The following is a 72,089-nucleotide window of genomic DNA, read 5'->3' on the forward strand; positions in this document are numbered from 1 at the left end:
ATATCAACTCTCTCTATACAGTAACCACAGAAATGATCCATTCCTATTATACTGGGAATAAAGGTCAGAGCTATTTCCATCATTTTCCCTTTCTCTCAGCCTTTGAAAGCAAAACCACCATGACAGCTTTCTGCAGCACTGAGCTTAAACCTTAAGTGGAATTATTTAAAAGATGTTTTACTATTTTTCTGCTATACAAAAATAATAAGAAGGTTGCAGCTATTACCTAAGACGTATCACTTTGGAGGGCATTTGCAACATGCTTTCACAAAGTGATGAGCCCCTCCAGAGGTGAAATGCAAGCAAAACAGGAAAAGCTGATATTTGGACAAACTGTACCTCTTGCACTGAAAATAAGTAGCCAATGATCAGTGTAGGGTGAAAGTTATGGTAAGTGACTGCAGTGTGAATAGACTGGACAACAGTTCAGCTGCTGTTCAGCTCAGTGTGTGATCCATGTCTATCAGATCACGTATTTTTCCCCGCTGTTACACTGTTGGCATTTCATCGCTTCTGTCATAGTCAACCCAGAGAAGTTTAGGTAGCCAGTTCTCCCGTTAGAGGGGAATGTGAGTACAAGGTGAATAACAGGATCTTGACATCTGCTCGAAAAGCAAATCCCACTGAAGATACTTTTGCCAGAAAATCTGATACAGCAAATCTGTAAGGATCATTTTAAAAGCTCTATCTTTGAAGAAAGGATGCTGTACTGCGGAAGTTTGTGATCACTGCATATGACATACTAGGTGAAAGTATGAGGTGCCAGTAGTATCTTCAACCTGAGGTATAATTTTAACTTGGAAATTTTACAGGGATGATAAGGTCAGCTCGTTCCAGTGCCTTCTCCCTTTGTGTTCTAGAGTATTATTAATACTGGAGTAATATTTCAAAAATTATTTAGAAAAACTACAGACTCAGTGAAGGGCTTGTGGGCCTGAAAGTAGCTGTATGAGTTGTTCTAACCGTCTTTCTCAAGAAAACTTGTTGTTCTTCATTAATATGCACATGGATATACCTTTGCCTACATCATTCTTCTTCCCTTCCTGCAAAGGAATAGAACATTGGCAGGGTGGGAGCTGGCAGGTGGAAGGAGTTCTCCAAAGCAGCATCTAATTTCTGCTATACAAATGATACTGAAGAAATAAACTAGATAAAAGGAAAGAGAACATATGTTGCCTGTTAGACAACTTGTGGTTTCCTTGTTGGGCAGTGGTTAGCTTCAGCAAAGGGGTAGGGGATTAGAAAGAAGGGGAGAAGGTGGTAAAACACAAAGCTGCAAGATCAAGGCCTTTATCTGATGCCCTTTGTTTTTAGATCTTAATTCCCAATTCTTTGAAATCCCTCCTAACAAGTATTCCCTCAAGAAGTTGCCTAGAAGCTGCTGTCCAGGACCTAGGAGAACCTGACGGGAAATGCCATTAATGATAACAAGAAATAAAAAGGAAATCCCAAAGCAAAATTACTTGATTACTGTAGTACTCGATCAATGATCAATACAAAGAAGTATATCTCAGCATTTAATAATTACTTAATCAATGTAAACACTGTACATGATAAAGAAATAATTCACAAGTTATAAAAGACAGTTAACAATAGACATATACTACAAATGACCATGTGGTAGAAATCTCATTTTGTACATAGCTCTTATGGCGTTACAAGGTATTCTTTGCGCATACAGCTTCTTTTTCCAGCGATTTGCCTGTGCCTGGATATAAATAATATAAATAACTGTTTATTTAAACCACATGCAACACATGTATTCCTTCTTCCTATCTTACCAACTGCTGTTTCTGCTCTCCCATTCATAATGGCCTCCTTTCCATGCTCTACCTAATAAGCATCTTCTTTCTCATCACTTTCTGCTGTTACTGACCCTCTCCACACTCTCTCAGTCTTGCCACTTTCTTCCACTGTTTCTTTTTTTATACCACTTTCCTGCTTCCATCCATTTACTCTCATTGACAGATTCTCATTTGTGCCAGGGAAGTGCACTGCTTCCATTAGCCTAACATCCATTTTTTCTGAAAATCCTGGATCGTTTGGCACCCATTTTAAGGAGAAAGAACAATTCTGTGGTTAAGATGCTGTATTAGAACTGTAGGGTTTAGGTTTTGTTCCTTGGCTTCCTGCCCTGTTAATGTAGTATGGTTTTAGTGTAATTGAGAATAAGGAAGGCCACACATGTAGAACTTTTAGTAAATCACTTAAACAAAATGCTTGGATGTCTGAAAGCTTTCTCCGAGGTATTCACCACTCTGCAATTCCAATGGGAGTTGAGGGCACACAACACTACGTAGGACACGTTCATCATGTTGAAGGATTGGGCTTAGTTCACCACCTGCAATATGGGGCTAATTCTTACTCAGTCCACATAAGGCTTATGATGATGAAAACAATCTATTAATGTTCATTATGTGTTCAGTTGCTACAGTAGTGAGTGCCAAGAAATAATTCTCTCAGTAAGATGAATGCCAGCTAAAATAATTCGGCTCTAATAGATTAAATTCAATGCAGGGTCACCAATCACCTTCCTACAGCACCCTTTATCTTTAGTTGGTTCCCAACACTGAGTGAGTCTTTGGAGCAAAAGTTTAACATAAAAGTCTTGCCCAGTTGGAACACATATCAAGACAAGTAGYGCTTCTCATAAGCAGAGGAGTATGCTGCAGTGCCAATGGCCAAAACTCCCGGTGTGCTGGGTTTTGTGTTTTGGCTATCAGCTTTCACATTACAGGTGGATACAAGGCAGAAGCGAGGCAATTCCTATTGATGTCATGCCAAGCTGAGAACTGCATATTCAAATTCACTCTTGGTAAATTACCTCTGGATTAAAGTACACTATTTTTACTACTAATATACTTCCCTCTCCTACTCACAACTGCAGTCATCTTAGATTTTTTTCCCTTTCTCTATTACTCTTAGAGTCTCCTCTTCATTTTCCCGTTTCTTTTCCATCATGTGGCTCCCGGCGATTATACTATATAATGCCGTTTCACACTTTTCAACATCTACATCCACAAACACCTTCAACTGGTAGCTTAGCTGATATGATCTCTTCCCCCAGTGCAATTTTTCATATGAGTTTTTAACTCATTGTATTTTTGTTACTTCCTTACCCAAGTACAGAAGAGAACTTCCGTTTTATAAAAACTTCTTTTTCTCCTTATTGCACTGGGTTTACTTTAACATAATTGAAGCACCATTTTGAATGCAAATCAACTTTGTACCCAGGAATGGTTTGTTGATCATTTTTATTCTTCTGCATGTGCTTGAATATCTTGCAGATGCAACAGATGCTATTTTTGTRGAAGTAGGATGTACCTCTCAAGTGTATTCAGAAGAGAGAATGGCAGAACTGTAAAATTCCTCTTTTTCCTGAGAAATCTGGTGATGTGAAATGTATTGAAATAATATAATAATATGATATTGTTCCAGAACTAGCACCGTAAACACTACTCCACAGAGTTGCCTTTGAGTGCCTCGTTTATGCTATCACTTGTAGGAAACCCCCACACTTGTATCTCACGTATCTGGAAAAGGCAAAAGGCCAAGCTGAGAGCAACAGAATCATCAGACCCTGAGACCAGGAGATATCAAGATCAGGAGTTTTATCACAGAGCTCTCGCATTTTGTTACTGGCTTTTATTTCTGAAGCTGTCACAACCGGGTCCTTCATACACAGATCCCTATTCTGTCCTTGGACAGCCTGGTTTCCAGGGAAGGCAGGCGGAAGTTGCATTAACACACTTTTGGGCAAACTTTTTATCCTTACTGTCTCTGCCCCTTTTATCTTATTTTGTCTCTCCAGAATAAGYGGCAGTCCAATTTCTTGTTGCTCAGTGCAATTTGTTGTTTCATATTGATCCCAGAAATCATTACTTTTTGAAATATAAGTTCAGATTAACCCCCCCCCCCCAAAAAAAAACAGCTCCTCCTTCCCGTACTCAAAGAAAAGCAAAAACAAGACAGCAGCAACTTTTGTCCAGAACAATGCACATAATAAACTGGGTCCAATTACTCTGGATGTTTGATTGTTTAGTTTTTTCAATTGGCTTATTTGGAGAGAAGGCTGGAGGGCGAGCTTCGTATCTCAGAGAGTTCAGGCTCTTCCTTCCCCAGATAATGACTATGATTTAGATCTTCATATCAGCAAAACATTACACGTTGTCTCTGGATTGATCCAGCACAGTACCAAGCAATGATGTTGTGAGTTTTTAACTGGCATTATATTTAATGGGAACATGCTGCTGGATCGGCCTTTTGATTTGGTGGCTTGGGGGTAYTGCAGGACAATAGGCAACACCGTGTTTGTGACCCGGCCTTTGAAAGGCTGCACATCTGTGAAGTGCTATCCTCCTGCAGTTACATCTCTCAGCAGGCTTTGCAAAGCAGAAGTTTGTACAGTCTCCAGTGTCCTTGGCTGTGTACATACAGGCCTGACACAGTTTGGCTCAAGCTCTCCTTGTATTATCTTGGCAGAATACTCAGTCTTCAGGAACCCTAATCTTTTATTTAATCACTTTATCTTTTCAATTTCATCCCTTTCCCGTCCTAATTCTGTCTTTTTCATTAAAACCAGTACACAAAGATCAAGCTGGTAGAATGTGTTCTGTAGCTGTCAATCAATGGGCACAAAAAATACAAAATGTGAATAGTTAAATCAGCAGACCTGCTTGCTGGAGTTATCTGCATGGCAGAGATGTCAAAGTATTGTCTCCAAGCCTGACTTCTACATGCAGGGAGTAGCAGAGCATGTCCTGGCCTCTTTTATCTTCCTCAGAAGAGCAGCCAAGTGGCATAATCAATTCTTCCAGGCTTTTGTCTTTCACCTGATGTTTACTTTGCTCACTGCCTAAAGCTCTGTTGTTCTTCTGCCCCTTAACTTTCACGTTATGAGAAATAAATATTTTGTATGGTGATATACATTATTGGACTATATTAATATAGAAGTGGGAGATTTCTCTCTTTCCCCAATTGCTACAACAGTAAACTTTCCTTAATTGTTGAGAAATAGTCAGGCAAACAGACAATTGGTGCTAAAACATTAAAGAAAAGGAATAACCTTCCTTGTACAAGCTGCTAAGGGAATTTTAGTCATGCAGACAGTTTTGATGAKCTCACTTTTTTGGTCTCTGGTATATATTACTACAGCTAAGAGAGGTCAAACGTTAGAGAAGTGATTTTTCTTGTCGCACCCGGTATTAAAGAAAAGTCTAAGACTGAGAAAACCTATAAAACATTTCAATAAATGCAAGGTGATGTAGCTGGCACATGCACAATGCATAAAGCAAAATTAAAGTTGGAAGAAAGACCAAGCTAGATTTTMCTGTTGATTCTGTTTTGTTTTCTCATTGATTTAAATTCATAGAGCCAAGGCACCAAAGCAAGATAATATTGYACGTCATGCTAAGAAAACACTTCCTTTCATTCACTTCACTCTTCTTTCAAAGTCAGGGTCACAAATTTGGGTTAACAGACATACAAAATTTCTTTAGGAGCAATACTTTTGAGAAGTACATCTTTGGTACAATCTTTCAGAAAATAACACATATTTCTAGCAAAACAGAATGCGGAACTGATAACTACCAGTGGTTAAAGAGGCAATTAAGTATGAAAGATAAAATACCAAACCCAGTGAAGTGGGTTTCTGTCAGTAATTATTTCATGCCACAACAGGACTTAAACTTTTAAGTGCTTTGTGTTTTATACATGCGATTTACTCCAACAGGAGTTTCAAATACAGAATGGAAACAGGGTCAGATCCACAATTTGACTGAAAATACCTGTGTACACACACYTACATAGGTGCCTAGCAGCCAGTTATTGAATRGAAATAAATAACTTCTGTTTAAGATTATTTTTATGATAAAACTTAAACAGTGCTTTGTAGGATGGGTTTTTGTTGCATTGTTTGTGCATTACTTTCACCTGCTTTATATTAAAAGGCTTAGTTTAAGAGTGTGCACATGTATCCCCAAGTGAAAGAGCAGCTTTCCTTATGAAGGAATATTCTTTCATTAGTTTCAGCTGGAAAATTTTGGAAGCWGAAATGTGATTTTGGCCTCAAAGAGGGGTTGATCAAAGTTAAAATATGTTTTCAGTATTTACTTTTGATAGTCAGTTATTTCTAAAGAGGAGAATGGACGTATTTAAACAGTCAGAATCAGAACAGCTGAAAGTGCCAAAGCAATGCAGTTTTCCTTGTAACTATGCTAATTTCAGAAATCCCTATGTACAGTCTTAATTTTGAATTTCCTCAKTTGCATGAGTGTTAACACACCCCTATACACTCTATGAATGTAGATTTTTCTAAAATTTCATTTCTTGGAATACTAACACTGCATAATAGTGCCACTGTAACGAAGGCTCTTCTACTGYCAGGGCACAAAAAGTTGTTGCATGATAATGAAGCTTCATGGATATATGAAGTATCAGTCCAAGAACTAATTATTTATGGAGTTTTTAAAAGCTCTCTCTTTTTTAAAACAAAAATATTGGAGAACTCTTGACTACTGCACATCTAGAGACTGAAAGAACTATACATATGGATTCAACATGCACATATGAATAAACCCCCCAATCCTTACCTAACTTGTAAAATATAACTACAGAAGATCAAGTATTACTCTTCCAAGCTTTAAGYGCCAAGGAAGGATCAGGAAACAGCAAACAAAATCACTCAACAGACACCAGAAGTGGGAAAGGAGGATAAGGAATATTTCCTTACCTTCTTAATGTCTCAAAGTTTGAAGGAATGGTTACGTTCCCAGGCAGCTATGCGCAGCAGGATGAAGGCCTGCGTCTGGAATGCAYGCAGTCATGCAGTCCTTGTTACCACTTGTTTTTGCTGAAGTGTAATACCGAGCATCTAAAATGGTGCTATTGACTACTGTTGGCATAAGTCAATATTTACCTCTTGGGACAATATATTTAGGTATTTGCTTGAACATAAAGTCAATCAGCTGTAAGTATTGCTACATCCATTCATCCATAATCATTCAGAGAACGAGGCTAAAACACAATCTCACTACCCAAAGCACAAACAATCCTCCCTTTCCTCTTTTCTCTCATTTTAAGCAGTGATAAAAAGCTTGAAACCCCTCAAGAGCTCATACAGAATACATAGATCAGCAAAATTCATTTGTAAGGTCTTCAACTAAAGCCACAGTTGCCTTGGAAAGCCAKCATGATCAGGATGTCTTATTTTCAAAACACTCTAGAGAAACACCTCTAGTGGTCTCCACCATCAGGAGAACTGGACAGCAAGAGAGTATAGGCTGTATGTTTCTTGACTTCACTAAGCAGCAGCCTGGTTATTTCTCAGGGGCTGATAAAAATTTAGCTATCTGGATTGAACTGAGATTGTTGAAGACTTCAGCTGTTAATCACTGAAGGTTCCTAACTCTTCCCARGAAAGGAAGTTTTGAAGAAAGAGGAAGTACAGAAGCAATGAGCAAGAACCTTAAAGGCTGGCATTGCCTTTTTTTCTACAGACTAAATCTGTTCTTATCTAAAGATAAGACTTTTAACAATTTTTTAATTTAAAATTTTTTTAAGTACATAAGCAATTAAAAACACAGGTAAAGAATACAAATATTCTCATCCTCTACCTTTCCTCCTCTCATTGCAAGCTGCAGGCTTTGCCCATCAGCCTGGCACAGTGAGCACAGCTGTGCAGCTTTGGGAGAAAGGTCTAACTGGCCTGTGAGTGGGTGGGCACTCAGTGGACCACCTCTGGTGTTCTAAAACAAAATGAGAGCAATTCTACCACAGTATGGATAAACACGAGGCATCCAGCAGCACTGAAGTGAGACTCTGACCTGGTGTCACAAGCTGCACCCTATTGGAAATTAACTTGACCATCATGCTTTTGAACTTAACTCAGAGCCAGACATTTAGTCTTAGATATAAAGTATACAGATCCTTTCCAATAAACTTTGCTCACTGTAGTAGCTCACTGAACAGGCTTCTGAAGCTGCCTTCTACACTGAGCAAAGGTATGATTACATATATTAATATGCATTTTAAAGAGCTGCATTAATTTCACTTGAACAGTAACTTTAAGGATTTATTACAACATATGAATAGAACATTTCTTGTTTAGAACAGCTCTATCACATAATTATAACAGAGTACTGAAAAATTATTTTAAAATCAGTAAAAATAAACAGAGAGTGAAAGAGGGCAGGTTATGTCTACACTGCAGCAAAAGTTCTGGCTCCTGTTTATGCAAACTTTCACACACACACACACACACTACAAAAACCCATGTGGGTTCTACGAGTGTGTTATCACGGCAATGTGTCGTTCGGTATGGGTTGCAAAGTTTGCAAATGAACTGGGTGGTAGGTTGTTCTTGGTGCATGGGCTAGTTTAAACTTCAGTGAGTGTGGCATAATAGTACTGAAATGAAGGGCTAACCATGCAGTTTCAGTCTGGATGACACATTTAAGATCAAGACGAACAACGGAAAATGAAGAACAAACATGAAATCCTGACAAGAGGAAGGAGTTCACTCTGCTCTGTTTTGCTCTAGAAGTAAAATACAAAATATTTGCTGCCTTAATGGCAGGGATGAGGGACCCCTTCTATGTCAAGGTGCACTCTGCAGAAAACAAGGGTATAGCTTTTGCAGGAAAACTCTGTGGATACAAAACCTTATTTTTAACTATAGGGCATAATAGCTTTTTCCGATGAGAATAAGGCAGTCTGAACTTAAAACTCACACAGTGTCATTGTTAACTTGCATGTTCTATCATCAAGTTTAAGCTTAACATGACAAGCCTAGTAAAGCATGTCAGCCTGTACGCTAACTTTCCTGGCTTTTATCCATTTGTCATAACCTTAAGGGTATCCAGAATGCCATTTAAATTAACAAGATTGTCCTTGCTCTTCTTCTGATAACATTGTATTACAGTGAAACATTAGTGAGAACAAACCTAAAAAAACTCCAACAGAAGACAGCAGCTGTAGCTTCAAGAGCTGTGACCAAATGCATAAATAACAGTACCACAAGCCCGGTGCGAAAGTGCAAAAATATAGGTATGAAAGAATACTAAAGGAAGGTGAAAAAAAGTGAAATGGCATTTGAGGTGAAAACTTTCAGCATAACCTTTATGATATACACTTCCTGTCATATAAAGCTGAAATTCTCATGAATGGACTGCTCTTTGCCTWCAGAAAAAAAGCCAAAAAGGTTTTGGTGGAGAAGGTTAGTCCAATATTATTTATTATGTATTTCCTTTTCTGAAGATACTTCCCAGAACCAACAAGTCACTCTCAGTTCATCCTGGGAGGATCTCCAGAGGAATGCACTGATCTAAAACCCCCAGGATCAGGATAGTCAAAGACCAGTTAAGTGTGTCCACCCTGAAGAGGAAACCTCCTGCACATGCTGATGGAAACACTCGCTCTGAATCTGAGCTGCTTCTCAAACCTGGAACCTTACAGGCAATAAAATCCATCGCATTTTTAGCAATAGAAGGCTATGGGGAGAATATTTCAAAAATGTTGATCGAGGAGCCTAGTTTAATTTTCTACACTGAAAATGAGCACTTGTGGGTTAAAGTCATGTAACTATCCTTAAAAATCTGGACCTAACTCACTTGGATGCTTTTGAAGGTTTAACAACCCACTTTTATCTTTCACCCATATCAATGGCTGATAAATGATTTCTCTGTTTTTTTTGCACAGAAATTGGACTCCACTAACAGGAATGGTACAAGAAGTTACTCTGCTAGCAATGTGAAATATTTTATTTAGAAATGAAGGAATATTTTAAACTGTATCTCAATACAGTTTATATCTACTTGTCATACAAAACTAGGATGGGGCTCACTTGCATTTTTAGGCACTTTGTTTGGAAAGGACAATCACAAAGCTAAATTAACAGAGTTGTGCATAAATCAGAAGTGCAAAGAAGTTCACAAAAATACTTTTTCTACTCCAAATAGTCTATTAGTAACTCATTTCCTAACTGCTCTTAATTCAGGGGAAATGGGTAGTAGCTAATCCAAATGATGCCATGAATCTGGCTATCAAATCAACCTATATTGTATTAAAGAGGATATTAAAGCTTATTTAGAAACTCATTAAAGAGAACTGCTGGAATTTATTGTGTTATTCTAATAAAATATTCCCTTGACTCAGGGAATTGCTTTAATTCTTGTGATTTCAACTATTCTGATCACTGTGCTATATATAGGTATTTCTTTGCTTCCTGAAGCTTTCATGTACGTCCCTTATAATGTGGAAAAAAATGTGGAAAATCAATAAAAAGATGTTTTCTATGATTTTTCTACAGTTGCTCCAAGATTTATTCTTGCTGAGATCCAGGACAATTCTATGAATTAAAAAAAGATCAAATCCATAAACAAAGTGACCCTGGGCAGGAGGCATAACGTATTTAGTAGCAGTTAAGAAAACCAAAAAATTATAGTAACAGCGTTATTGAAATTTTCTTTTAAAACACAGATTTCTATCTGTGGATATAGACTTGCCCATGTAGTCTTTCACAAAGTAATTTAACCTTAAATCCACCTTTGAATCAAATTGAAGCTCTTAACGATTGGCAGGTTGGTAGAAATAAAGATGTGGTTCTCCCTGTGTTGTACAATAATGGAAACAGCATTACAGATTTTGTGGACTCTACAATAAAAAACAGATACTATGCAAGTAAATACAATGAAACTCCACTTACAATCAAGTTTGAAAGTATCTTAATGGCATTTAGTGTGGAAGCTACAATTCCACTAGAATCTAGGCAAATACTTAAAAAATAATTTCATGCTATTAATTCAATATTTTATTGATTATATAAAACAAACCCAAAGCTCACTCCTTACCTTTGACAGTTTTCTTTTCCAACAAGTTAACTTCCTGAAAAGTATATTCACAGAAACTATATTTTCTTTTAAAATTTTGGAAAATATTTGAAAGAAGAGAATTCTGAAACCCCAGTGTTTAGACTCAGAAAACTTACTTCCAAAAATCAGTCAACTAGTGAGAGAACAGAAAAAAAACTAGTATGTCACCAAAAAGTCCAGTCACAACTGAAAATCAGAAAACATGAACTTGCAATATTGACAATGATAATGAAATATCTTTGGATATATGAAATGAAGTATTCTGAATAAATTCTAAAAAAATATTTGGAAAACTCATTTCATGAACAGTACTGTAAAACAAACAGTTCTAAGAAAATCATGCCATGATTATGAAAAATTAACTAACAAACTAGTTATTAATTAATGGAATAAGATATTATCTGCTAATTACTCACTAAATTCCAGGGTGAAAGTCCTATGCTTAGGCATTTGACTAGCAAAGGCTCAAAATATTTATGTAAGCATATGGTAAACGTTCCAATTCAGCAGTATACTTATTTAGCAAATTACTGTAAGTACCAATTGTTTTTATGTCAGCAATTTTGATACATCCTAAGGAGTGTCTTTAAGTGAAGCATACGCTTAAACAATCTGCTGAATAGGATGGATGCGTGGAATACTATAGTAAACATTGGCATCCTCAAAATTCAAGTTGTGAGAAATTGTATCAACTGCACATGTAATTTATTGGTCCCTGAATGAAGCCATTTTCTGAGGCAGGATGAAAGTAGTTTCTACAAACTGTCCTTTTTGTGAATTTTCATCAGTTACTGTTTCACAACTGTGTCTAAAGGACAATGATAAAACCTGTCATGGTGAAAGATAAAATTAACACCAAAATCTTCGGTGGGTTCACTTTTTGTCATCTTGTTGCATTAACAGCTTCTATCCCCTAAATGACTTGTGTTCACAGATTGTTTTTTTTTTGTCAGTGTGAGTGCTTATTTATAAACAGCTCTTGTCTTTCCGCAGGAGTGTGGAAATGTGGAGATAAACCTAGCTATTACTTTATTATACATTAATTAGTTTAACAACTTCATCAGCATAACCATTGGCATCCAGGTTACAAAGCTGTAGGCTGAAAAATGCAAAAGAGTAGAAGATTACAATAAAGTATGTACAGTAGGTGTGGTAGAGAATGGATATATTTATTCTTCTTGTGACATAAAATGTTTGTGAAAATCTCCTGAATACAAAGTAATAACACATTTTACTCTCATAGAATATTAATAATCTTAATTTTAGAAAATGAAACAGAAATTTATTTTGTGGGAGCCACACTGGGAGTGCATTACCTGTGCAGTTCACATGCATTCAAACAGTAAATTAGCAACCTGCTTATAGATTAGGTTAGCTGAGAAATAATACATGAGAATAAAATTATAAGAGCTTTCATTATTGCACACAATCATAAGGTGCACAATTAAAGCTGCGCTGCCAAGTATGATATGTAAATGCTGTCCTTTTCCRTGTAAAATATGCTTTCCTTGTTTTAAGTATTCCTGACATTCACCAAAATATATCCAAAGTTCCTCTCAAATAGGACCTTTAAAATTCCAAACTGTGAACTCTGTAAGAAAAAAGGGACAGACTATTCCCAGGTAGATGGCCAGAGAAGGCGTAGGCATCCAAAAGAATATGTTATAGGTTTCTTGCATATTCCTTCTTTCTGGAGTGTCTACCATGTTTTAATGCTGAGGAGTACCTTTTTCATTGCAACTGATTTGAAAGGGATAGGAAGCATCAACTCAGGGATGGGAACAGCCCAGCAATCACTAAGAAATGTTTCCATAGTATGCAATGTTTACAAATCACCAGCCACTATAGTGAAGTCGATTTTAAATTAAAGTAAAGGTGGCTTTTCCACTTCAAAAAAGGTATTTCAAATGAGAAAAAGTAATTTTGCAAGAGTATGGGTTATACAAGCACTGCTTCAAAAATATGAAGAGGAAATGGCAAACTAATTTGCACTTTTTACCCTCATTCTGATCAGCCTCAATTTGTGTGTGTGTGCATATTTTTCCCACTTCAGACATTGGCATTGATTGTTACTTCAAATAATGAACTGAAATTGGAACAAGTATTACCATCATTAGAAGTTATGACGCTTTTAAGCTCAGCGTATTAGAGAGAAGCAGGTCCTGCCTCCTAGTTTGTTTCTATTAAACTTCAGCTGTTAAAAAAATATTAATACCCGTGAATTGAACTCTAGGCCCCTGGCATCATGTATTTTTGTCTTTCATTTTAAACTTTAAATAAGTTAATTACCTAACTGATTTCTTTCTATACTTATAAATATTTTCATAATTTAACAGTAATGACATCCAGTTCAGAAATTTCCTGGCAGTTAATGACCAGCTAGAGCAGGAAATTCTTGACCCAGAGTTCATTTGTAAAATGAACTTAAATACTTACTACTTAAATATTTTTATATGACTCCCAAAGAGTTCTTACRTTTCAGGATGTTTCTTACCCTGATGTGTCTTTCCTTCATGGAAGTGATGGCCCATGAACAGCTGGGCACTTTTAGAACTGGTGATGAATATTCATTATTTTTTTCTGAATTCTAATTCAGTTAAGGGAAAACAAGGGGCCCTCATGCCTTCATTGGTTATTTATGCCCCTCTAAATATATACGTGCAGTTCTAAACCTGATTGGATCCCTTGTGGTGGGCTGAAGCATAACACTGGCAAGTTTGATGGCCTCGCTTTATGAAAAAGGCGTATCACATCACTGAGTGGAAGGGAAAGGGGCACTTAAACAGCTGCTACAGAGGCAATAAACCTAAGCTATTGGATTCAAGACAACAGTTAGACCCATGCTTTGTCTTTGCTGGGATTGACGATGAACCATTTTGAACTGYAATCCAATCATATTGCAATGAGGGAACACGACACTGCAATTTTATAGTTTACATGGTCTCATTTAAACTACTAATATTTTACAGGTACAGTAGGAAACTGGAGATATATCTTTATCATCATTTCTATGCTTATTACCAGTAATGAATAGATTGTTATGGAAAAACATTAAAGCAATGTATTTAGCAAAATGTGACCAATGCCTGTACTGTCCGGATCCCAAGGGCTGCATGCATGCACCTCCGCCTTGAACTATACCAGCACATCATCGTTCTCTTAAAAACCAGAAAAAGTCCACTGTCAGGTAACTAAGAGGAAGGACACTTGACAGGATTCCAAGCATGGAATGGGAGAAACATTGTCTGACTGAAAAAGTCTCACAAATGATCAGTTATAYAGCTAACCTGCGGTGGCCCTACGCACAAGCCCTTTACAAGGAATGTCACCAAGGTCCCCAGAGGCCCTGCCTCTTGGCCAGCTTGTGCATTACTGAAGCATGTCCATCTCTGCAAAACAAACACACTGACCTGGCTATGGCAGTGGAGAATTCTGACCAGGAGAATTTTATATCTATGYGCCAGAAGTACAAATCTTTTTACAATCTCCTAGACGATAGCAGGACTGATCCAGAGTATCTTTCAAGACTGAAGAGATAATGCCCAGCCTGAAGACTCCCAGAAGCAGTATAGGCCTGGTCACAGGGATACATATGTTTCATAGCTTTTTTTGAAACATGCCTTAGTACACCCTTCTTCTCCAGATAGGCAGTGACTGCCAAACAYACATCTGCCATATATTACCCATACTGTTTGATGAAGACAAGTACTGAAAAGAGCCTCTCTCCTGTGACCGGCTAATTGTGCAGGAACGTCTGGTACGGGGGACCTACCAGGCACTTTKCTAGCGTGGCAAAGCCTGATGTTTGTATCCTGTTTTGAACAGATGTTTCCTCCTTGATTGTCCTTGATAATCACTACAGTGCTTGATATATTGTAAACAGCTCTCATCACCTACACATGGCATACCTCCCTGAGACCAGCCAGTATTATAAGCCACATTTTCCACGCAGGGAAAGTAAGATTAAGAGTAAAGTAAGGGACAAGTCCAGTGTCAGACAACAAGCAAGGAAAAAGTCTACTGCTATAATGAGAAATCTTAAATAGTAAGACAGAAAGAGTTTAGGGTCATACAGAGCCTGCGTCCAGGACATGARAGATGGACTAGCATGTGCTATCTCAGGCACTGCACATGTGGATGACAGAACSCGAGCAGCTTGGTCATTGTGGACTGCCCTCTGCAGACTCCTGGGTCCTATTTCCCATTGATAGGGGAATGAATGACTTTCAGTTGATTAAGGGAAAAGAAAGCAAATTGCATAGCTGCCTTTCTCTCAGCCCAATTTCTTTTGTCTCCTTGCATTAGACCTGCACTTCCATTCTATGAAAAATATACCTTTAATCTAAAGGAAACTTAATATCTTTACAGTGAAGCTATTATATAAGTCATTATCAGAAGAGTAGTTAGCTAAATATGGAAGAAAAAACTAGCAACTCAAAATGGCAATTCATAGTCAAGTGTCTGCTGCTTTATGTGCTAACAGTCTTTCTCAGCTTCCTCTAAGCCATCTGCTTGTTTCAGCTATCTCTTCATACCACCAGTCTCTCCCATTCCACCCCTCTCCATCTCAGACATCTCCCAGCAGACAGCTAGTCAGTACCCAGACTGGTAAGTCCTCAGCAGGACTTTGCATCTTCCCTTCTAGACCCTGTTCCTTGCCTCTTTCCACAGATATATTTGCAGGCAGAAGAATCAGCAGATGCTGCTTAAGCATCAGAAGAAACTTGTGTTAGCTCCTTTTTGGATCAGGAAGCACTTCTGAAAACTTTTCTGCACTAAAATAGGGTGTTGAAGGGCTACAGAGAAAATCAGCAGATTTTGACAGGCAGGAGTAGATGAAAGGCACTTATGGATAACAATAACGAGAATAGGAAGCAAATTACATGTAGACTTTTTTTTCTTATTGTTACCAAGAGAATTCTTTCTTTTGTTATTTTAAAACATAAAATTAACTTTAAAAGATTTTGTTGTTGCTGTTTATTGTAGTATTTTGCAGATGCCTAGCTACAAAACTGATGGGTGGTGGGAGCAGAAATGAGAAGGATGTAATGTGTAAATGTATTAGATGTGCACATGTAATGCATAGGAGCGTGAAGACTTGAGTATACAAGCTCATAGTCCAGATGTATGGAAAATAACTATTACAGCAATAAGCCACGATGGGGAATGCATCAATAAATGTATTGGTGTGTGCTTGGAGTGTGTTGCGAAGCATGAGGTTGAAGGCTAAGTACCTGCAGCCATTTGAGAAATGCACATACTCAGCACGGTTCGTTGCTATGAAAATGTGGCTCATTAATTTTATAAATCATTAGGGGAAAAAAAGGGAAAAGGAAACCTGAACAGTTTAGTGGCAGGCTGAAATAAGGACCTCACGGAGGTGAGCAAGATGGGAATGGGGGACATGCAAAAGTGGATGGAGCAGAGTCCCATGGGGTAAGAAGGGGATGGTCCTGGGAAGACCTGGTATGCGCCAGGTAAGGGGAGGCAAAGTCCTGGCCCTGGTCCAGCCACTGCTGCTGAGGGAGCCGCATGCAGAGGGGGAAGATCTCTGCACCCTGCGCAGGATGACGCAGGCTGTGCATGGCCTCTGCTCACAGGGAAGATTTTGCCTTATTGGACCTCTAGGGAGTACTCAGCCTTCTTGCTCCTTTTTAGGGAAGAAAACTTTAAAAGTGGCTGTTTGAGCTTGAGCTGTTGTTGAAAAGACAGATGGGCAAGATGGGAAAGGTAAATAGGTGCCAGTTCCTTCCAGTGATTTATAATTTGCTGGCAAATACTGTTGTGCTGGAAAATTTTTAACCAGAGAGGAACTAGATACTGTGAGGTCATTTCAGTTTTTTTTTTTTTTAACGACCACTCAAAGAGATATGGAGAGGCCAGCTGGCCAGCTTCAAATAGCTCGGAGGTTTGGGTTGGCAGAGATGTTTTTCTGAAAAATGGATTTTTGTTACAGTTATCTCATACTTAATATAGTGCTCATAACACCTTGTATCCAGATATTGCACAAAACAGAATCCAAAAGCCACTATGCTGACCTAGCTCTAGCTTGCAGGGATAAAAACCCACAAAACTAAATATTGGGCCATTTGTCTTTAATATCCTAAATTCTTTAAAATATGGTAGGCTCAAATCATGGTCATTTATACAGTGCTGAGGAAAACATAGGTTCATTCCAAATGCCCTCGCAATGAAAATCTGAAGAGTTTAAAATGTTCTTGTCAGCTACTATGAGTAGAACTGCTTAAATAATACAAGAAGTGACAGATTCATGCCTCCTTTCTGAATAAAGCGGAGGGTTCACTCCAGTGATATTTGTAGGATCATGTAAGTTGTAATTGTGTCGGATTTGTAAGTGCTAACATTTGAGGGGCTTGTTAATTCTAGTGAGTAAGGTTGTGTGTCTGTTATTTCATACCCATGCATATGTATTTTTACTCTTCCTCTTTATGGACTTTATCAAATAGCATTTAAAATCAACTAGAATCTCTTTTTGTATTGATTTCAGTGGACTTCCGTTCAAGACCCATTCATTTTTTTTCATTCAAGATTTCTAATAACATAACAAGAAATAGAAGAAACATATTCCTATATTGAACAACAAGTTGTTAAAAAGAACACTTTGCAAACAGCCTTTAGGGTATTAAATTCTTCACTGAAACTTATGAATAATATATACACACACAGACAGCAGGGTCGGTTTGGGAATAATTCTCTTACAGAAAAAGCAAGGCTACGCCTATCAGATAGCATATTTGTAACCAATAATTCAATTACTTCTCCTCAAATCTCTGTCCTGACCAATCTGAATCGCATTCAAACTTTAGAGAACTCTGAGGAGTGCCAAGTGAGTGCATCCTTTTCCATACTTCACCCTCCTTCATTCTCTTTTCATGCATGATGTCTTATATTTTGCACAGTCATGCCAGCAATGCATGCAATGTTTTAAAGGCAGCTGTATGAACTACCTTAAGAATCATCAATCAATCATCCACAAAATGAAAGATTGTATCACAATGGCAGGAATACAATTACAATAATCATTGTTTTCTTTTATTAAGCTTTAAAAATAATTAAAAACAAAATCTGTCACTGGCTATTTAAAACTGATCATCTGTTTTTCTTTTAATTCTGCATAAATCAAAAAAATAGATTTCATGTTAATTAAAAACTGGGATTTATACTCGTATTTTATTGCAAACAGATTTGTGATACTGTATATATGGATGACTTTTCAGCCCTGGTATAGAAGAGATGTTTTATTAACCAATGACAAGCAATAAAGCCTGTTGTTCTGAGGAAAGGAAGGATGCCCTGTTGGCTGTCATGCTTTTGAGAAGCACAAGGGATTGCCTTGTATTCAAATGCTATAGAATGCAGAACGGCAAAAGAAAAACGAATTAATTAGAGCAATCATTTTTGAAGAGCAGTTCCAAAACCCATTTTAATTAGCAAATAAAGCAGGATGGTAGCTGCTTAGGAACTATTTTTGCTTTCTGATTTACTGGATGATGGCAGTTGTACTGTGCTTTGTTATAAATCACAGAATCYAGTGCCTCATTCTGCATGTAAAAAGCATTAAAATACTTTCTTTCCCATTCTATATGGGCCTCTAAGATATATTACAAAGGTAAAGTCTGTACAACGGGCACAATTATTTTCTAATTAGCATCTTTAAATGTTGCATTGTGGCCTGAGTCAGTTTTAGCATTGTCAAAGAGTTCTTTCAGAAACAGCCCTATCTGTACAACCCAGGCCACATGTGACAAAATTAAATTGGCACACTTCACTGTATAGACCTTGTGCTCCTGGCAGCGATAGCCAGCTCGATACCTCAGAGAGAAGGCTCAGCTGTCACTCAGTGACCCATTAACGCTGTAGTTGCATCCTGCAGTGTCATATTCCTCATTCGCACAAAGATAGTGCTCCCTGGAGATACTGAATACCTGCAGGAATGAGAGAAGGGCAGCAGCGACAGCACCAGTATCAAGCAGAGCAGCAGACAACAGAGCACGCAAGTCAGCCTTGCGCCAGGATCCCAAACTGAGAGTTGAAGCCCAGTCTGCTGCCCCGACGAGTCAGTTTTAAATGGGGTATCATCTTTAACAAGCTGTTCCTTTCCCTGCCTCAGCATCCCCCCCCCCCCCCCCCCCCCCCCCCAGGCACACATAAAAGGATACCGCCGAGCACCTTTGCGGTACAGCAGGAGCACAGTTTGCTCAGTTTGTGCTGCGGACTCATCCAGTGAGGTATTAAATAAAACAAACACCTGCTGCTGTTTATAAAGGGAAAAGGGGAACCACTGGGAGAGTAATAAGGAAAATCAGGCATCAAAGTACTGTCTCTTTTTTTGCTCTTAATCCAGAATCCTGTTACTGACTGGAAACCAAATCACTTGAACACATTGCCTTGCATTGTTTAACGTAAAGAGAATATTGCTTTGGGCTTCTGCGGGGTTTATATGCTATGGGGAACAAAGTCATAGGCCCAACTCAGTGCAAGAGAAGATAATGTTGATGCCACTCCGCCTCTAGAGCTCGGCCACATCCCCTCAGTGGTTTAACACACGGCGAATTCACTGCCTATATGATTTAGGCCTTGCTGTATGCACTGGGAAATTAYGTTCTACCTTAGCTGTATGAGTGTGGGGACGTGTGTACATATGCACACACTAGTACAAGAGTGAGTGTGTGTGCCTGGGTGTATAGGCGGGGAAAATGAGAAAAAGAGACAAATAAAAACAGTCTGAACCTTAACAGAAAAGATAAATTCAGGCATGATTACAGCTGTGAGGCGAAAGCAAAAGTCCCAATTCTGTTGATTATGTGGGAGAATGATACAGTAATAAGATTTTATTTCTGGAGATTCAAACCTCTCTCTGCCTCTCTTCTCACACACATACATCCATACTACACCCAATTAAAAAAAAGTGACAGAAGGTGAGAAGTTCACACAAAAATGAAGGGAGAAAAAAATCTTCTTTCAGATTAATGTAGGTATTGTTGCAAGGGAATTCAAACTCCATGTGCTGGAGACCCAGTGTTTCAGCCTCCAGGACAAGTCACTGACTGACATTAAACAATGTCAGAGAAATTGTGCCCTAGGTTTTATGAACAAAACAAACCAAAAAAATCAAAGAAGAGAACAAAGAGTGGTCACTTGGCTCCACTTATTTTGCTCACTCAGAACCAAAAGACAGATGAACATTGCTGCTTAAAATTTAGCACAAAATTGTTTCTGGTTGACAAGCAGATACATGATCACAAAAAAGAAAAGAGAATAAAAAGCTCAGTTTGCAAACAGAATTAAAAACACTGGAAAACTGTTGTGTGTGGTCAGTATATAAGACACCAGAGAAATTTGAGTGTTSTCGTATTTCAATACCTAGGTTAGCCCATCACTATGTCTGGGTCTGTTCCTGCTTCCCAAGCCTAGCCGACACTTTAGTCAYGTGTTCTGATGCAGCGCATATTTATTCCTTGCTGAGTCCAGAGAAATGCTTATATTAATACATGGACTTTGCAGTATGTCCAAATAGTTAAAGAACATTCCTACTCTGAAATGTGACCTGGGGGAAACAGGTATCGTTGGGCTGGATGTTTACCATTCAGTAATTTTAAACCCAGACTGACTCGCTTCAGAGTAAGTCGAGCCTTCTCTAGCATGGTGCCACAGCACAGTAATGACTGTCGCTTCAGATGGGATTATTTCTGGTGCATAGTCCCCAGCAATAATTGCTCGGCTGGAAAGACCAGACTGTCAGCCACCACTGTCTTCTAATTATATGATCAGAAACACCTGGGCTGTCCAATGCTCTCAGTGAGACTGCACAGGGGTAGCTGAGCTATAGATACGTACAGATTATAGATATATAATTATATAGTAGTATAACTATAAAATGTCATAATAATAATGAACTATAGAATTAAAGCAATATATACACACATAYGTTATACTAATATATAATAAGATATTTTGAAGTGAAATTAATTAGAATAAAACACAACTTTTCTTAGGTTGCTGCCTCTGCAAAGCTGCTAACACTTGAGCAGGAAGGATCCTACTCACGCACTGAAGTCAGCTAATAAGATTCTGGATACTGAAAGGAAGCAGGTAGTTGAGTATGATGATGCCACATTATACATTCTCAGTTTTCCTATTAGACACATGCTTTAAAGGTTGAAAGGGGGATTTATTTATTTCATGCAGCACTACATGTCTAAAGGTTATTAGTGATTGAAGCACATAAAGGTTTGCTATTTCAGGACTTTCCGTGACAAATTTCTCTGTGTTATAATTTTACTATAGCCAACRAAATTATGGGAGGGAGGAATTTGGCCTTATATACCTTAAAATCAAATGCTGCCGTCAGAATTTCAGGGAGGTTAAATACTTGCAGAGTGTTAAATTTCAAGGCTCAGCCAGTGAGTTGCACTGTCAGCTTAATGCAACGCTGTAATCACACAGGGACTATAACGCACAGACCCACACGATCAGCAGGCAATGGGAGATCCTTTTGCTTTATAGAGGCTTAAAGTCATTCCCCCTTCCTGGCCCCTGTTGCGATGTGTCGAGATGCCCTCGTGCACCACTTTTCCCCAAGGCATGGTCACTAACAGGAGATAATTTGAAGAATGGAGAAGCCAAGCCAGGACAACACCAGCAGCCCTCCAAGGAAACTTGCTGCCTCTGGAGAAATATCATGGCTCAGTTGCTGCAGAGAGCCTCAATTTTTTTAAAGTACACCCAGACCGGGCTAGATCTTCAYGCTGGCAACTGCTGCCCACAGCACAGTGCAGGGAAATCACAAGAGCAYGTGGTAGACCACAACTGCGAGGTGTTGGCAACAGATCCCGAAAACCGTGCTGCCATAGGGCAGGTGGGGGTTAGCAGAGCACCCCCCCCGTACATCCTGTACCTCCTTCACTTTTCCTAGAAGCTCCCCTGCTCCCGGTTTCAGCTGGGCATGGGATAGAGGCAGGTGGACCAGGAGAGCTCTGAGCTGCTGGCTGCACCATGCTCTGAGGCAGCAGCAGAGACAAGTGCCAGAGACCAAGAGTGCCAGCTATCCTGCTTGAGGGCAACAAGCTAATGAAAACATAGCTTGAAACTGTGCTAAGTTTGTATATGTAATGAAATGTGGGTTTACTCTTATTTTTATTTTAATAAGAGAACAAAGCAGGTTCCAGCAAGAAGCACTCAGAAAAATAAAACACAGAAACACTTGTTGCCATTTAAATAGCCAATTCTCACAAGAGTGCAGGACACCCAAAGATCTGGTTATGTTGCTGTGCTTCACGTACATTTTCTATTCCCATTCATTTGTTAAATGAAAAAACTGAAAATATGATAAACATTACTGTGAAATTCAGCTTATGCCAAGAAAGGCAATGTGCTGAGATATATACTGTCTTCCAAATCTTGCTTTCATATTTAATCATATTTTAATTGTACACCATTAATATTTTATTAATGTATTCTCTTTCATTTATTCATATATATGTATACATCTAGATATATATTCATAGCCACACTACCCAAGTATTCATGTATATGAACACACACATACACACAGATTTGACAGTGTGAAAATAGAAATAAAATTAGACAACATCAGAGAACAACAAAGCTGTCATGCTGCTGCTTTAATAACGGATAAATAAATGAACAGACTGAATAACTTAGAAAAATAAGCAAGATGAGCTGAGACCCATGACCTTTTGGACAATGGGAAAGCGCAGGTTCTGTTCAGCACACAGTGCCTTGGGCTGTTGAAGCCTTGTAGCTATACCGCTTTGGAATTATTAAAGTAGTGTCTTGGCAATTTACATTCCCCCGTTATAGTTTAGGTTACCTTCCTTTCAGACAATCTGCTCCATGAAATATTGTTTTGCAAAAAAGGGAGCAATTATTTTAATAATGTTTCTGGAAAGTAGAAGCTATTAGATTTCACTTGAATACTTTTAGTTGCACATTAGTGAAATGATACTGTCGCTTTAGGAAGTCTATCATTTGCTTCCATTAGAGACTTAAAGACTGCCAGTTCCAGCAGAGCCCACAAAAAACCTTCCACTGAAGCTATAATACTTCTAGCAGTAGCAAAACAACAGTATCTCATTTGATGAATGAAATTCTCCATCTTTTTTTGAGCACTGTAACATTTGGGGCATATGTGAAGAACAGTTTTTATGCCTAGCAGGCAATAAAACTGTCTTAGAACAAACATTTGTGAGGTTCTTGTCAGCACATCTGGTAACTGTATGCAACATTTATGCTTACGAGTGACAGTATTTACCACAATATTGTACCTCCAATTAAATTCTACTGACCTGGACTATCACTTTTAAAAGAAATGGAAGATAATATCACAGGTGATAAAAAAAAGCTTGGTAGTAGCATTTCTAGGGAAAGATTAATATGTTGTTTTTTTAAAWGCAGATAGGTTTATTCATATGTATCTTCACCAGCACAAACATACTCAGACCAGTTGAGAATTCAGACATGAAAAAACAGCTTCTCCAAGTGCTAGCGCTGAGGAGAAAGGTGAGGCTCCCAACCGTGGCAACTGCTGCGGCGAGCTGCTGGGAAACAGGCAGTCAGGCGACTGGGCAGGGCAGAGTTGAAGGCCTTGCAGGTAGTTGTCAGCAACATCCATTTTACCTGTAAGCGAACTGGCAATGATGCAGAGAGCTGACCACACCTGTGAGTGTATCTCACTAAAGAAAAGAAATAGATGTTTTTTAACATTTTTCAAGGAAATGGGTTTTCTGATGAAAACCCAAATTATGTTGCTCAAAGCAGAGTTTTAATGTGATTTTTTTTAATATTTCCTCAGAAAAATCGTATTTGCTCCCAAGTTTTCTCCGGTGAATTATTTTCTCCACTGATAACCCACAACCCCTACATAAACAGAGAAACCAGAGCAACTCTTCTTCTCAGAAGCACGTGGAAAATGAGCCTTCAGAAATTATGCATTTTCCCCTTGTTTTCAGCTTAATTGTTTCTAACGTTAGTAAATACTATGGACCTTACTGAAGGACCTCCAGGTAGGAAAAAAATTGTGACAAATACTTTCATAGGAAATTTTCTTAACAAGATTTTCAGTCATATTTTGCTGTATCAGTACAGTCGGTGCTCACATGAACTTGCGTACGCTTTTCCAAACAGCTGCTTAATTCTAAGCCTTTTGAGGTTCATACATCCTTTCATTTTATGCACAGTATTGCTTTATGTATAAGAAATATGATCTCCCTCCTGCCTTTCCTCACAGCACATCTGCACTTCATAAAATGTATCAAAGACAATCCATTTACTGTACATTGTCATTTTTACATAATTTTTTCTGTGCTCTGTGGGTATTGGCAGTTTGTAAGTCTGTAATGGAAAGAAACAAACTTTTCAGCTACACTACGTGATTAATGGTAGCTAAAGGAACGGTACTTGTCTGAGTGTCCAAATTTTGTGCGTGCTCCAACCTGCAACACATAGACACCTGCCTTTCTAAGCAATGGCAATAAGCAATAGCATCTATCGAAACAATATTTGTTGTATTCCCGTTTCCCCTCCTGAAACCAAGCAAAAATGGGAAGCAAGGTTCATACAACATCAAAAGTAGCGTGTTATTTATGCCATGAGAGATGGCAGACAGAGATGAAGACTTTTATGGGACTCAGGATGTCTTCCTGTGAGAAGATCATTTGACTTTTGACAAAAACTGCCATTTAATGAAATCTGTTAACAGGAAAGAATCCGCTGTTCAGAATTCTCTTTGTGAGCTGAAAAGCAGCAAGTCATAGCTGGCAGAGGTGATTTAGCAGCATCCAAAAAGGAGAGTAAAATAATGGAAGCAGGGAAAATCGTTCCAAACCTCACCGCGATGTGGGTACCATTTATGGAACACCTTTGAGGACCCCGAAGGTGCCTTGCAGCACACGGGGGTCAATCCACGACCAAGCAAACCCTGCGAACTACCTATGTCCCAATTAGGTCTCAAAATAGAACGTAGGTGATATTGAGGGTGATATTAGACTCTGCAGTGTTGAATATCATTCAAAGAGGAGAAAAAAAGGTAAGAAGAGTTGTACTGCTTAAAAGTTCACTTTTTAAGCTCTCATTTCCGTGTACGAATTGGAAAATACACTTTATTACGCTGATGCCGGCATTGTTCTAGGAAACATAATTCAACCACTGAGTAACTCCCAAGTGTTAGTACAGAAAGCTTAGTGTCATGTTTGTTTAAAAAGCAAGAATACAAAAYGAACATTTTCTGTAACATAACAATGGGCTATTCTTGGTTTGTTGCAAAATTACATTATAGTAACACAGGCAATTCATTCTCTCTCTTCTCAGTGAAAACTCCCATGCAGCTAAGACTGAAAAATCCAGGAAAATGGGAAGTGATTCAATTGATCCAGTGTATAAGGAAGGAGGAATTCAAACAAAAACATGTAGGAGCTCTAGTTCTTGTTTGTTTTCTCATTCTCTTTTTTTTTGTAATAAGATATTATTGATCAGAAAAATGCAGGAATAGAAATCAGCTATGAGTATTCAGTTTGACCAGTTAGACCACTAGTTTAAATCGGCTTCAGAAGGGCAACCAACCTGCCCAAAACACTACTTGTACGTGTGTATATAAATAGTTGCACATGTGACTTAATTTGGGGGGTCCTTATGAAATCTGATTTAACGTAGTAAGCCCTACTTTTTGATGGACAGAATTATATAAAAGTTATTCATATTTGGTAATATTTTAGTGTTATATATGTATTGCTATTTATATTTTACAGCTTTCTAAATGCTTTCCTTGTTAATAAAACTGTCATCATTTGTGTCTGGCCTGAAAATTAATGAAATGACTCAATGGTTATGGTCTACAAAACAAGGCCTTAAATTCAGTTTATGTTATATGATGGTAATGGTATTTTTTTCTTTCTTCTTCAAGAAATCAATGTTAACATAACTGTAATGACCTGTTGGTTRAGTCCATATATGGCACCATTGAGATCTACATTGACGCTTGCGCTAAGGTATTGATAGCATTTTCATTATTACTACCACAGSATATAATTCACAGAAGAATATTACTGGAAGTTTATATATTCATTATAGATTATCAAAGAGAACTAGAAAGAAAACCTGAATAAAAAGAAAAAGGAAAAAAAAAACCCCTAATGCTTGTGGAAATACTTTCTCATTGAGAATATATTAGCCTCTTATATTCCTAAATAAGATGATATTTATCTTCTACCAATCCAAAAGTAGGGAGCAGGTGGCTATGTTATGTCAGGGAAGGAGAATAGCAGTGTGAACACTCCATTTATTAGCATTATTCATAAACTTGCTATCATAAGCAGCATTACACTGTTTACTATTCACCATAAGGGTATGAAAAGCGCACTCAGGCTTCAAAAATCAATGACAACTTGCCCTCTACCCACGGCTTTTCTCTGGCAAACATAGAAAAAACCACTCCTAAAACTCAGCATGCCATTTTTTAATTCACGGTTTTGTTTCCACTTGAAGAGACAAGCGAAAACAAACTATTCCTCTCTGAGAAGCACCATGGGAATAAGTGCCCTCCCAACTTTAATAATTATCAGGCAAGAGTGTGTCTCCATTCACTCTTCCACGGCAAATCTGGCCTGCTTATTAGGACAAACTTGTGTTCTGCTCCCCTATTCTGCTTCTCTATTTGCATAATTCATAGATGTCAGTCTGCAGGTGGACTGTCCGGTGGAATCACAGCTTTTCTTTTCTCAGAAAGGATGACCACCCCTGTCACAGCTGTAAATGGGCTTGCACTGCTACAGAAATGGTTAGGTGAAGTCCAACAGCCAGAATTTTGTGAGTAGTAGTACAACCTTTCTAAGCTGAGCATATTCCCCTGACTGGTTCTGACTATTTTTTTACAATTTAGGGCCCCAGGCGCATGTGTGCTTTAGCATGTGTGTTTAGAGCAATTGTAGTTAACCACACAATAAACAGGGGAAATTCTAACAGCTGTTTTCATGTTGTTTAGAACTTCAATATTTTATTCCTCACAATAAATAAGAAAAAAATGAGGTAATTTAAAATACATACTGTCAGGAGTACTGAGGTTTGCAGAGAAAGCAAAATCTAGTTTTTAATTTTCTGTACTCATAAGGCCTGCASTGGAAAGAGACAGAGTGGAAAATTATTTTCCAAATATCATATAACWCATTGCTAACATGTATTCCTCTGACTAATTGGCACTGTAAATTATTCAGCTTAATTCATCTACCATTACACTGTATTTAGTTTCTTTCTTTTGAGCAGCAAAGCTATGCTTATACTTGCAAAGAAACCAATGCTAGAATCCTGAATGGCAGTGAAATGTACAGTGAATAGTATACCGTCACCCAAAATAAAACACCATTTGACAGAAGGAGAAACGAAAGAGTGGCACAGCTAAAATTACACTGTGACAAGCCTACACAAAACTTATTACATCAGAGGAATGAGGTGAAAAAGAGACGTTCCTTTGATTCAGAAACAGCTATGTGCCAGGTGATTTTACATACCCACAGTGACGGTTATGGCATGACCATACAACCTAAACAGAGAGATTTTAAAATAAAACACTGGGTAAAATAACCAGAAATAAAATTTTATCTACTTGGTCTTCAAGAGAATGCTTTCTTTCCAGAGCGCTATTTTGTGCTGACCACATCTCCATGCCCAAGGCAAAACCTCACACTGAGTTAACTGTGTTTGCAACTGGTGAGCCTTTCACACACAGAATTTTTCTTTTACAGGTGATCATACATACTTTTTTTCATTTTTAATTCTGCAAAATTGCTGATGAACTTCATCTGAAAAATGAAAAGGTCTCCTAAAATAAGAGGTTCATTTTAGATAATTGCATCAAAACTACAGACAAGAGTGTAAAAATTATTTAAAACGTTTATATCTTTAGTGTCTGCAGAGTAGATAGGATATCTCATAAGCACAGGCATTTCCAGACTGCTTTAGAAGGCTTTCAGTTCAGATGAATATTCAGAAAGAACAAGCCTCTCTTCCAGTAGCCTTTTGGATTCCATCTGATGSAAGTCAACACACTTCCTTCAAAGTCTAGAGATCCACACTCCTTGGCCCCAGAAGAGAAACCAACCCAGAGATCAGGAGCTGGAACAAACTCAGTTGCGGAACAAACTCAGTTGCTCAGATACATTCCTACTCAAAAGCAGCAACACAYGGCTTACGATTTTATTATTATGACTTCCATATAGGAGGCAAGTTTTAGAATTTTTCTGATGTGATGTCTGCCTGAATTTCCTTTCTCAGTTGTGCAGTGAAAGAAAAAATAATGGATTTGATGACAGAATTATTGAAATGAATAGGGAACATTTTCCTTTGGTGGCTTGGTGCCTGTTTTGAGTGGTTACACTGCGATCATATTTAGATTTGACTAAAGGAAGTACTTAAAAGAGACCAGAAACATTTTACAATCTGCAGTACTTATCCATGTCAACTTCTATTTTATTCTTGGTTTTCTTCCATTTCTCTGTGAAAGACTCCAAGCCACATCAGCACGTGGTTCATTTTTACATCTTTCTGAGCATCTTCTCTTGATCTTTCTTTATAACTGACTGAATACTGATGTCTGAATTGGTATTCTTTCATTAGACTCATCTACTTCATACTGCTGTATTTTCCCACGGTTTCACAGAGGAATAGGTTCAGTCGTGTTGCTTTTTCTTTCTTTCAGGTGAGGGGAAATAGGTTTTCAAGTGCTTACTTAGGTCCAGTAGCATTTTCTCCACATGAATATTTCCAGTAGGCTAGCCTGTGAATAAGTGATGCCATACTGATCCAGTGGAGAGTGTAATGTAAAAAATCCGTTAAAGAGTGGGTTAAATCATATTTGCTTATATTCTTCATCTTCAGCTTCATGAAGTTTACATTCTTTACTACTTTTACAAGCTGCTTTCTGTGAAAGCTCTGAAGTGTATATAAAGTCTATGAAGAAACTCTTCCCTTGCTTCTGGAATGCCAGCAAGGGCCACATAAACAAAGAATAAGTCTCAAATGAATAGTACCTCTGTTTTTTAATAAAGGATGCTATTTCACTATGGGAAAGAACATCATTTGAAGTGCTTTCCTATTTTATTGTTTAACATCTTAAAGCTTTAACCTTTTGCTTTCTATCCTTCATAGAACACATCGTGGGAGAAGTCTGGTTGTTAAAATGTTCATAAATGTGCAGTTGTATTGTGTGGGAAATAAGCACTATTGCTTAATTTAAAAAATGTGTATTAAAAAGGAAAACTCACTCAAAAACAGACATAAAGTGCAGCACTACGCTCAGAGCAACAAAACTCAGGTTCACTCAGAACWACAAAATCATTTTAGCAAACATCAAATTCTCCCGTTCAGTAATGATGGCACTGATACACCTAAATGTAAGCAAGAATAGCATCTGATCTAAACACATTTAGAGTTCCAGTCTTGCACAGTTCTGATGTAGAGACAACTATAAAGATCTCTTTCCATGGAAGGTGCTAAGGTGCTATGTGCTACAGACCTTTGACTTTGTGTGGGCATCTTAGTCCAGTGACACAGAACAAGCTTCAAGAACGAACAGGAGAGCAGTACAAGAAGTCGGCCACTAAAACTCAAGGTGTTCAAATCATGGGATTTTGGATAGGACAGTCTCTAGTCTGAAAAGATAGATACAAATTTATTAAATTTCAGAAGGCTAAATCATTAAATAAAACAGACACTTCATTTCAGATGAGTGATGGCAGAGGGACATGGACTTGCTTCTAAGGAATGTCTCATAGTTATGAGACCTAGTACCTACAAGGAAAATATCACTAAGATATTAAAGAATTAAACTGTTTCAAATAGCTGTAATGTGGCTTGTTTCCAGGACTTTGCTACCCTTCTGCTATTTGCAAAAGCAATCAATGGTGTCTATACAGAGTGCCCAATGCACTCTAATGACTCATTACTGCTAAATCTCACATTGAGAAAAATACAGAACTACCAAAAGAAAACGGTTTCTTGTGGTACTTAACAGCTACTAATTTTTTGAAGCTTCATATTAAATTGTTTTTGTTCTATGTATTTTGGACTCATAAAAGTTGCTGTGTAGTTAACTGAGATTCCATGAGTCCTAATTTCATTCTGTCCGAGCTCCTAAAAAGTGTGGTGTTAAAGCAATATATTAAGTTCGTGGATAAAGTATTCTAGAAAATTTAAAATGAATTGTTCTAAACTGTATCATCCAAGTGACAGCACAGTGCAGTTTTAGTCAGTCTGATAGAGTGCTGTGATTCCGTAACTCCACTAAACCTAGTTTCTGCTATTTCATCAAGACTTTCAAGATGATATTTTCCCAGCAAACTTAAGTCTGAATATTTTTAGTCTTCTAATATTTTCATTGGTTTTCAATACATACCAATGCTGAAACAGAACATGAATTTTCCCTGCAGGCTTAATATAATTTGACTGGGAGAAATACTAGCTCAATAGAGAGCGCTAAATTTCTTATAAGAATTAGGTGATTAGCCTAAAATCCTTTTAAACATGGGGCTGTGTCTCTTCCCTGCCTGCCAATGTTGTGTCACGTGCATCACTCCACCAATTAATAAAATAATTTATTTTGATTATTAAAAACTTCCTTAAGAATCTGTTTTCCAAGACTCTTATAAAATCATATAAATATTAATTAAGCATCATTATGCCCATGCAAAATAGCTGAGTATGAATCTTTTGAATTTATAGATGAAAAATTCAAGATACTGTGAAACTAAAGGACTTGTCCAAGGGCACAGAATGAATCAAAGTTAAAGCTTGGTTTATAGCCAAAGAAAAGAAATCCTAGTCCCATGGTCCTCAATGGAAATGAGGCCAGGATCACACTAACACTTTCAACTGTTCAACAGTTGCTGGAGTTAAGTTTTAAGCTGCATTTTCCCCATTTTTTCTAAATGTCTCTGAAGCCTTTGAATACATAAGATTATAAAATCACATATAAAGATAATTTATAAGGTCCATTTCAAATATAACAATGTATGTATGAATTCTACATGTAGAGTCCTACCTCCAGTTACAGCACGCTCCARGCAGAACAGTCCATTCAGGATATACACGCATTTATTAAGTGAGGCAGCTTTCATAAACTGTYGGTGTTTTGGCCAGAAATTGACATTTTGGAAAAGCTGCCTCACTTAATAAATTTAAGTATCTTGAACACATTGCTCTGTCTACAGTCCAGCATAATAGAAGAAATATTTATACTGGCAGTAAAGCAATGTCTAGAAATTGCAATGATCTGTTCTCTACATTGAGGAATTTATGTAGTGAATTATTTTGAGGTAGTGCTGGTATTCCTTTCAGCGCTTTTCTCTCTTTTTTTTAATATTGATTATTTGACATGTACAAGATCATTAACAACCTCAGTGAACTAAACATCAAAATAGCTGTGTCAATAAAAAGCAATGGGACTAACCATCTTAGAACTGCAAACTTTGAACACTGACCAAGTGTTTAGAGAACAAGACAGGAAGAAGGATCTTAGTGGCTGTAGATGTTTTGTGGCAAGCGTGCTCTGTGGTGTGTCCTGCAGCCTTCACCCTTTGACCATCTATACTGAGGGATCTTCTGGAGAGCACTGAGGGTCTCTCYGTAGGAAATCAGGGAATGTGGGCAATGCTGCACAGGCAGCTCCCATCGTGATAGGACACAGAGGAACAAGGACCTATTTCTGTCACATTGGGCAGACACAGTCAAGCAGTTGGGGTCAGCTTTAGGAGGCTTGCGGCTAGTTCCTAACCTCCTGTATGCCTTCCTGAATAAGTCACTTAATTCTGTATCTAAGATCCTCTAAACTCCTTAGCTATAAAAGGACAGTAAGAGTGCTGAGCTTCTTCACCCCTCATCATCTTAATTTTTCCACATTTTAAACTCTTCAGAATTCTATTTATGAGCAACATCTTGCATAATGCAGTTTCAGTCTCAGTTGGGATCTCTCTGAGAAATGATGTAACTAAGACATTTTGCACTACCATATTATTTGAGCTAATGACGTGTCTATTTAATCTCTGAAACAGAGCTTGAAATCCTATTTGAAAATAATACTTAAGTGAAACATGTAGTCAAATATATGCAGATATTAAACACTAAAATGTTAATCCTGCAAAGTAAAGCCTTCAAAAGATAGGAAGTACCAGAATTAGGATTGYTTGCACATTTTGCACTATTTGCTTTAAAAATGTATTTATGTATTTTCTGGAGGATTCTTCCATCATTCAGTTGAGAGTACTTGCTGAACTGGCTACGAATTTCATCTTCACCAGTCAGTGTATACTTTGTACAGCAGACTCTTTTCGGTCCTCCACTAAATACAGAATGAGCATCCTTAATCTTTTCTAAGACGCTACTGTTAAAGTATCCAAAAGCTTGGCATTGCTCATTTTAACAGCTCTATGAAGCAAACACACAGTAACCATTCCATTTTAGGATAGTGAAGGAACCAAGTCATGACCTAAAGTTAAAACTTCTTAGTTGTTCTGAGTATTACCTTTTCTTTTCTTTGGCCTAACTTCCTGTATATGTAGGGCAAGAATTAGTAGGAGGCCACACAGAAGGGCTACCACTGATGCCAAAGTTGGATCTCCCCATCCTATTTATCTCTTATTCTCAACTTGCACACATAACATTATGGATTTATGAAATGCTGCATCATTCATGGTAATAAATAATTTTAATAAATACCTCTAGTGATAAYGATAAATCACAAGTTATTTTATGTTTTACTTTCCTTGGCTATATATGTATTGAGGCACAATATCTCATTTTCAATGCTGACCCGGGGTGAGAGCACAGCAGCATGACATTTACAACAGATACTTCAAGTGTAACTACCAAACAGTTAATATATCAATTTAATTAAATTCCTATAGTGATGAACAGCATAAAGTATCAAAAGAAGTTAACCCAGGCAAAAACAAACAAGAAGATCACAGCAATCAGCTGAGGCAAAACAAATTAAAGTATTTGTCCCACCAATTCAGAGGGTTATTTGTTCCTAGGAGACGTGATTTTGCTGCAGCAGCCTTTGGAAAGGCTCTCCAGYGAGAGAGAGTGCACAGGAATATCTGGAATACCAAAACTCAGAAAGAAAGAGTACTCAGGTAGTATTTTTTTTACTGAGTCTGGTGAGACAAAAGTCACCTCAGTTCCTGAGATTTATCTCCTGATAAAACAACAAAGTCATGTTAAGTCTTCTTGAAGTTGCTCCTACTGGTTTCATTGTAGAATTGCTAGAATCCAAACTCCTATAATTTCTGAACCAATATAACTCTAGCTTGAATATTATCAAACTGCTCAACATCTTGTTACCATCAAAATCTTTCTACTGCTGGTGCAATTCTTTCCGAGACGCTATTCCCATTTACCCGATTAGGAGTGACCAAAGTCAATTAATGTACATCAGTAAGAGTCCCTTATCATTAGCATCTAAAATCCAACCTATCCTTTTAATTCAGTCCATTTTTTATTCTTCTTCCCACCTTAACAACAATCCAGCCTTCTTCAGATTTTGCTCAAGCACAGCCTACATTTTTCTTTAATGTCATTTTATGCAGCACAGAGAGTGAGTATAGCACTAGGATGGTGAAGCTGCATTTAGGCATGCAATTTGCAGCTTGGGGAGAATAGCATAAGCAACCACAGACACTGCATAACAGCAGCTTGTCAGAATGGGCTTACTTGAGGGGCAGGAATTAAACTCTAAATCATGAGAATCTGACAAACAGAAGTTCCTCTCCAAACATCATTACACACAAGGGTTAGGTTATGGGTCATGATTAGAATACTTCTGACAGGCAAAATAACATTTGCTAAATGCCTAAATAAAAATTCTTTTTTTCCTTCTTTCATATTTGAAAGCTGTTATAATCTGTTAAAATAGGATTGATGCGAGGTGCTTTATCTCACCTATCATGAAGCTGATTCACTTTATTGGCTCCTTCTAGCAGATTAGTATTAACTAAATTGCTGTASTGAAAATACCTTCAGCAACAGCTCTACAAACTCGCATGTAGTAAACCATATTTTAAATGAAACCTACATGAAAATGTGGAGTAAAATCCAGGACCCCAAGTTAGGGGCAGAGGAGGAAATTTGGGARCTTTCAGAACAGGATCCAAAACATCTAGTACTCTGAGCACAGCGCTGAACACATCCCACACCATAGCTGCGAGGACAGGCTATAGGAAATGTTGCTGGGATCGATATGTGTGTTTAAAATGTGGCCCCTTTCTTTACCATGCAGGGATGTGCCTGTGTCCACTCCAACTGCACGTGGATCCACAGCCAACAGTAGTTTTAGGGGGGACAGAGGGCTACCACTTTTCTAAAAAAAGCAATTGGATAGCAGGCTTTTCAAATTTGTTATTAGAGTTGATTCAAACCAGCAATTCTTACTTCCACAAAGACTGTCTTAACCACGAGGCTATTTTACTTGTAAGATCTTGGAAAACAAAATTCAGCCAATAGTCTTGGCTGAGATCTGTATTTCCCTTTTCCAGTCAAGTCTTCAGGCTACACATTCATCCTTATGTTTACTCTTTCTCTCTGACCCTGCAACAGAGCTTTAGTAAGAGCAGAGAAGTATGTCCTTGTTCTGTGTTACCTATCAGCTGGTGATTAAAAATCTATCTTCCACCTTGGAAGAAGAAAAGCAGTTTTGTACATAATCAGACATACTGCAGAACTGAACTTTAAGTCTCCTACTTCATAGATAAATTCTCTAAGTACTTGGTAATTAAATAAAAAGGGGCCACACCAACACTAACAGTCACCACTGGATTTTGTGGGGAACCTGGTTCTGTGTGCATATTACAAATATTCTGAGAATGCCTCCTGGATTGAGCCTCTCAAGGTGTTTGGGAAGAAGATGCTTCTGCTTCCCACTTTGGGTTGGGTAAAAGWAGAGTGATGAGCTGGGTGCCTTGTCAAAACCCCAGTATTTTTAGGAACATACAGATAAAGCCGTAGGGAATTGTTCAAGAAGTACTCTGCTACTGGAATTTAAGSACTTCTGGGTACAAGGAGCAGTAAAGCTGGAGTGTTCATGATCACAGTTCTGAACATTGGCACCTAAACCTTACTTGTGTTCTACTCTAGGCAACCTATGTTTCCTCTTGGATTTAGCTCTACTTTTTTTTCTTAAAAAAAAAAGTAGTAGTTTTAAGTCCCATTAGGAATTAACTAACTGGAATTCTCTGAAAACTGTTTAAAGAGTATCCAAGCTCTACTGTGTAAAATAATCCAACTGTTGTTATTGTTATTATTATTATTATTGTAGGCAAGAATTTGGTTGATTCTTAAGTGGCACCACAAAGCCCAGCTCCTTGCTGCAGTAAGGTCCCAAACTGTGTATATTTACACTTGTTCTTATTTTCCTGCCTGCTAGCCAGCCCACTGAGTGGGATCCTTTGTTCAGCTGAGCTGTACTTGTTGCAGCAATCAGGGAGTGGGAGGAAAAAGCAGTTTTAAAACACTGTGTACTGGAAGTAATGTGGGCCCACTCCTTAGAGGCTGTTCTAATTTATTTTAGTTTCAAYTGTTTCCTAAGAACTGCTTCCCAGCTGAAGTGAGCTGAAGCAGTGTCCTGATGTCCCCTCTTCTCCGATCAGCTCCCTGGGATTTGGTAGAGGGCCAAGYAGACTTTTATGCTTGAGAGACCCCTATGACAGCAGTGCTTGCTAGGGATTTGGTAAAGCGGAAAGGGCCAACGCTAGAAGGGAGTCTTAGTTCTCAGAGAGTATTGGCCAGCTGGCATAAATCACCAAACCAGCCAAAACAGATGATCTAAATGGCAAAAATAACAACCCTGGCTTTTTTTTTTTAATCACTGTTTTATTCCTAACCTATTTCTCTACTGATTTTACTGCGGTGCTTATTGCAGGTAAGTTATAGAAAAATGATTGTTTTACTTTCCTTCTCTTTGTGAAACCACATAAAGTCAACATGAATCAATRCAGTCATCAATCTCAAGCAGTGCTCTGAGACTCATCCTGCCTTCTAGAAAGTACAAGCAGGAGGACAGCAGGCCAAAGAAGTGCAAGGTGGCAGAGTACAGTACTCTCTCTAGCCCCTAGCTAAGTCACTAGTCCTATCTAGGTGAGATGGCTGGAATATGCTCCCATCTTTGGAGGGTTGCAATGGATTGCTTTTCTGCTCTATATGCAGCTGGGCACTCCCTTTGCAAAATTCCCACTTTGGCATTTTTGGGCTAGACTGTTTATTTAATAAAAATTCCCAATTAAAACTTCTAAATTTTTATTCATGACAAAAATACCAGCCATTTTTGGAAAAACCTCTGTAAGCCCATACCATATTTGAATGGCTAAGAATACAGCTGATCTTGCTTTAGTATCCTCTTCTTTCTACACTTTCAAACTATGTTTATTCTTGCTATTTGTTATGATCACAAATATATATTGTTTTTCTGGTCTTAAGTCTTCTTCCTACCCCTCACTTCCCTGTGCACTTTTATCCTTTTTCCATTTATATGCAGTCATCATCTTCCAAGACATACCTGTTCCTATTCTTTTACAGAATAAATCTTTCTCCCTCCAAGTTTATATTTCATATCTCAGTCCTAACAGCTATTTTTTTTTTTCTACTGCTGTCCAAGCCACTTTTCCCTTCATCAACAAACATCACCAAAGTGTGTCTTGCTGGTTTTGGAATAAAGTAGACTCATGGGACCATGAACGTGAACTAAAAATTACTTCATTGCATTTCTATTCACAACATTGCATTGAACACTGTTGCTGTGGAACCTACAGGAAAATGCTGAATACATTTGAAAATCAGAGACTTTATCTAAAACTCACTGAAGGACACTGAAAACTTTTCCACTGACCTTACTGGAATTTGGATGTCACCCTAAAAACAAACARAGAAGGATTTGGAGGGGTCACAGAATTGTCATCAGATTCTAATCACAGATATGAGATACTTGTCAAGTAGCCAAGCAATCACCCATTCTTTGCAGCTATTTTTTAAGTTAACAGTGATACAACACAAACAAACACAGTTCGCATCTGCCTTTTAAATGTCATAACAGAATTTCTCATTTTCCTGCTGTGTTTTCTTTTAATACTTTTTAGTAGTGTAGTCTGAGGAAGTGATGAGTCATATCAAACCACAGAGAGTTGTAAACAACTCCCAAGAATTTGAAATGCAAACCATTTAAAAGAAATAGCAAAGGAGACATAAAAAACAGAGACAAAACAAATCAAGAGTGCCTTAAAGAACCAGGATCACACTGTTTCAGAGATGTTAAACACCTGTGTTCCCCAATTCAAAGGTAAACTTCTGTAATCTATAGTTGTTACTCCAGTTACATGTTTAGAAGTTTGAACTCTGTGGACTTGCTTTTAAGCAATGGAGCTCTAGCCCTGGGTTAGAATATCCCGAACGTGTGTCCAAGCTCTATTTTGCAGTAAGCCTCTATGGACTAAGGTGGCAGGTTAAATTGCAATTTTGTCTATTTTCTCTGTCCATGCTCTCTATACCATAAATATTTGCTTTCAAGGTTGAAGACAGCAAATGTGTACATATAATAATACGTTGAAATAGCAGCCCTTTTAGTGAGAGCTTATGTTTGCATGTAGTATAGCTTTGCCAGTGCTATTCCCAGGGTAGGAAGGGGCACTGGTAAAGGGACAAGATATGTGGCTTGCAAACATTTGCAAGCTTACTGACTGTGAAAAACAGAATAGCTGTGGTTATTTGCGAGACTGACTTTCAGAAGAGCAAAGTATGCTTGGCTAGTTTTTAGTCCAGATGGGACTACATAGATCCTGATCTTGAACATGGGCCCATTATCTTGAAGGAGAGAAGAGATGACAAAGACGAAATACTACACTCCAATTTTATGTGAACAAGAGACATTTAGATATGGATGTSGGGTGGCATAAGGAACAATTTGGATCCAAGCAAATCTAACCACAGATGCCTGGCATATTAGAAGGAGAGCTTCTGTCCTTACCAGTCAAATGTGAGAACTCAAATACAAGCAGTTTTAACAAGAAAGTTTGTAAACTGACTTATTGGTATTAGAGGAGAATGGGACACTTTCGAAGTTCCAACAAGGAACTAAAATCAACCACAAATACTTGAAAATAACTGGGATAGCACTTACATAAATACTGGCAGAATTTGGCCCTTTACACAACTTACAATGCAACAAGATTATTTTTCYACTAAGATATAAATTATACTTTATGCCTAGGAAAAAGCTTAATCTCCATAAAGAAGGCTTGTAAATATTGATTCAGTCCATTGTATAGCCACAAGGTGTTTTATTCATAACATCTTACTGTCATGCACACTTGTAACTTGAAAGATGACATAGATGAGGTGCTAGTCTCTGGTAAAATAATTGCCATTTTAAACTGTGGTAGGTGTATTACAGCCATTAATTATCAACTTGACTAATTAGTATTGGCAGTGATCAATCTTTGCTTTCATAATTACTGCTGATGGCTATACATGTTCCACTTTATTAAAAGTCTTTCCAGAATGATACAGAGGAAATCCATAGTATAGCTGCACTGTCTCTGAAAAATCATACAAAAGAATCAGAGGTGGTAAAGGGGCCCCTTAGCACACTGAAGACCAAATTCTAAAAAACAATTTGGGTGTTTTATGTAGCTTTAACAAAACATCCACTAGGTATCCAAACTCAACCCCCCCCAATTTTTAAAGCCTAGTTTCTCAGCAGCAATATTCTGGTATTAGCTGCAAAAAGAAGACTCATGATCATGCATAATTTGGTGTAAAAACTTAACTAGTAATACGTTCAGAAAGATCTACTCAGTATATATATCTAGTTGTTTCTAAAGAATGAATGTGATGGACAATATTACTAACAATGCTTTTGGTCATGACAGACAAGTAATTCTATAAATGTAAACTGATGTCCTTACTTAAATGCTTATTGTAATCTTAAAAGCATTAGAGGAAGAGTTTTTGTCTTTTTTTTTTTTTTTTTTTAAAAAAAGCTCTTATACCTGTGCCTCAGTATAGGCCAAATTCTTAAACCATCCTTGCTGTAGCTTTCTGTGTTCCTGCTTCCATTTTGACATGTGGGTAGTCAAAAATTTCAAATATCAGAAAGTTATTGAAGAATTTTTATGGCATGTTGGAATATTACTTAAAGATATACATTTGCTTTGACGTTATTAGAAGAAAAAGGCCCTTTAGTCATAGTTCCTTTAAATGCATAGCAGTTATTAATAACACCTGTTAGTTAATTATAAATCAAGATTATTTTTTCAGATGTAGCTTATGTGACATTTAAATTACAGACAGTAATAACTAGCAGACATAAAATGAAAGGACGACTAAATTCTTCTTTGCTTTTGGGCAGAAAAGTATTGTTCAAAGTTCCAATCTTGCAAAAACTTATTTATATTCTTAAATACACCCAACAGTGGTAGTTTCACCTATGCAGCAGAATGGTTTACAGCATGTAACATTAAAGATCATCACAGAAAGTTTCAGTCTATGGACAAAATCTCTATGTAAGTTCAGGGATTTTTTTTAAACATTGTAAAAAAAGATAAACTGATGCCCTTGGAAAAAAGGTATGAGTATGTCACTTGCCATGCAGCAGTAACTTTTATGTGCTTTCTCATCAGTATTTCTCTGTCCTTTCTGACAAATCATTTAGACATTTCTACTTTCCAGGCTAATTCATTCCTTGACTTCTTGGTTAATATATCCAACTCAGTGGCAAACTGATGCCAAACATGCTTGTAGTTTCTGTGACGCTTCTTATGAGAGTCTTGCGACTTAAACTGAAGCTTATGACTCAAACCTGTATCATCTCTTTTATGACTGTAACCAAGTTGCACGTATGGAAATGGATTACATTTTTCAATCACATACGGTACATTCTGCTTTCTATATTTTCTTTAATCTTCCATATTGGGGATATAATTCTTAATCATATATTATCATTTTTCTATTAAATTATTTAAAACCATTCTGAAAGCAGTAGACCTGTCCATCAGCTACATCAAGGTCACCTGATTATTTGAGATAGGTTGCCAGTCAGCCATCAGATTGTTATAACACAGTATCTATGGATCTGAGCTAGACTTTGTGCAAGTGACCTACAGGTTAAAGCTAAGATTGTTTATTGCCACCTCTCTAGAGATATCCTCTCTAAATTCTTCCAAACACAAAATCATGACTTAGCTGGTATTCAGATTTATCTGTTTATTAACATTTCGCCTACCATTAGACACTTCTGGGATATTAAATCTCATTTTGAAGAATGTCCTTGAGGGAAGAAAGAAAATGCAAAGTTGCATTACACTTTCAGTCCATGTAGGTTGATGTCATAAAACACTCACCAATAAAGTCAAATAAACCCATGTTATGCATGGGATTTCAATACTTTTAACAYATATACATTTATCTTATACCTCGTCATACATTCTTCAGTGTTAACAACTGAGATTTCAGAATTGAATTTAAGAAAGAAAAGCCATAAGCAACTTTTGATTCACACCTTAGTATTGACATTTTGCTTCAGAATCCTGTATCAAGAACAGGTAAGCTTTGGGGAGGAAAGCTCTATGAGAGGGCCATCGATGGTTACATGAATGTTTAGCTGACTTTGACTGAAAAGTTTTCCCTGCTGTTGCTACTATTTCCTCATCTGCAAAGTAAGAATAACAACACTACTCTTAGAGAAATTATGCAGGCAAAATTATTAATTATTACTATCAACATGACYAATATTAAAAGTGTACTTCTGCCTAGGGATAGATCAAGTGGCTTTTAAATCTCTTCAATATCTTTGCCTTCATCAAGCTATGATTATTAATTAGATTAGTAACAGAATTACTTAGCAACAGGGACTGTAGCATGGGCAAAACAATGTAAATTTTGTGGTCTTTTTAAGATAGATTTTGATTTGCAAACACCTAGCCCTCATTTTGTGAAAATCCTCATGTACTAGAATTCTAGGGCTTGCAGTGTGATGCATTTTGTCCATCCCTGTATGAGACAGCACTGGCCAGCTCTGTTTAGTTCTGTAGTTTACTCTGTAGAAAATCTCTGTTCAACAGTGTCTCCCATCATTTACTTTGGCATTTAGACATGCCAATGACTCAAGTAGTAGTGCAAAGCACTACTCAATTATTTTGATCCCCGTAACATAGAAATACAGTATAGGACTGAGTACTGAAGTGGGGCATCCTGTATGGGCACAGGTCAGGGAAAACTTAGAAGTGTGAGAGTGAACAGGTTCCATCCAAAATACTATCTTGGAGAAATGCTAAATAGGAGCAAGAAATGAACTGAAGAGCTGTTTTTTCAAGTCACTAGGCCAGCCTCCAAACCACTGGACTCAAATCCAATAAGCAAGTGATTGTTTCTCAGTTGTGGGATTTCAGTATAGCCTCCTGGCCTACAGAAATACCTCTTCTCTGCAGAACTCATCCATCTCCCTCAGCTGCCTCTGCATTACCCAAAGAGGAGGAGGGGGGAAACATAAATTTCACAACAGCCACCTGACTGAGATTTAGCTTTATAATGATGATTTACAGGCAAACACTAATCAAGGGCCTTTGGTCACAAGATACAATAGGTTTAAAGTCTTACCTTAAGAAAGAAATGCCATTACCTCAGGACTTTGATAATGAAAAGCTCCATATATGACTGACTGATTAGGGGACAAGGAAAACAATCTATGACACAGCTTGTAATAGTACCTTGTGAAATAAAGCACGAGGAATGGAGATTTCTCTTCATCATTTTTTTTTCTTTGTAAGGCATCTTTTATTCTGCATTGATGTTTGAAATATTCTTTTATTTCAGTTTAACAGCACTGACAGACTTCTACAGGAAACTCAGAGTAGTCCTCAGGAGCAAAATATTTGAGAAATAATAAGGAAAAAAAAGCAATGAAGAGAAAGTCTTGGAACTGATGCTGAACCAGCACCAGAATATAGAAGGTAACATATACACACACACACAGATTTTGAGTAAAAATAAAGTCCCTTGAACATGATGGAATAAAATGAAAACACATAGATAGGTAACCGAATGACTACGTTAATGCAAGTGGCCTGCTTGAGAGGTTGGGTTCAGCTACTTAAACACAGACATCTAGGGCTACTTCAAAAGCTATACAGCCTGGTAGGTGTGATGAAGGACTGAAGTTCTGGAGTGGCAGCCAGAGACTGACATAAAAAATGCCACTAAATGCATGTCTTTAAGCACTTGAATTGTTTCCTTAGTACTTTGACCACACATATCTTAAGCAGAGTGAAGCGGAGAGCGTAAGGTTTGCATCTTTGCAAATGTGTACGAAGAAGGCTGTGTATGGAACAAATCTGGTCTAAGCAAAGGCAAACTGGCCTCTGCCAGACAAATGGTCTTTTTACTTTTGAACCACAAAAAAAAAGAGGTAAGTACATGAGTGATGCACTGAAGAAAGAAAGGCTTCATGACAATTTTCAAATTAACACCTCCCTTTTCTCAAAATAGCCTTGATGTTTATTTCTGACAGATTATGTATTTGTAAGAACCAGTAGAAAATAGCTAGAGCTACTCTCATGCAAGCTTTTTTACAAAGAATCACTCAGGCTATTCATAGGACTAGCTGACTAATGCCTATTTCTTCTGGTCAAATTTCTTTTATGTCCCTCAGAAATCCCATGTGGTAGCTCCTATTGACTTGCAGTGACACATACCAGAAAAGATAAAACTTCACTCACCAGCCCCTTGCTACTGAATCAGCCAATACATTACTCAGAACTCAACAAGTTGCTTCCAAACCCAGAGCTTAAAATCAATAAAAGCTTTTTTATAGGCTTTTCCACTTTCCCCACAGGAGAAAAATAACTGTGAGTTTGTTGTTTGGAAAGTCATTGATTAGCATATTGTTGGAACAGAGTGTTGACCTAATGATCACAGTCTCAGCATGAACAAGTCTTCTAAGTAGAAGTATCTAGCTGTATAAATACTGATTTCCCTATGAAATCATCTCTTATTATTAACCATTTCCTTACCTTGGCGGTTCTATATTCCACTTGTCATGTTCCTCAGGCAACAGAATAAAAGAGAAAGGATTGACTATCCAGTAAAAACAAATTAGATCAGCTCATCTAGAAGTAGAATAAATCTTTCAATTTTGCATTCAAAAGCTTTTCAAAAGAAAGAAGTAGTATTTCATTGTTCTTTTTATTTTTCAAGCTCTTTTAGTTAAATAAAACTAGAAAGGACCAGGAGAGGGTTCAGGCATGTCAGGATACCCACAGGACATGAGAAAAGTATAAACAGACAGTCTCCTACCCGATTGAAGACAGTGGGACATATGTGACATAGGACTGCTGCATTTGTAACCCAGCTGCGATGTACAATTCAGAATGCTTGTTATGAGCTTCTTAGACATTTAAAGACGATGTGTTTCTCCTCACCTTGCCAAAAAAGAGACAATTACCCTGAGTGACAACCTACGTGGGACTGCACTGGGAGACATTTCATTGCGAAGGTGTATTGCAATGAAACAGACTACTTTTAGGTTCTATAGGAGAAGGGAACTGCAGGCTCTTGGTGTAGGGCATGCAAGCGCATGCAAGATGCAAGAGTGCATCCATTCTGTCTGCCTGCTCTTGGTCTGCTTTCCCAGAGAGTTTCTCCAACATTATTGCCAGTCCCAGTGTTAGATTTCTGGAGCATCCACACTTCCTCAGGGCAGATCTGGATTTAAAATATTGCTGTTTATCTTCTGTCTAAGCCTGTGCTGTAGAGTTGACGTTGGTAATGGAGTTATACTGAGACCACAAAGAATGGAAAGTTTTAGGAAAAAGTTTTATACAGATCTTAATGTACATTTCTCTATCACTGGTTAAGGACAGACTATGTGCCTTATCTCTAGGAATCACTCTACTTCCCCTGTGGCTTCTGTTCTGAGAGTCAAGAGTATGATGCTCCCAGAAAGAGCAGCAATGTTTCCTCACTATAAGTAAAAACTGGTGTTAAACCAGTCCAGAGGAATCCAATAATAATGAAAGGCTCTGTATGTGTCTATGTATCCACCTTCTGTGGATGCGTGTAAAATATATACTAGCTCTGATACAACGGGCCACATTGCAAATTCATTTACCAATATAATTCAGAAAGGAATCTGGCATATATACACACCTTTTCTAGTCCAATAAAAGAGAGGGTACAGTATGATTCTCTTAAGAGCTGTGCTTGTTTAAAGAGATTCTGTTTATTAATATGCATTCTTGCCTCATGGCAGGAAGCTAAATGCTTCATTAACTGATTATGTCTACAGTATAACCGTGTATCATTCTCATTTTTACACAGGGAGCACTGAGGCAAAGCATAAATTGACTGTTCAGAGGTCAAATTACAGTTGACCCAGGAGTGAGTTCCAGTCCAAACCTCTATGCACCAGATGATGCTTCTGTATTTTGGCTCTGAGACACCTACTCCTCGTAAAGGGAGAGAGAAGATTTTCTAGAACTGGAAAATCTTTCAGAGCTATAGACCTTTGTAAGTGCATACACTGTCCTTACACTTCAGTCTTTAAAAACTGAAAAGAAGAATGTCAGAGGAGATGGAAGATGGAACACTTACTCAGAAAGTGAGCATTTCAAGGTGGTATAAAGGGGAAATCCTACAAAAGGGAAAGTTAAGGTAGTAATATAAGTTGGTGCAATTATACTGATGTAGAACTGGTGTAAATGAGGGGAAACTGAAGCATTAGATTTCATCTCACTTGCATTTTAGATGCCTACAATGTTTATGTCTATGAGTTAGTCACCTATGATTCCACACAGAGAAAAAAAAAACCCTTCTAGAAGTGGATTTGTCTGAGCTGTTTAACATGTGTGCCTTGGAATGACAGAACTTGCATCCTGCAAGTTCCTTTTTCTCTCTCTCTTGCTTACAAAGTGAGGTAAAAAATTTCCTCAGCTGTACAAGTATATTGCATCATTGCATCTCTCCAGCTATTTTTCTGCAACAATAGACACATGCTAAATGATAGATTAAGCATCTGAATAAAGCCTAGAGAAGTTTCTAAAGTGGCAAATGAATTAATGCAGGGGCCTTTACTTGTGTCTAYTCTCTAAGACAGTTTGTACCCACTTATTCAGTATTCTCCTTTTCAGCCATTTTTTCATCCATTTCATCACCCTCTCATTGACTCTAATWTCCTTGAATTTGCATAGCAACTTCTGCTGTGAAACTTTATCAAAGCCTTAACTCAGATCTAAGTCAATCAGATCTATAGCATCCCCAGTCTCTAATTTCTTTGTCCCACTTGCTCCTTGATTAATTCTATCACATGCTTCTGACAAGATCTACTTCTATAAACCCATGGCTCTCGGCTACTGCTTAACAGACTTTTATCTAACAAGCTARCAAGTTCATCCTTTATGAATAATTCTAGAAATCTTTCCCAGCACAGCAGTTAAATTTATAGGCCTGTTGTTCTCTACTTCACAACTTCAGCTATCGGCAATGTACAAAACGACAAAATAATACTGTTCTGGCAGTGTCTGATCAAGCAAAGATGTCCTCCCTGCAAATTGTTTCTGTCTAGAGTTATATCTATCAGCCAAGTTTTAGGATGTGTGCCCTGTTGTCCCAAACTGCTGTGGCATCACTGCAAGATATAGCAGGGGGAAGAGATGGCAAATAAACAGAGGCTGTTAGGTGAGTGGAAATTTCTTTCCTGGGATGGTATCATACTCACAGAGTTGTAGAAAAGTAGGGCCAAAAAGATAATTAAAATCCACTTGCCCAAGTTACATTATACAGACAGACAGTTAATTAACTTGTTCTTAAAGACATACACTGATAGATCATCATAACCTCCAAGCTATTTCAGTGCTTCCTTGTCTCCTTATTGATAGAAAGCTTTTTGATGGAACGCAGTGCTGCAAGATGTGGTAGATAGCAGATGGGTTAAAAAGTAAGTAAACTAAATTCAATATTTAAACCTGGCAATAAAAACCATGATGCTGCTATAGCTTTAAATTCAGGAATTTCCTAAATTCTAATTGACTAAACTCAGGGAAATGTATCAAGAGGCATTTTGTTCTATGCCTAGTTCTTACACTCTCTCCCTAAGCAACCACTACACCAATATTAGGGAAAAGATACTGAGCTAAGTGGACTGTCTGATGCACTGCAGCTATCTTTATGTTCTTATGATGTTGTTGCTCCCTATTTGGCTCTTTCCAATAGGTCTGTGTCTTTCTGAAGTGTGACTACCAATTCCAAGGCTCTCTAGTTTTCATGGTCAGAAAGTTCCCAGCACAGCCAAATTGCCATCACACTGTCACCTCCCCATCACACTATTTGTTTCTTAGAGAGAGGCCTTTGAGACTGCAGATTTGCCATGATGGCTTGAGCAATGCTTCTTTCCACTGATATCCTCAATCTAGCAGCAAAAATATACCACTGCCCATAATGGTTCTTAGGATGGCATTTAGCACCTGCAGATAGTTCATCTTTTCTGTTGTACTTTGCCTCCCTTACGCCATCACTATCTATTAATTGCATTAATATTATTCCTATCTGTTGCATTGTAAGGACTCCAGTGAAACAGAAGCTCAGGTCCTTTATAACTGCTTGTCCTCCACTAGGAGGAATAGATCTTTACTGCTATTCAGGGACCCCCTCTTTTATCACCAAGGCTACAAGCCTTGGCAACAGGGAAAACAGAACATCTATTTATAGAAGCAATGAGTGAGGAGTGCAAAGACCTAGAGATGGACCAATTAGTACCTCCTCTGTCTCGTTAGCATTCACTCTACAACGGAATAGAAAAAGGCAAATCTGAGGATCATCTGCATGTGATACTGGAAACAATGAGACCAATCTGATACTGCCTAAGGGAAATGCATAATTACAAAACAGTATGGGTCCCAAAATGAAATCCTGTAGGACCCCAGAATTTATGAATGTTACATTAAAGAAAAAGAGGCCTAATTGCAACAAGCTGGCTCCCGTGAAAGAAATAGGAYTCATGCCATGCTAGATAATCCAGAAAAGATAGTTAATCTCTGCTGCAGGAACTGATGGTCATTGATATCATGTGCTGCAGAAAATCCTAAAACAGGAGATTAACATCGTCTTTTCAGTATATATGTGGAGAGAGCATTACTGGATACTTTTGTCAAGTATTTCAGTTGAATGACAATTGAACCTGGTACTGAAAATTCTTGCTTATGTTGCTGACTAGAGAACGTTCTTCCATCTGAACTATAGGCACATCTGGAAAAAATAGAGGCTAAGTTAGCGGAAGGTAGGATATACAAAAAATTACAGAATTATCCATAGGAAAGTCTGATAAATTCAGGATGCATCACAGTCAACTCCAAGCATGTAAAATGGAATATGAAAAAACGGAAATAACACTGAAACAGGTAAATAATTTGCAAGGAGCAAAATTAGTCCAATATGGATTACAAATAATCACTTTAGAGTAAATAAATGCACAATCTTTTATTATTGTGTCACTGACTAATATGTCAGTTAAAAAAACCCTAGGCCTACTTTTTTCCTTAAGAGTTTATGCAAACAATTTCAGTCTTAGTTACTTGGGAACCACCTGTTTTGAAAACACGGTATTTATTATTCATGGTACCCAGACAATTGCAGTTATCAGTTTTATTGCCTAAAATCATCTTCATGAAACAGCAGTAAATACTGAGCAGCAATTAAACTCTGTTTTTAATGGTCACATTCTTCTACACAATCTGAGCACAGGTATTTGAACAAAGAAATATGATTTTGTGGGTACCCTTCAGCAGGATAAACCTAGCATGAGATTTAAAAGCATGTAGTTTTCCTGAGGATGTTTACTTTACATTTTGAATGAAATGGTCACTCGGAAATGAGTGGTCACTCGGAAAAACTTGTTACGGTGCCAATTAATTCCTGCTTATGAAAACCATACATATTATCTACACCAGGAAAACAAACACAGAGTAGTAAGAACATATAAGATTGGCAGTGAGGCCTTACTTAGCAAAACAAGGAGAGTAACAGCTCAGGGTAGAATATATGGTTAAAAGGTTGCATAAAACATGCATAATGTTATGAAGCTTAAGGTGTAAGTTTTCTTCATATAGCCCATCTTGTCAGAGACTGCATTAAGTAAATAGGTAAGTGAACTCTCAGGGGAAAAAATATCCTTTCCCAAAGAAAAAAAAGAAGAAAAGAAGGAAAGAAAGAATCCAATACTGATATCTTGCAGCTGAACAGTTGGAAGTTCTCCAACAGCTTTCCCTGTAAAATTGTTAATAAAAGCACGCGCACACACACACACACACACACACACATTATCTTTATGAATTAGGCAGATATAAATCCCATGTAGGAAGAGCTTTGCTTAGTTACACAATTTGACACTCAGATCCTTTCTAAGGATTTCTCTTCCTGTAGAGTTTTCCCCAAAGAGTTCATAGGCTGAGGGTCCCTTTAGTAGGACTGGTATGCCTTGAGAGCAGTTTGCAGTGGATATGATCTATCTGATCTTCCCGGAGATACTTTCCRGCTCCTCCCAAATGTTAATGTTTTATTCTTTATCATCCTCATTATACTTCTCAGCCTTCCACAGTCAGGCAAGCTTTAATTTCAGCAGCAATCAGATTGTTCTACCCAAAGGCTCCTTGGCAAACAAATCTACCACAAGAGCTACAAATCACTCTTCTCAATCAGGTWCTTCCAGAATATCTTTGGCTTTCTATATGGGAAGCAGTTAGTATACTACTGAAAAAACGATAATCAGAACTCTCCCTAGGGGATGACATTCACTAGCTGCAAACACAGAGGGAACATTAACAGTGTCAAGTGAAAACAAATCATAAGAAAGGGAGTTTGATGGTTAAGGCCCTAGAATGAAACATCRGCAAATTCACACCACCATTCTTTGAGTGCCCTCAAAAGTTAGTAACTTTACATCTAAACTCGTTGTGCTCCTTATTCACGTGTATGGTTCTCTGGGCAGGGACGCTGTTTGCTGAAGTTACTGCAGCCACCAGTGTTGCAGCACAACACACTTCCAAGGTTCTGAAAGCATGCGTAGAGTCCCTTGGCAGAGTGATGGCATTAAAGATACTTTGCTTGGGACCTCATAGTTTCCTTAGCCACTCAATCACCTTGCTAGTCAAGGACTGGCGGAAGGACTGCCCTTTTGCCAGGGATACAAATTGAGAGTGTTAAAAAGATGCAGTGTAATATAAAATGCTGCTCCTATTTAGCCCTTTGGAAGAATAGGGTTAGGATTTTTCAGGATACCATTCTTTACTACTGATGGAGAAGAATCATAGAAGTATGTATACACACATATACATGTATATAACCACACATACACATATATAACCATATATACACATATATATAGACATATATACAAGCTACAGGGAAACAGACAGGTATGTGAGGAACAGGGAGGGGAATATTCCTGTGCCCAACCCAATCAGGCTGTTACCAACTGAGCCCAAAATTGCAGCTGCTGGGCAGAACATACTTTTTCAAAGCTGCTTGCTCACACTACCAAGCTTACTGCTGGGAACACCCTACTCCCATCCAATCTCTGCTARACAGAGAGGACCTGGCAGTCAAGATCAGTGGACTTCACCTGCTATACTGGCACCATGGCACCCACCTCTGCTTCTTGCCACAACTTTGCCATAAACCTGACCTCAGCTGCTGTGGCTGTGTCTTTGCATTGCTCCTGCAGCCCTAAGCGTGGTTCTTTGACAGCTTCTTCTGCAAGTCACTTCCTTGCTGCACTCAGCTTGCCTAGAGAAAAGGGTATGTCCACCTGTCTGCTGGAGGTGGTGAGAGTCAGGAAGCACCTTGCTTAGCAGTCATGGTTTGAGAACACCCAGACAAGAGGTGCCACTGCCTCTAAGAACTTTTGCAGTTAATATAAATATTGAGAGATAGCTGAAGTCTGCTTCATGGTATTTTATAGGTTTTATTAACAGGAGAATGCAAGAAATGTGAAAAAGGATCTGAGGAATGTTCAAAGATAAATGCATGGCAGGCAAAAACACAAACATAAAAAATATTATTTCCTATCTAATTGATCACCAATGAAAAACTTCAAATAATAGCACTCTAAAATGGATTGATTTTCTTATTTCAAGTGTGCCCTTGCACCTGCCAATCACAAAGAACCCACYCTCGATTATTTTAAGCTCTCGTTCCCGCAGGTCCCAGCTAAGCAGTGTCCTTGTTCCAGTGCTCTCTGTTCTCTAGTAAAGACTGCACTAGCACTGGAAAGCGGTAATGTTTTAGAAAATCTTACATACTGTTACCACRTCTTTGGAACATTCAAAGTACCAGAACTGTGGCAATCAGAGAGCAGGAATGTCTGGCCAAATTTGAAATAGACTACAAAAATAAGCATACTGCATGTTTCAATCTGCTTTCCATTAGGATTACGGAGAAGTTTATCAGGTAAGAGCTCTGCAGTAAAACAGAAAAGATGCTAGTTCGGTGTTAGAAGAAAGCAACTATGCTTGTAACTCTAAACCACTATCGTATGACCTGAGCCATGCTCCCCACTGAAAATTGACTGAACTTCCTTTTCTGCTTACTCAGGGTCTAATGTTGCTCCTTTTGAAATCCGTGGCACACRTACTCCAATTCAAGGAGTAGGCTCCTGGTTTGTCAATTGATTCCATCTTGAAAGGATTTCACTGTTTTCATCTTGAACTCTGAGAGCCAGACTAATTTTTTAGCACTTTGGGCCACATTTATGAGCCTGTGTAGCAGAAAGAAGCAGCATGCAAGGGATCAATCACACAGAAGTTCTGCAGTTGTAGGTGAGAAATAAGTTCACAAATTGAAGGGGTTACAATTCCATAGAGTAAATTAGTTTTTGAGTTTGAGACCAAATCATACCAGTTATTAAAGAGAGACCATTCTAGGTCTATGAAAGGTCACAAGAATGCCATAGTTTGTCTATTCATAATTCCTCCTTCAAATGTCTCAATTGCCATGACTAGCTTTTCAGAGACTGATAAAATTCTGAAATAAGTAATGATCTGAAAACTTGCTGAGTCTCTGGGTAACATTCTTGCTAGCCRTTATTATGTTAGTGAGCAGAAGGCACTCAAGCGTATTACTTAGTAATATAATTGCCCAGAAAGAACAAAACGGAGGAAAAGACCCAGTAGGTCCTAGGCTTATAAYTTTAAAACTTTATTACTCAGCAAAAGGCAAGGTCACAAAATTGCCATTTCCCTCAATAATTTTTTTAAGCTGTCAATCACAGCTATGCTAGTTATATAGGAAATGCATAAAGCTGAACTGCAATCTGAGCTGACTGCTTTACAGCCAAATATCTCTCGCTGGAGGAAAAAACGTTGTGGGCTAATCGGTAGGCCATGAAGCCACRCAAGACAAACAAAATGCTTTACTTGAGAAATAGCCAGGCTCCAAGTGTTTTAATTTAGTCTGTGATGTCAGAAAGCCATTGTGGACTATTTTATGAATAGGGAAATGGTCACCTTTATGGGTGCACCACCATCCATGAAACCAGTTACTAATTAGGCATGTTCTCAAATCACTTTTTAAAAGAAGCATATCTGAAAGAAAATACAAAAGCAATTTCACTGGTTTACACATTGCTGTAACCTGAAAGGTGAAATGAGTAATGAGTAACCTGAAAGGTGAAAAATGGTGGGGAAAAAAGGTGACACTGAGCTATGTTCAGCCTCAGAAGAGTGGGCATCTCAATCATTTAAATTTATCTTTTCTTTTTAGTGGCACAGATATATCTGAGCAGTTTTTACATATGCAAGAATTCAGGCCCATTTTGGGTGCTTTGGGATATATGGTGAGTTGGTGTCCAGTGAATTCCACTTCGGGGAAAACCCCCAAAACACATGTATTTTATCAGTTTTATATGACMAAGAAGAGAGAAAATAAGAAAAGATTACTAGTCTTGGAACTCTGAGAAAAAGGTGATTAAGAATCTATTACATGCTAGCTCTCTTTATCAGCTATTTCTGTGGCAGCACCAAGCAACTAGATTTCCCTAAAATAGGAGAATTTCATTGTGACACAGAGATGGTTTTGCCACCTAATTCCTAGTCATTACGTCATAGGTGTATTGAATGATAGAAGTATAAAATATCAGCTTCTTCTGGCTGTAGCACCAGCCCTTGATGGCCATTACAGATGGTGGTAATTTAGATAGGTCCCAAGTCCGTAACAGCCCTGGGAATGGGGTCATAAAAGTGTACGCATGTAGGAGGACAGCTATGCTCTAAAAATACAGTTTTTGTGTATCAGGTTTGAGACTTCTTTATTTTAAGACGTGTCATATGGGGAAGCCACAACCTCAGAGCTATTCACTCTCCTCTAACAGCACTTTTAGTAGGCTGACCACGATTTTGTAAATAAAGAAATAAATAAATCCAAAATAGCCTTAATTTCAATGAGCTGTTTTTACCAGCAATGACTTTTCAACATATGCGTTTTCAGGAACTGTGGTCAAACACATGGATTGGCAGTTCACTCTCCTTCTCAGGCAAACACACCTACAGCCTTAATCCTCAGTTGCAAACTTGCTGGGTAAAATATTTTTAATATGAAATAATCCCACAGTATACGGTATAATTCATTTTCAGCTTTGCAATTTTAATCTTAAACTAGGAGCAGTGAGAAAGACACATAACTTCTCAATTAGAATGGATTTTTACCAGCAAGTGTCACTTGCTATCATATCCAATTCAAGATCAGATATGTGATTTCTCTTCAGAAAAGTTCAATATCCATTGTTATCTTATCTTTCTCCTTTATTCAGCAGACAATATCATTTCAAGGTCCCTGAAGCTTATACAGTTGTGTAACAGGTGAGGAGCTACAGTATTTTCACTAGTGAATTCTTAGTTGTGCATGATGCAAGGTCATGGGTGTTCTTTATTTGTTTGGCAAATTGATTATAGCTCTTTAAAGCCTCTCAAGCAACACAAAGCAGACAGAAGAATTATGAGCTGGTTTAATGCATTTTACCTTGATAGAAAAAGCCTGTAGYTCAGAGTAAGAGTTAAGAAATTACATACATACACAGCCTTCAGCTTGAGGCTTTCACTGCAAGCTGCACGACTAAATCAGAGGTTTATTAGTACCTTGTCGATGACTTCGCYCTGAAAATGTACCGGAGTCCTGTGCAGGACAAAAGTTAACAGCTACTGGYTTCTGTGATGTCTAGTTGAAAAAATTATCAAACTACTATAACTGGTTGCCGTATGTTCTTCACGGAGCAAACTTTAAGAAGAGAGAAATGTGACTCAGCTTATTGCATGTAATTTTCTTATGCATTTTACATGTACCAAAATTATAAGCAAGACAGTACCAAATGAAGATTTCAATCCAGTGCTAAATTTCACAGTATATCTGARGTTGGGGCTAGCCATACCAGTTTCCATACTTGCCAGCTGTACTACTTTTAGTTGTGGCAATTTGGCAGCCTGGCACATGGTCAAGACACAAGCACATGAAAATTCTAGACAGCACTTACAACGTATYTGATGCATGCTAGACATGACATTCAATGTAGACCCAATCTGYGGGTAAAAAATAGATATGCCTCATTCATATATATATAAAAATAAAAAAAATACATAAAAATATATATGTAAGAATACCACCAAAAGTTATGGACCAAAACCATTCAGAAACAAAGCTTACTTGATTTGCTAAGTGCCTCCTGCATTTTCACAAACTCCCATGGCTCAGGGCAGGTTCACCAGGATATACTCGTGCTTTTCAAATGGAAAGACTACTCTCTAAGATGAAATCCAACCAAGAAGTCTGGYCTGCAAGGTTTAGTGAGGACAAGACATAAGCTACAGCTCTTGTGAGGCACTAGGCCAGATCTTCACATTCTCTCAGGACTGACGCAGAATGGGGAGATTAGGAATGATATATTTTAATCAGCTCTAGAACAGAGTCTGAACAATTTTTGAAAGTCAGCGTGGTAGTTTGCATGCATTTATTCAACCATTTATGCAATCTACAGTGTCTTGTTTCAGAATGTCACTGGATAGATTCTTGTTTAAGATTCCTGAAACATTATCTCAATGCCAAAGACTTCTCATATTCCTTAAAGTATTTCCTCACCCRAGAACTGCTATCTTATTATATTATTATTATATTATTATAGAAATTCAAAAAACATCCATTTGCCCTCTGACTGTCAAAAATCATGTACTCTTTTCAAGCACTGACAACAGATCCCTACTATTAGATCATTTGTCACTTGTTTGGGGGCATTTCTTGCTCATGTAAGGAAGTACAGAAACGCATTAATCTGAAAAAGGGTTAATTGTGTTTGTTTTAAAATCTTAGTGCTTAGTCCGAAGATGTCACTTATAGCAGAATCTGTGCATTCACCATTTGATAACAATGTAAAGTGGCAGCATTTGCAGACAGCAGAATATTTAGGTTGCTCAAGCCATGAAAAGACTGAGAAAATGTCAAAAGGATAGGTAAAACGCAGTGACTCTTGTCATTCTATGACAAAAGTATTGTGTATACTGAACAGATAATTAGTGTCTGTAAAACTCCTGTAAGTGAGGAAAGAATGACTTGGAATTCATTTGGGACAGCTCACTAAAAATACATTCTCCATTTTCAGCAGTAGCTAAATATAAGGATCAGGATAGCAAATAATTGAAAATATGTCATTAAATCAACTCTATGTGTTCATCCACAATACTGTTTTCTCTTCCCATCCCTTCAGAGAGGGGAAAGCAGGCACAGAAGAGATTCAAACACAGGTAATACAAATTTGTTGATGAATGGAAGACTTCAAAGTGAAGATAAAATGTAGAGAACAGAACTAATCAGTCTAAGGAAGAGACTAAGAAGCAGCAACATGATAGAGGTATGCAAATAATATCCACTTGGGTGGAACACAGATTTAAAAAAAGTTCTGAGGCAAAATTTCATAACCTCACATGAACGTGATAATCTTCAAGACCAGGGACTAACAAGAGCGTTCAGACCTTAGGTATAATGAGGACACATTACAAAGGAAAAACTAAGAGCATAACTGTTTGTTTTTTGGCATAATCCAAATTCAAATTTGTTTTATAGATCTGATTTTCCTCTGCATTCTCATTATTCACAGTATCTTCACTGCAATATTTTTATTTTCTAATTTATCTAGATGACCTGTCATTTTGATCTGCTATGGTACTTCTATAGTCCTAAAAAATATGTAAATTACTAGGTTTATGAAAACCCTTCATTTTTCCCTCCTCATGACATTGTTACCCTTTTCCTAGAATAATTTTAAGTCTGAAATCTCTGGCAAATATTTGCAATATTCTGTGAAAATGGTAATATTAACACACAGTTGGTTGACAGAATTTCTCTCATCCCCTAAATGCATGCATCACATTTAATGCAAAATTCTGATACAGAAAATTAATAATCTTGTACAGGATCCTCAGTTTCAAGTTCGTTCTAAGGGTCCTTCTCCCCCATGCAAACAAGAAATAACTGAACTACTTTTGGCACAGGCACTGTCAGATGGAGCAGGCTGGTTAAAAAAATCCAAGGGATGCAACCAACAGGCTATTTTCTGTAGGAGATAAACATGAAACACTCTGCACTGCCAGCACCTCTGAGCCCTCCCGTACCTTGGTGCAGCAGGCATCAGTGGCCCTTCAACTGCTCTGACACCCACTTTGGCTGAGTTGCATCAAGTCCAGGAACACTGTCATCCCGTCAGGCTTAACACTGTGTCATGAGTAGCCATGCTATCAGCAAGTGTAAAGCTGTTGTGTTCATTTGTGGTTTGTATTTAAAATAGTTAGGTTTAGGGTCTGAGAAACTACAGCGAAAAGCTACCTCAGAGTGATACTGACTTCACACATGATAGACATCAGTTAAGCTTCAGAAAAAGTCTCAAACTGAACTGGCATGCCCTAACACCTCCTCCTAGGAAAGGGGCATAGTGAAGGGAAGACAAGAAGGGGAGGTGCCTTAAGGCATTTGGTTAATGATCACTTCTGCATTAAGATCCAAGAACTGTTTGGGTCTCCCTTGGAAGGCACAAGTGCTATAAAGAGCTGCAGAGAACTGGCAGGAGACTAATTACATATTAAGGTCTCCCTCCTTCTGATATTMATGTCAGAAATCTCACCAAAATTCTCATGAAGATCACAGTGCTTTGTTTCAACTCTTTACTGGGCTAATAAACAGCTTTTTTCCTATCTTGTATAACAATCACYTTGTAACTAGCACAATGTGAAACAATAATACAAATAATGTGGGTAATTACTGAAGGCACTGGGTTCTATAAATGTCTTCTTTTGAACTACATTTATTTATTTGCATTACCAAYACCCTCCTGTATGTCTTTGCTTGGTTTTCAGACGGTAAGATTAAGGGCCCTTTATAAACACGTAGACAGACAGTGTCTGTCCCATATCCATGGGAAATTATTTTCCTATCTGCAMAATAATTTGTCTGCAATATCTATTATAGCGATAAACAAAGATTTTCTTTGTAATTCTGGGTAATTTTGATATGCTACAGTGAAAGACTGTGGCTTAGAAGCATCTGGATCACAAGTGTTTTCATAGAGATTTCATCACTGACCAGCCTACAGCCCCTATGGCCTTTTGCCGTCATTTTAATTCAAAAGGTTTCTCTGAGAAAGTCCAACCASAGTGACCTCTAATTCATCCTTTATGTATCTTTGTAAGTAATCAGTAGATTATGAGCCTGAGAGTCTGGGGTTTCTTTTGGTTGGTTGTTGTTTTTGTTTGTTTTTGCTTTTTTGAGGGAGTTATGTTGGCTAATGCTATGGAAAACCGTACTATACAAACAAAGTCACAATACTTGAAGCAATTAAGGAAGAAAACTGCATAAACTGTGCTAGAAAGGCACCCCATCTACTGGCCATAGCAACAGAGATAAAACATGCTTTTGAACTCCAAGATGTGATCAGAGAATCATGTGATAATGCTGTTACTAATAGTTGCAGGCCGATATTAATTTGACTAGGTAAAGAAATTTGTTGGGAAAGAATATGAGAGGTTTTATGCAGAGCTGGTATATACACAGAATTTAAGTCCCAGGAATACTGTGTTTGAAATTTGCCATAATTAATCTGGATAAGAAGTCAAAGTAAAGCCCTTTCTAATGTTTCAGTGTGATTTTTTCGTGTCTCTTAAAAAGAAAGTTTGTTTCAGGAAGAGTGCAAGTGAGCCACCTGATTACTCGACCGGAGCCCAGACAAGCCAATGGAAGGTTTAGCCATTCAAGAGTTTCCTCATCTACTAGAACTTGTATTCCAAGAAGAAATTTTCTGTCATGAAAAAAAAGTTTCTATAATACCTGTTCCAATGTTTAAGTGGCGTTATCACAGTCTCAGAATGACAGATACCCATTATTTCTAGTGCTAACAGATTTTCACAAAATGGTATTTATCAGTCTTGGCATAATTATTCCTATTGAAATAGGAGCCATGCATGTTAACACAGCATGTATGCAGCATATCAGGCTCAACCAAAGACAGAGTATTATTATTTCTGAAATACTACTCCTGACTGACAAGTTCTTTTTGCTGCTCCTTTAACTCAGCTATGACACTATCAGCACACACTTCTGATCAATATGTTGGCTAATTCCAGGATTGTTCTAAGCATGATTTACACATGAAGATGATGCAGATTTTTTTTTTAAAATGCAAGACCATTAAGCCTCTGCATAACAGATCATACTGCAATGTCCCACAGTGTAGACATTCCTCCTAAAGAAAAGATGATCGTTGCACCTCTTTAACAGATGTCACAATGCTCATTAGTGCACACTTTGGAATAGGAAAGCTCTGCTCCAAGCAGGACCATTGATAGAGATGGGTTTGTCTGGATGTACTTAAGAACAGAATACAGACTGATTTGGATCCTTCAGACAGCAGAATCAGTGATATCATCTGCCTTTCAAATCTCAAATGAGAAGCAGAATTCCAAAACACCCATTCTGGAAGGAGGAATTTTTATTATCATTTCAGGCCTAGAAAATTAGTACGACAATCTTGTGTTCTTGATCATTAAAAAGCAAATAATGCATAGCAAGCAGACAGATTTATGTTCATAAACATTTGTCACAAGTGGACCATATTAATCTGAACGTGAACTGTGCTTTAAAGAGTTTTGTTGCTGTTTTGGCAGTTACGAGCCAATATAAATAAAAATAAAGATGAACAGTGTTGGGACTTTGAGGAGGGCTATCGAAATTGGAAACAACCCGTAAACCAGAAAAGCAGCTTTGAAATTTTGACATTTCAGAATGATTCATTATAGCACAAGATTTCTTCTTCTAGGCACACACAAATCATTTTCATATTTAAAACACAAGAAATGGTGAAGCTCAGTGTTTTGGCAATGGACATTGTGATGATGACAGTAGAATTATTTAAAATAGAAGTCAAAGACCTACTGAGTAGTGTATGTAGAGTATCCCATACTTCCAAAAGCATTCAGAATACATTTCAGTTTGTGGAAAAAGAAAGCATTAATAGCTAATTTAGAGTATTATGGATAATTTAAAAAACATACTGAGAAAAATGAAAAATATTGGGAAAATTAAGCACTTTTTTGTACCTGACATTTTCAGCACTAACTCTAGTATTGCCAAAACATTTAGCATGCACTCTGTGGTTATGCTAACACTCTGGTGTTGATGTTCTCATACTACACAACACTGATACTTGTGCAAAAAGCCTCAATTATTTCTTGGCTCCTGGTAGGAGATAAGCTCTGCAAAAGCCATCCAGTAAGTGAGGACTTGTTTACAGATTGATGTCTACCATAGCAGAAGKGAGTGTGACTGCTGTCAAGCAAATGTGTTGATAAAACATGAAGCAGACACGCATAAAGGATTCAACATTTGATCATTACTTCAGCCTTTCCAAAATAACGTTACACACCATTATAAACAGCCGTAACACAAAGGCACAGACAATTATGGAAGTCACTTTGTAGAATTCATTCTTTCCTCATGAAATGTATGTATTTGAGACTGAAATAGCAATCACAGTGCAGCAAAGGGACAACAGYGAGTTGTGTTCATTTGAATGCTTGGGAATCCCTGCAGCAAAAAAAAAAAAGAAAAAGAAAAGAAAAGAAAAAAAAAAGAAACCAAAGCAGCAGCTATAAGGAAAGATGAAAGCTAGCACAACTGACAGTGTCAATGTCAATGAGGAAAGACTATCAATGCAACTGTCTGTTGGCCACATCAGTAGGACAATGAAGCTCAATTTGCTGAACATTACAAAAATAAAGTGACAAATTAAGCATCATCATTGCACTTTTAAGTGTATGACAACGGCTTTTGTGTTTCCGGCTGAGAACCATATATTATAGTGGAACACATGTAAATTGTATATAACAGAGCAATTTTTTCCCCCAGTAAGAATGCACCTATCCAAAGCCTGACAGGCATAATGTTTTTTAAAAAAACAGCAAAAATAAGTATGAAACAAGATACATGGTGGTTGYTGTTTCTGCTGGCTACCCTCACAAACCAGTTGTTGTTGGACCAGTACTAATTAACATTTATATAGCTGTCCTACAAATGACAAAGACTTGTGGAGTGGCAAATGATAAAGACAAGTCATTTTCACTTGTGATGGAATGCCTGAGATACCAACAGAATCAAGCAGTATGTTGTATTACAACCAAAAGCAAGGTCAGAGAGAAGAATACAGGTCCCGCATACTGATAGAAACTGTCCTGTCTCATGGAAAAGAGTGCTTCTGAAAAGACTTGATCATAAGTAGATAACCAATTGCATGCGAGTATCTAACCAAAACCGTGGCTAAAACTTGAAAAGAATTTCATTCTTGCACAAACAGGAATATTGTACCATAGCAAGGCATTATATCCACTGAATGCCTTTTGAGAAAATTAGGGAAGTACCTGGCCAGATCTTCTGTTCATTCTTTTAAATTTATGTTGGATACAGGAAGAGGCTGGAAAGAGCTACATAAATGAGTCATGCTGAGGAAAATCTTCCTTATAATGAAAGACGGAAAATTTAGTCTAATTAGTTAATCAGCTAGAAAGTTAAGAGGTAGGTAACTTGCTCTGCAAATACTTAACCTGGATAGTTTCTGATAATAGAGGTCTCTAACATAATAAAAAGTAGCATTTAACAACAGAAAATGAGGCTACACACATCTACTCAAGTTACAACTGAGAAAAGGACTTTTTTTTGGCTTGTCTGCTTTAAGGGAGAGCAATTAACTTATGAAACACATACCAAAAAAGGTGGTGAGTTYCCCATCTCTCTTAAAGAAAGATACCACTGTAATTTAACCAAATGCCACAGATTTGACAATGGACTGAAAAGATGAAATCTGTATTATGGGGAAGTGGGTTTTGTAACATGGCATCCTTCTGATATTCTACCAACTAAAGCCAGAGGTGTAAGATAATAAAAGAACTTCTAAAGACCACGATTATTACAAGAAGGTGCGTGAACTTTAAGCCAAGGCAGGTCACGAAGCACAGAATAATGTGTTTTTCTTGGGAGAAGCATTACTAATCAAGTCAGTAATTATATTCTGCAACTGTTTTCTTGATCAGCTGGGCACACAGAACACTTAACAAGGCCACTGTCATATTAAACTACAAGAATTATGCTGAATAAAAATCTGATATGCAGACCTTGGTAAATGTAAAGTTACTTAATCTCTGAAGCAGGTCAGTAATCTGTCACATCAGCCCTTTTATGAACCATCAACCTCATTATTGCAGTTCAGTGCACAAACTGCCCTTGGGAGTAAAATACTAATAGCTTGCAGAGAGGTTGGACACAGAGCCCAAACTGCCTTATTATAGATCCACTTTAAAGAAACACTTACATATTAAGGTGAAACAAGCATTACATTTAGAAAAACAAAAATCAATAGAAGGAACCAAAAAGGTAAATGGGTGTTTTGAAGCAATACCATCAAAATAAGCTTTAAGAAACAGCCTAGGAAACCATGTACGTGACAGGTATCATTGATCTAGCTGTTTGTGAGGCTGTTTGAATTGGCATCATTACAAACTCACCATTACTAGTAAACTACTGCAAGGAGAGAAGAACTACATGGCTAATGCTTGAACAGGAAGATGCTTTAAAGCACAAGATACAAAGGACCACCAATTTTAATCTGCTTGCTTGTRTCTGCAATAAATTCCAGGTGTAAAAGACAGCAGTTGAGATTGAAAGTGCCTGAGGGCTCAAACCTTTAAGGTGCTAAGTGCTCCAGGGAGGTTTTACCACTTTTATTGAATTTATAGGAGCCGAGGATGCTTAGTACCTTACTGAAGCACTCTTCACATTTCAGAAATTAGCCATTACGTAGGTATGAATTTAGACAGCATGAGGATATTATTTGTAAGTGCAGCTAGTTCCATCCCTTTATTTCAGTTAGTTAACTATCCCCCTCCATTGATYACCATCACAAAGGTGTCACAGCAAAATGTTACTTTGGGAAGGACCGTTGAAAAAACATAGCTTTAAGTCTGCTATTGAAAGACAATTTAAAAATGATATTGCCAACACTAACTAAATCCTCTGTCAGATGATACCCTAACAACAGAAAGTATTATTACTTTAGGTCTGTGGAAAAGTATAAAGAGAGTAATGAAGCTAGCATATCCTGCAAGTCAAATAAATTACACTTTTTCCTCAGAAACTTTAAAAACATGTAGAAATCATGTAGAAAATTGCATTGTGTATAAAAAAAATTGCCACATTTTGAGACACATTTTACACCCCTGCAAAGATCCATTGACAGCTTCATTGGTTCTGCCTTTTATGGGCTTTGAATTAAACCTGGAGAAGGAGCAGACTAAAACAGTGAGTGGACTCAGTCTTTTCACATGCAGTTTTGCTGTGTGCTGTGTTTATAACATGAACTAGTGAATGTCTTTTGAATGAGCATAACACCTCACCAGTTGCCTAGTTGCTTAAGTGGGCAAGCCTGTGCAAAGAGGGTGCTTTCAGCTCCTGCCAACATGCTGAGGGTGGCTCGCAAGTGTTCCCTATCAGAGCAATAGAGGGAACGTGGAATCCTGTTGAAATCAGCTGTGGTGAGTTCAGCCACTGCTGAACATATGCTGTCTGTTGTAAAATCTTGATGTCGGTGGTGAGGCAGGAATAGTTACTATTAAGAGATCATGTTACTCACATTCCTTCTATTCTGTCACTTTATATAAATCTCCCATTCAAATATTATCTTTTTTATTATTAAACTTGCTTGTTGCCATGCTGGGATGATATGTTTGCCTATGAGTTAGTTTTTAAGTGTGTATATACACTCATAACTTTCCACTTTTCATACCACTGAGGTTACTATGGATGTTATCATACAGGAAACCCTCTTGAACACCAAACTATGCTTGGCATGCTATAAGCTTAAAGATGTGCCCTGATACTAAACACCAGACAATGTCTTCTTTTAGCAAAAGYTCTTCTTTTAGCAAGCTTTGGGTTCCCCAAAATCACTTATGGATCCAACTAACGGAGGGGAATATCTCATTATGGCTGGCAGACAGGGAATAATTGGATGGAATAATCACACACATATAATCTACACTTGGTAGCAGTGCGTAGTACTGAAGTAGACTTCAGCAGACACTGAAGTCCCTTTTCATTGAAGAATGCTGTTTTGCATCAAGCTGATACTATCAGAAAACTAGGGGAGGACTCGAAAACCAGAACCTGCAATTGAAAAAAGTGAGCTCAAGTCCTGTAAATTCTTCTTTTAGCAAATTATTTATGTCAGCAAACTGCTTGGATGTGGAATGTCTGCAGATTGCATATCTGTCTTTTTTCAGACTATGGTTCACAGACAGAAATCTTGGTGACTCAGAATTATGGGGGGAGGGGGGAAAAACCCATAAACCCATTTCTTAAAATTAGGCCTTTCCACCTGGCTGGGCTGGGTGGCTTAGAGTAAGGATGGGGGAGTGGAAGCATGGTAGAAGAGTCAGTCTGCTTACTTCAGTGCTCTTAGGTTAAAGTGTACTGGCTGATTGGGTAAACCATAATTCTGCTGATAGATGTAAAGATCTGTATTGATACAAATTTCCCCCTATGAAGCTTTAAAATATGTGGCACAGTAAAGCAGAAATTAATTTTTCTCATGAAGTTTCCTTAACAACATTAAATGGGTACCACACTCATGAAGTTTTGATGTAATCACTGCTGAATAAGTGGACAATCAGCCTTTTTCTTAGGGATGAAGCTAATGAAAGCCAGCAAAATTGTATCGTGTAATCACCTGTTGACAATTACAAAATTCTCTGGTCTGTTTAATATATCAACAGTAAAAAAAATCCCTAATACTTTATCAATTTAAAACCTAGTTGCTTTTCTAACCTTAAATTTGATCTCAGTCCTATTTTCTTCTTTGTGACACTACTGCAGTCTTCAGTAAGAAAGGATAATGTTTTAAGTGGCTGAAAAGACATGTTGAGAATAGAACAGATACACAAATTCTCTATCAATTTTAGGTCTTCAACTTGTCTCTAGATTTTAAAACAACTTTCCCAGGAGAAGAAGGAAAATATATTGTCAAGACATCTAAAGGACTGAAAACAGATTTGTTGTTCATTTCTGCGTACTCAGATCAAACTTCCCTCATACACTCTTTTATTTGTTGTCATAAAACATCACAGATCCATAACAGCCACTGTGGCGAATTTTTTTCTTGATAGTGTACTATGATCAGCTATACTGATATTACTTTTCTTCTTCAGAAGATAACTAATGTTTAGTGAAAGCAGACAGATGAGCAATAGGTCTTAGATGGCTAGATAAAACATTACATTTTAAATGCAGAACAATAATGTAAAGGGAAGATTTAGCAAAGCAGACTTATAAAATTCTGAAAATATAGTAAGTTTGAAATTTAGGTTACATGAAAACCCTGCAGGCCGGAAAAGAATGCAAGGAGCTACTGAACAGCAAAAAGACTCAGTAATTCCATTTAGGTTTTCACTTAAAAAATATAATCCTACTTTATAGTCTTGTTTAGCAAAAAATGCAGGACAGAACAGAATCTTTTTTGGCTAGATCCCAGCCCACAGGGAGATCCCTACAGACCCACCACTGATTTTGTGTATAAAGATATGTTGATACTAAATTGACTTCATTTCCTTCAGTGCATTATTTTTAGAGATTTTTTTTACCCCAATTTCTTTTCCATGCCCTTGCTTGAAAATACGTGAACTAGAATTGAAATGCAGTGGCTTTGAAACCACATGGATCAAAACCTCAGCTGGAGTAAACCTAGATTCAGTGGGTTTTTGACAATTTGTACCAGATAAGTCTCCGGCTCTTTGGAACAACTGCATCTACTCCAGCATGAAGGTTTCACATTAAAACTAAGCCAAACAACCTGTTGCACAAATGGGAAGTTCTGCTCCCCTCCATACTCCTTTCCTTTGGCACTTGTTTGACATAGCAGTAACCAGCTCAGGAAACTGAACTGGAAATCCATAGAAAATTAATAGTTTTTTACTTCTTTAGTTCCCCAAACTGGTTTGCTGTGGGGCCAGGCAAGCCCCAGAGCCCATGTGGAGGAGTAGCTGCGGCCACGTGTGTGAAAGATACAGGGACAGACCCCTTTTGGCCACTACTGCTCATTAGACGGGTTAGCCTGCTGAAAGCATGCTCTAAGAAAACCTTGTAAAAAACATAATGATCTGGAAGTGTATCTTCTGACAGCATTTGCAGATGTCAGTGCTTCTTCTGAAACACTCTGGCAGGCTAAATGGATAATATGAACAGCTATGATGCTTCTTTCTACTGTTACAGTTTATTTCCCCTGTACCTTTGCTTCTCCATCTCTACACATCACATTTTAAAAGGTCTGAGTCTAAAACCTGGTGTCAAAACTCATATTTAACTACTCAGACCAGCAGCCTGATTATCAATGCATAAACTAATCAGTGCTCAGCATCACTGAAAATCAGACTACCTAAACATTCTTTTCCAAGATGAGCTGGCAAACAGCAAAGTTATCTGCTACTTCTTGCATAGATCCTTGATGAACTAGTCTGTATACTTTAGCAGTCCAAAAATAATGGGAAAAAGTCCCTCCCTTTTGTTCAGTAACTCTTCTCCCCGAGACACAAGAATAGAGCTGAACAGAAGATTCTGACCAAATTTTGGTGGGTATAATAGATTGATATTTCATAGGACTGAAACACATTGTGAGTCCATTTTCTCTTCCTCAGATAGTTCATGTAAAAAAAAAAAAAATTAAAAAGACATATTCTTGCACCAACATTTAAAATCTTACATGAAATACATTTTAAACTGCTCAAAGAATAAGCCCAAGCAGCACTCATACGTAAAATACGTGATGTCAGCTACAAAGATGTTTTAGATATGACTGTATGAAGAGGTTTTGTTGAAAGTAGAAGTTATTGTGGTGTAGCATAAAGCTTTCCGATTTCTCTCTGCCTTCCTCGCCAGCACTCAAAGCACAGGTAGAAGTAAGTCATTTTGAAGTTTTCTCTTGAGAGAAAGGCAAATCACAGTGCAAACAGCCTTAACTGCAAGGGACAGAGATTCTTCTTTCACAGCATCCTTCTATTTGAGGAACAAGAGAGACTAAAAGAATAGTATCTATGGGGTTTGCAGCACTTCCGAGGAAGCATAAAAAATAAAGTGCTTGATGCCACCAAGGGCAGGAAAGTCCCTCACAAGCAGCTCRTGCAGCCAGCACCCGGTTGCTGGCAAGGCCCAAATTGAGCACAACAGACTCTCTCCAGCTCCTGACTCTCTCCAGACCCTCTCTCCAGCTCCTGACGCACTATGTGTGCCCAGGCAGGTGGTGTACGTGCAATCCAGGAATGACTTCTTGGGGAGCAGCAACAAGGGGCAGCCGCGCCTCTAGATGCTCACTTCAGCGAGGCCTGGGTGCCTCAGGGTGCCAGCGCCTCGCTGAGGAGAGAGCGGGCAGCCCCAGGACAAGCCCGGAGGCTCTACCTGCTGGGCTGCGGTGTGAGGCAGCGAGGGGCCCGCGTTGCCCCGGGGCCGGCCCGGGGAGGCGGCTGCCCGCGGGGGTGAGGCCGGGCACTGCGAGGCAGCAGCGCGACCCCACCCGCCACCATTTCGTGAGCGCCCTCCAAAGGCCGAGCGCGCGCGCTTCCCGCCCGCGCGGGTTGCGTTGCCACGGCAACGCCCCCCCGACATGGCCGCCCCGGGGCCGCGCTCCCCACGGCACCGCCTCTAGGCAAAGAGCTGCGGGGGCCGCCCCGGGACGGGCGTTAGGGGGAAAGAGGCGTTATTGCACAACCCCAGCCTGTAAGAGGCTCTGCAGGTGCCCAGCCTGAGTACAAGCTGAGGTGCTCCAGGGGAGGAAGGGTGTCACTGACCTGGCCGTGTGCCCCGTGGTGCACGGAAGAAATGAAATCTTAATCGGCCTCTGTRCAGCCTGTGCTCAAGGGAAGTGCTTGGGGACTTTCTGCTGCATTCAAGTAACTTTCCCAAAAGAGCAGGATACGTTCGAGGTTGTGCTGGGGTAGAGGCAGAGGAGKGGGAAAGGCTGAGAGGGCGCAGCAACGCGGGGCGAAGAGCAGGGGTGCTGGCAACGCGTGGGTTGACAGTCCGCCCTGCTGCCCAGGCCTGTGCARTGATACAAGCTGATTAGATTTGAAGCTAGGATTATGTAGCGGCACTTCCTGCTTTTACAGAATTTTATTGTTTGAAGGTCTGATAATTAAGTTATAGTGCATTGCCTTGTAACACTCATTTTAAGTAAGATTGCAATATGTCTACTACATATGCTAGCCCACTATGCCTTTGAACATACTTTCTACTGAGCAGAAGTTTCATGTTCTTGTAACACTCTCAAGTAACTAGGGCTTAGATACACAAAAAATTATTTTGCCTTAGCATAAAATAAGAATTTCTGAGCTAAGTCACATCAAAGGTCCATCTACTCCTGTTTCCAACAGTTGCTGTGAAGAGTAAGATGAGGGCAAGGATACTTTCCCTTCCTATGCCCTTAGCCTGATGTTTTCTGTTCAGGAGACTTGCTAAGCTGGAAGTAGCTGTGAGCATTTAGTAACTGTCAGTGAACTTCTCGTCTGTCTTCCTTGAGTCCATGAAGTCTTTCACGTACTTACATCTTTTGGCAGTGAGTTTCAGAGGTCTGCTATCCTGTTGTGTGAAATTTTACACGCAGTTTTTGCCTTTTACCTATCCATTGTGAAGATCCTTCTTCCTATTTTTTCTACAGCATACCAAATGAAGCTGAAATGAAGCCTGTGAAATGTCTCAGGGCTGTTGTGCACCTCCCTTTCTGGTCACAGATATGCAAGATAGGCAAAGGGTCTCAACCCTTGTGGAGGGACATGCATCGTTCCTCTTGTAATGGCTGCAGCTTAGTCAAACTCCTGTGGTTGGTTAATTCYTCCCAAAGTTAAAACAGAAAAAGGTAAAATAACTTAGGTCTACCTAAGCTGAGCTAGCCAAGTCTATCTACAGCCAGCTGTGTTTCCATCGTAGACATGCAGTCCTTGAAGGCCTTGATATATAAACACTGTGCTTCAACACGTAATGCAGTCTGTAATTTCCCTCCAGCTTGCAGTGTGTCAAGCTAAATATTTTGGAGGATCCTGTTGTAACATTTTCACCAAATTTCAGCTCCCACTAGGTGGCATACATTCTGAATACAGATTTAGATGCACATCAGTATCTTTTAGGCAGACTGTGAGTCATTGGAAGCCTAAGTGATCATCCATTGTAGCTTTTTTTCTTTCAGCTTTCCAAATTGTTTGTTTCTATACTGTCTGTTTTTGTTAAAATGAAATTTGAAGGCTAATACTAGGTGCAGAAGGACTATTTTTCAATGAACATAAAAGGCCAGACATTTATAGTGTTAGTCGACACAACTCCCATGGATGGGAGACCCTAAATTATTTGTAACAATCAAAGATTTAACGAAAATCCGTTTCAGTGCTGAACCTGAAAAATTACATATGCCCATCTGGGTAGGTTTCTGTCTGTCTGTTTTTCACTGTGCCTATTTTCTTTATTTAATTTCAGAACCCTTCTTAGTCCCCTGTATCTATTGTGGTATGCAGGTGTAGGAAGAAAGCTTGAAGAATATCTACTATTTTATCTCCTTGCTCAGGACATGATTTCTTTTTATTCACTTTGCCACATAGGCACTTTAACTTTCCTTAATAAACCGCAATACCTGCTTGTTCATTAAGTTTGTATTAGATCAAGCAGTCAGTATAATAAAAGTAAACAAACAGCGCAGCATACGTAAGTTTTCATAAACTTATACTTTATAGTCCCCACTCTTTCTCTTCAATTACTTTATAATATCTACGTGAATATTATGTATTCATGTATATACATATACATGAATACATGTATCGGTCCACTGCTCATAGTACACTGCCATTTTACCTCTCTGCAGTTTAAACACCTCACAACTGCACTGTTTTAGTGAACTAAAATTTCAAGTAGCTTTCTGCATGTGCACAAACAGTTTAAGTTAAAAATGGACAATCTGTGTCTGGACACCATGAAGCTCTCTTTAGAGATGATTACCCAAACCCAAATGCCATAGTTAGGCATAGTGCTTATTAAAACGCAGAAGCAGCCCAGTAGGTAACTGTGAAATGGATGTAAAAACCTGACTGAAGTGCTGCAATGGAGAACGGTCCCGGATCTTTGAGATAGAATACTAGTGGTGAAGGAAATTACTTTGGATTAGTTGAGTAGATTATGACAATAAACTTATAATTGCTGAATTGTACCCTTTTAACGTATGGATTCTGGTCTTACCTATCAGCGTAAATCAAGAGTAGCGTAATAGAAGACTGTAGACTCACGCTGGCACAATACCAAGTCAATGGAAGAAGACTTACTCCTGCTGACAGTCGGATTGCCAAAGAGAGTCTGTAACAATCTAGGTACCTTTATTGACTGTGTTGTGTAGGAGGGGTAGTGATGCACGTCAGGTGCAGAGAGGGCAAAAAGGGATATGCCTGAGGACTGTAGCAACCATGATTTTAGCAATTGGAATAAGATTACTACCTGTACTCTGATACAGTTCAGCAGATTTTAAACTGTTAACAGTTAATCTGATCAAGTAGTCCTTATGGGCCTTCTTTCTACTTTAGAGAATCTTACTTGTCTTTTGTATTTTACTTTACTAATAGCTGGATTGCAAAACTCTTACAAGTGTGAGCCAATACCCCTGTGAATAGTTGCATCAACTTTAGTAAGATTGCAAGGGCAAACACTTGTGTATAAATAATAAAGAAAGACTCCTAGTGTACTTCTGTTTCCTCCCCTTCCCCTGGCCTTCTGTCCCCCAATTTTGGAGGAAATTGAAGGAAAATTTACTTGATGACCAAGAAGAAGCTAGCATACCTGAATGCCTGTAATTCAAACAGAATTTATAGCTTTCTCAGAGCATTAGCATCAGCTTGGAAATTTAGATCAAGATAAATATACTTTCATTAATTTCATACGTTATTAGATGAAGGGTAGGGAATGAAAATTCCTTCTTCATTCTTCTGAAAAAAGGAATAAAGAAGAAATTTTACGAGTGTAAGGAATGTTATTAATAGTGACATATTATTCGATTCCTCCTTGAGATAAATGGAAGCAGGTTTGTGCTCAGAGAGTACAGAGCTCATTGTATTTGAAAATCTACCTACTTTAGGTCTGCATCAATAATTATCAAAAATCACTTTTGAAAGTCCATATGTTCTATCCTTGCTGCTTTTTTCCCTCCTTAATGGCTACTTTTTTGACTTTACTACAGAAAATATTCTCAGGGGAAATTTGTGTTTCTTCACTCCTAATCTGATTTCTGTTCTGACTTTCTGACTTCTGTTGAAATCAGTGGGACTAACCTGCAGGGTGTTTTAACCACAATGTTCAAAGTTCTGTTTCCTCAGCTTATTATTTTGCTCACTGTTTTAACAGAAAAGCTTCTCTCATGCCTTTGCCTTCTCTCTTCTGACCTTCTGAGACACTGCTTTGGTTGGATTTAGATGGAAAGATTAAGACAGGTAAAAGAAACTGTCATTCTTTCATTCTGCTATGAAGAAAGAGCCCCATGCAAGTTCCACTACTTGAGCCACTGCCTAAATTTGAGTTATGCTTATGAATTCTACAAAGAGAATATTACATTACAGGGTCAGTCTCTAGTTTCCAGATGCAGACATTGATATTACCAGAGTTAGCTTAAAGATATCAATCATTAGAGAGCTTATTGACTGTTTAAAATAGTTCTATCAATATCTCATTTGCTGTCTGATATAATGCACAGGCTATGTAATGCCAATGCAATGACTCCATCTTTCAAATGATAAGACATAATTTCTTACAAGCATTTGTGAAAGGCCTACATTTTTATGCTTGGCCTATTAAATTAGATGGATGAATTTGGCCTACTTTGTTGCTAGGCTGACAGCTGTGGAGAAAAATTGCTCTTACAACATACGTTTCAAGTACATATAATAAGAGTATTGAAAGAAATATTTACCTTGATGAAATATTTCTCAGAGTTAGGGTTTTGGAACGGTTTTGTGTTGTATAGGTTAAATGACAAGCATTGCCTTTTTGGGGCATAGTCCAAAACAGTACCTAACAAAAACTGATGTAGCTGGGTGATGTGTAATAAAGATAACCCAAGATGGTGGTGACAAAACCCAGCTCCAGATCCTGCTCTGGCTTTGTATCTGCTGACTTACCACACTATAACGAAGTATAGAAACTGCAGCTTGTCTGTAGGCAGCCTTGCTCTTTCAGGAACACTAGAAGGCTTTTGCAATTGTTCTGGGCTAGACTGTGATTTGGATATCACATCTGAGCAAATCCGAATCTTACCCAGTCCTCTGAGGGAGACTTCCTAGGCTGGACATCTAGGATCCAAGGACAGCACATGTATGCTGATTCTCTGGACCACACGAGGTAGAGGATGGACAGAGGAGCATTTCCATTCTTTGCACTTCAGTAGCCAGCACGGCTGAGCTACTGCATGGGGGCAGGAGAGGTTAATGATTTGCTGCTGGTGTAGGCCAGCAGCTAATTAGTTTGTCTCCAGCACCAGGGAAGCAGGATGGAATTGCCTCTGTGTAATTTGCAGTCATTCCTGTGCAGAAACATGCTGCTCCAGGCTGTGTCTTAGTGACATTGTCTAGCCCTCACTACAGTATGCAAACGCTAGTTATGTCTTAGGAGGATAAGGARGCTTAGCTTCTTTAGGAAGTGTATGGTAATAGAAAACATTTCAATACTGGGTGGAACACCCTGGTATCTGAAAAAGGATAAGGAGACTGGGGTCACAAGGAAGCAGATTTTCACAGAAATATACAACATTCAATATAGTATTCTAGATATATCCAACCAAAGGCTGAGTGCCTCTGCATAACATTACAAACTAATGAACTCCTCCTAAGCATAAGTATAAAGCTGAAACTAAAAGATTTCATACAAACTTCTGGTATTTTAAAATTTTGGTTAGGCTGGAAGGACAGACTGGCTAGCAAGAGCTAATGCCTCTCAGCTGAATCTGGGGTCAGCAATCATTCAATGAGATGGTTTTAGGATGACTCATTGATAGGCGCTTTAAAAATGGCCAGCTACAGCTATCCTGAAAAGTCGTTTTTTTTTTTTTTCTCTCCTTGAAGAGTAGGGTATTGTACCTGATGGGAAAGATTTTTTTTTCTTCAGGAAAGAATGTAAGGCTCATGATGTTTTCTCTTCTGGTACTGGGATTAAAATTTCACAAGTGAAGATTGCAGCTCAATGTTATAATTTTGAAGTATTTACTTCCTTCCCCTCCTTTTCATGTGTTTTCTCCTTTTAGCTCTAAATATGCAAAAACTTAGAATATTAAAAAGCTTTTAGTAGGGAATGGGGATACTGAAGTTTAAAAATAATGATGTGTTTCTACAATTACAAATAAGTTTTAAAAAAAATCACAAATCTTTTTGGATTTTTGTCTGTTTTGGATCAGAATGAGCCCTTTTAGGGGGTGGAAGGGAAAAAGGCAAAAACAGCTCACTGTGGGGGTCACGGGACTCTTGGTGACCTACCTTAGTGGCTTCTCAAGTATAACACTGGTGAATGCATAACTTAAAACCAAACAAACAAACAAAGAAA

This window comes from Apteryx rowi, unplaced genomic scaffold (assembly GCF_003343035.1).
Source record: "Apteryx rowi isolate R43461 unplaced genomic scaffold, aptRow1 scaffold_63, whole genome shotgun sequence".
NCBI classification, from domain to species: domain Eukaryota; kingdom Metazoa; phylum Chordata; class Aves; order Apterygiformes; family Apterygidae; genus Apteryx; species Apteryx rowi.